We start from the raw sequence: 65,476 nt of genomic DNA on the forward strand, positions 1-65,476 counted from the left end.
GTTTGGTAGTTATTTTTCTCTTTGACATCTGATGGGAGGGCGTTCCACAGGGTGGGTGCCACTACCGAGAAGGCCCTCTGCCTGGTTCCCTGTTACTTGGCTTCTCATACCGAGGGAACCGCCAGAAGGCCCTTGGCGCTGGACCTCATGGAGGTGGAGCATAGCCAGGTTCTCAAAGTTTCTTCCAACTCTTTAGCCTGTATTTCTTCCGGAATTCCTCCCAAAATCGTATTAGCTCTTCTCTGGGGGTCCGGCAATTCTGCCCCCTGTTTAGATAGCGTAGTTACTTTTTTTTTCATCTTCCTGGGCTAGCTCTTTAGCTTGAATTGCTAATTGCTTCACCCCCTTAATTTTGACTCCTTCAAGTATTACAATAATATAAATCCTAGTTAAAATATTTTAAAAGACTTCCACCGCATTCACCGCACGCCTCTTAGTTATCTTGCTCGTCTTTACATCTGTTCTTCAATCATTTCCCTTCCTTAGGTTCTTTCATAATCCGTCAAATCTTTATGTTCTCTATATTCTTAACAAGCTTAGTCTAAGCACAGGCAAACTTTCACATTTGAGCCCTGCTTGTATAAATATTCATTTAAGCATTCCCATTGTTTCTGTATTATAGTTTTGGATTTATGCCTTATTAAATCCGTCAATTTTGCTAACTCCAGGTACTCACACAGTTTACTTAACCAGTCCCCTTTTGTTGGGATATAATTTCCTTTCCAATGACTGGCTACCAACATTTTCGCTGCTGTTGTTGCACTCAGAAAGATGTTAGTTTTGTCTTTGGGGATATGCTTACTCAAGATTCCTAGTAAATATGCTTTTGCCCTCCTGATATATGATACTTTTATCAATTTTTTAATCTCTTCATGGATCATCTCCCAAAATTTTCTGATCTCTGGACATGTCCACCACATATGGTATAGAGTGCCTTTCATTCTATTACATCTCCAGCATTTATTACTATTTGATCTATTCGTTTTTGCCAGTCTGTCTGGTGCCATATACCATCTGTGGTGCATCTTCATATAATTCTCTCTTAATGAATACTAAGCTGTAAAATTTATATTTTTTCCCCAAAACTTTTTCCAATCTCCAGAATCAATTGTATATCTTAAATCCCGTTCCTACTTTAGAATATTCTCTCCTTTGACTTCTTGATCTGGGAGGACTTTATCTAATAATCTATATATTTTAGAGAGTGTTTTTTGATTGTTTTGTAAAACCTCTCTTTCTAATTTTGATATTTTATTTCCCAAATCCCCTAGTTTTTATATCTTTCTCGTATGTAGCCTTAAGTTGGAAATATTCTAACCAATTTATTCCCAGTATTTTGAGTTCTTCGTATTCTTTTAATTTGATACAGTGGTACCTCGGGTTACATACGCTTCAGGTTACATACGCTTCAGGTTACAGACTCCGCTGACCCAGAAATAGTGCTTCAGGTTAAGAACTTTGCTTCAGGATGAGAACAGAAATCGTGCTCCGGCGGTGCGGCAGCAGCAGGAGGCCCCATTAGCTAAAGTGGTGCTTCAGGTTAAGAACAGTTTCAGGTTAAGTACGGACCTCCGGAACGAATTGAAAAAAGCAAAGGATGTGTCAGGAGATAGATAATGTTCTTTCAGGAAACAGTAAACCTATTAATAAATTGTACTAAATTTAGTGTGTGTTACAGGCTTCTAAACAAAGTAGTAAATGCACAGCTTCTTTTAAACTTCTGTTGCTTTTTTTAAGTTATTCCTCTTCGATGTTACAGGTGTCTAGAGAGGATGGCCAGTGCTGAGCTTATTTCCAGTTATTTCACTTCAGCTCCTTAACTTAGTTGTTGCAACTTAATATTTTGATTTTTAAACAAGGTGGTACTTTCTGTCAGTTTCCACACTCCTGAGGTACTTCTGACAGTATAGAAGACCCAGGGGGTCACCACACCCTTCATAACTGGTTTGGGATTCTTCTCTTTCTAGAAGATCTTTCCCATCCTGACTGAAATGAGACGAAAGTAGACAGTATCCTCACAGCTTCTCCTTCTCCTACCGAAGCTGATAGAAGGCACTCCGGGCCACCGAGGCCGCCTGAGCCTCGAGCGACAGCAAAGGCTCCAGGAGTACCCCCAAGCTGTGAACCTGCTCCTTCGGAGGAAACGTGACCCCGTGAAGAGCAGGTGGCCTAGGGAACCACCCACTAACAGTGCCTCGGTCTTATCTGGATTGAGCTGAAGTTTGTTGGCTCTCTCCAGTCCATTACCGAGGCAAGACACTGGTCCAGAACTTCCACTGCCTCACCTGCAGGTGTAAAGGAGAAACAGAGCTGAGTGTCATCAGCATACTGCGGACAACGTACTCCAAACCTCCAGATAAGCCCACCCAGCAGTTTCATGTAGATGTTTAACAACCTGGGGGATAGGCTTGAGCCCTGCGGAACCCCACATTGAAGGTTCCATGGGGCTGAAAATCACTCCCCATGTACCACCTGGCTTACTTCTGACCTGGCTTACTTCTCAGCAGATGTGCCAACTTGAATAAAATAATAGGAGGGCCCAGGTAATCACTGTCCAGCAGAATTGATCATATGATGCCGTGCACACACACTATTTGAATGGCAGTGCCGGTTAACTTTGGGGGTGCCAGGACCCCACAAATATTTTATTGGCAAAGCCGATCAGTCCCTAGGAGTTGGCTCTTGTGCGTCAGAACCGCAAAGGGCTGGGCTGCGGATTCTTCCAACCGGATCTCTGCAACTACTGAGAAGAGTTGAGTGCTGACCATTCCTGGCTCCCTGGAGCAGTCCTTGTTTCTGCTAATAAAGAGTTAGCTTCACATGCTCTCTGTGGTTTTGGCTGGCTGGCTCTAGGATTCCATGAATCCAAACTCCCTGGAGGAAGGGGGTGCGGTGGGACTAGGACCCCCACCCCACCCCGCTTTACTTCAATCAGATACCTGAGCAGGAGGAAGACGCCAAGGCAGCTCTGGAGCCCCTCCAGGAAATTCTCTGCCAGCGCCCCCAACCGTCCCCTGGCAATGCTTGCCTGGGCTTCCCTCCCACACCCTCTTCCTCCCAGTCTAATGGATGAGATGATGCCACACACCCCTCACCATTTTAATGTCAATCAACTTTTTTGGAAGGGGGACAATGGAACCGTGGCCCCTAGAAGTTGGCTCCTGGGCCTCTTTCTACCCCCTCCCTGGGGAGTCAACCCTGAGGGCCCTCTTTGGTGATGGGGACCCTCATCTGAAGGACAAGGGAGGTTGGGGTTCAAATCCCCACGACGGGGTGAGCTCCCTTTGCTCTGTCCCAGCTTCTGCCAACCTAGCAGTTCAAAAACATGCCAGTACAAGCAGTTGTGGCATTTCTGTGCACTCTGGTTTTCACCAATGTACCCCACAGCGGAGACGAGCACCCCAACCCCACAGTCGCCTTTGACTGGATGTAATCGTCCAGGGGTCCTTTATCTTTTGAATATCCCAGTGTTATTGTGCGTGGGGGGAGGGTAATCTCCTGCGAGTCAGGCGGGGGTGCCACCCCCTCTATGATGGGGGGGCAGTTCTTCCTGTACTGGATCCTCAGGGATCCTGCACCTCAGCCCACAAGGCCCCTTTTCTGCAAGGTGGTTCTTTGGCCACTTCTTCCCTGCCTCTGGTTTACAGAAAGCTGCGAAATCTGCACATGCCCAGAGTATGGAGGATACTCAAAACTGTGGTTATGTTTGGTGTGGGGGAAAGGGGGAAGAAAGGGGGGGCGCTGTCTGCGGACAAAGGTCCAGGGGTCCTTCACCTTCGCCTTCCCTTTGGTGGGCATCGCACTTCAGTTTCCGCAAAGGGGCCCCGGGGGGTGCAGGGCAGGGGAGCATCTCTTGGCCCCCCAGGAAAAGAGAAACGTGGGGGGGGGGAGAGGGGGAGAGACTTCCAGGATGAACCCTGCCGGTGGGTCCCAGGGAAGGCGCTTCCAGGAAAGGCGCTTTAACATTCAGGTTTTTAGTCATTTCAAAGTAGGGATCCAGATGCACACGGCAGAATGGTAACGGGGAACCCCCACCTCCCTTGTCGTCACTCTGCATAAGATGGGGGGGGGGCCTTGATGCAGAGTCCTTGGCCCAGATGGAGGAGGGAGGGCAGCCCCTAGAGCGCAGAAGCAGGCAGGGAGAGGGAGGGAGGGAGGGAGGGGCGGTCTGGGTGCCCTCGGCTTGCCAAGGGTTAAAAGGAGCAGAGCGGGATTCCTAGAGAGGACAGGAAGGGGAGGGCGGGGGAGGGCAAGGTCCTCCCCAGCAGAAGCCCCTCCCTGCCCAGTCCCTTCCTGCGAGCAACGAGGAGGCCGCTTTGTTCTCTCTGCTTTGCAAAAACTTCCTCGGTGCCCCTCCTGGAATCTGGTGAGTCTCTTCTCTCTTCCCCCTTGGGGTGCAGCGGGGAGAAGGGGGTCCCAGGGCTGCAAGGGAGGAGGCAACCCCCCCGTTCGGCTCATGCATGGGGGGGAGACCCCCAAGTCAGGGAGCAGAGGGTCCTGCCCCCAGTTCCTCTCTGCCGTGCCAGGGAGGGGCTGAGTGTCCAGCAGGTCTGCAACTCTGTTCTTCCTTTGGATCAAGATGCTGCCTTCCTTTTGGGGAGGAGTCTTTGGGGCAACAAAAAGGGCATGCAAATAAGCCCCCTTCAGATTGAGGGGAAAGTCGCATTTCATAACACAGAGAAGCATCCGAGGAATCCGAGGAAGGAGAAGCCCTGTGGAGTGGGGAGATACAGCCCCCGCCCCCAAGTGTGGAGACTGGAGGGGAGACCCTCTCCCACCATCTACCCAAATACAATTCCCAGAGTTCCCTGGCAAGAAGGGGGGATTGGTGACCACTCTGGGAATTGCAGTCTTTGGGCAGCAGGGCTGAAGCTGTCTCCTTGCACCTCTCAGGGTCCTGAACCAATTCTGGCTCCCAGGATTCTTGGGAGGAGTCCCTAGGGCGGGTGAGATCTGGTTTCCAACCTTGTGATGGATCAATAGCTAAACATCTGCCCCCTCCCAGCTGAGCCAGTGCACAGACTGGCACGTGCCACTCTTGGGAGCAGGAGCTGCATCCAGCCTTGCTCAGCTCAATATGTTTAGGAAGACCATGCCCCTCCTGCCCTGGCAAGGCACTGGGGTGAAGCTGCCACCGCCATCAAAATCCTGTGCGAATAATAATAATAACAATAATCTTTACCTGCCACCCATCTGACTGGGTTTCTCCAGACACTCAGGGCAGCACATATAAAAACATAATAAAACATCAAACATTAAAAATGTCACGATACAGGGCTGCCTTCAGATGTGTCCTAAAAGTTGTGTGGTTCTTTATTTCCTTGACATCTGATGGTAGCGTGTTCCACAGGGAGGGCGCCACTACCAAGAAGGCCCTCAGCCTGCTTCCCTGTAACTTCTCTTCTTGCACTGAGGGAACCGCCAGAAGGCCCTTGGTGCTGGACCTCAGTGTCCAGGCTGAACGATGGGGGTGGAGATGCTGCTTCGGGTATCCTGGGCCGAGGCCATTTAGGGCTTTAAAGCTCAGCACCAACACTTTAAATACTGCTTGGAAACATACTGGGAACCAATGTAGTTCCTTTAGCAGCGGTCTTACATGGTTCCAGCAGCCACTCCCAGTCACCAGTCTAGCCTCCGCATTCTGCAGAACACTAAGTGAATGACACAGAGGTTGCTGCAGACTAAAGTTAGAAAAGCTTTAATTGCTACAAATGGCATAAGGAAACATGATATGGAATTAAGGGAAAAGATGGTGTTGACCTGGAGTGGTTAGAAAATTTCTGGTCTCTCCCCGAGTGCCACAGGCCCTGCTCCAAAGAGAGCTTCTCTAAAGAAAGCACAACCAAAAATCACTCCATTTTGCGTGAATAAGGAAAATGAGGAGGTGGCTAAGAAACAGCAGGAGCCAGATCCTAGTCCCAACCTTCTAGGGTCTCTCAACAGCTCTAATGATGAGCAGAAAGAGGTTTGGGGCCCAGCCAGCTCAACTGTTAAGGCATCTCTTGCACTGAGACGTGGGGGCACCCACATGTAATAGCTATTCGGCTGTATTCTGCCCATGCTCTGGGGCTGCAGTTTTCAGGCTTGGGGACAGGATGGTGCCTGGTTTTTGCACCAAGTTCTATCCATAAGCCCCTCTGAGTTCAATGGGGTCCACTCTCAGGTCATTAGTGTGCAGACCATGCCAGCCTTACGAAGTGGGGTGAGGTGCAAACAGATTAAGTTGGAACCACTGGAGAAGTTTCAAATGGGGTTTCTGTTGGGAAGGGGCTGCCCCATTTGTGCTTCTCCAGGCGCAGGGGGATATCTAGGGCAGGAGAATCCCTGCAGGGCCTCTGAGGCTCCCTTTGTTTCTTCCTCTCTCCCAGGACCCTGCAGCTTGTGGTGGCTTCTCGACTCCTCAGGAAGGATGAAAGAGACTGAATCTGTAAACCTAGCGAGGATGGAAGGGGGAAGATGGACAGTTGACCTGGTCAGGTTGTCTCCTGCATCCCTCCTCACAGCCTCTGAGCGTTCCCTCCCAGGGACTTCCGAGATATCTGGTGAGTCCCAGGGGAGGGGAGATGGGGACATGGATGGATGGGGCTGGAGAGTTACTGGGGCTTGCTCATTTTGGGGGTGGGATGAGGCAGGCAGGCGGATGGAGTTTGAGAAGGTGGGCACCTTTTTGGGCTCCTCCACCTGCCTTCCAGCGCCTTTGACATCTGCAGGCAATTTGAGCCAGGAATACGTCACAGCTCCCCGGCCACCGCGATGTATTGGTGCCAGTACTGTGCTCTGAATGCCCTACCAATGTCAGAGAACTCACTGATCCATTGCGCAGCACTAGAAGCCATGATTCTTTAAATTACCTGATCCTAATTTCAGGACTGATTGCCGATGGGGCCTCTGTGTTTTGCCCTTTTCTTTTCTTTTAGGAATAACTTTTCCTTTTCTTTTAAAAACAAGGATCATATAAGGCTAATATATGATACAAATATGTAGACTAAATAAATTTGCAGGAATAACATGTCGTTCCTCGTTGGTGATCAGTGTATGAGTTCTGGGTTCATGAATTGGTATAAATTGAAACAAAAAAGGGTAAACAGCGGAGAACAGAGAACATTCAACATCGCATAGCCAAATTCCTATTCAGAAGCTCTTGTGACTGTCGTGCTTAGATTAAGTGTGAGTAATAGTCATTTTCCATCTTCTGTTACCAATTAAACTATACAGAGTTGGTCTCCTCATGAAAATGAGAGGAGATTCAAAGTGAAGAAAGATATTTAGGAAAAGGTTTAAATTTAGACCAAATTTAGATTGAGGCAACAGCTGATGGGGAGTGTGCAGGTGAAGATGTTCCTGCTTGTTTCAGAGGAGGCAGGGACGTTGCTGGATCCTGACAAGAGAGCTTTTCGTAAGGAAGTCAAGAAGGAGAATTGAGGGATCATGGACCCTCTCGTTAAAATTCCCTGTTAGATCATAACATCAATTTTGAAATTCCATACATACCTCTATTTCAGGGGTGGCCAACTTCCAAGAGACTGCGATCTACTTGCAGAATTAAAAACTTGGAGTGATCTACCCCTGTTTTGTAGGGGTTCAGGTCAAAGTTGTTGAGCTTTTATTAGCAACTCACCAAAGGAGCGCTGGGGGGAAACAGCCTCCAGCCTCAGTTTGTAAGCTCTGTCTTCCATTCTCCAACAATGGAGGGAGGATCCGGGAGGGGGCCAGCAATTGACTGCGATTGACCAAAACCTCGCAGGGATCAACCAGCAGATCGTGATCGACCTGTTGGACACCCCTGCTCTATTTGATGAACCACCACTATTTGGATGGAGACCAACAGCATCTGGGATTCTAACATCCACACCGTGAGCCCTGAATGGAGGGATATCAACTGTTTGTGAATATTCTTTGTCTAGTCATGCATTTTGAAACAATGACCAGGCTTGTCTGAACCACCCAGGCCTTCTTAAATGTGGGCTTGAGAGTTTTTAGGGAAGTTGAAGTAACTTCTGTCAGGTTTGTTGTTTTGGCTTCTGTTTGCATTTGATTGACCAAAGAGATGACTGACCTTGCATATGGGGTGGATTCCAGGATTGAGCCAAATCAAATCTATCCCAGATAAAAGCCAAGCAATATGTCAGTTATTACCAGGAAACAAAGGCAGTGGAAACTATTGTAAGGCCTCACATCTAACTTCAGTCCTTCCTTTATCACAAGCATTCATTAACGTTGTTCAATAATGGATGTGAAGCACGTCCCCTTCGCTCTGAGTGGGGTTGGGGTCCGGGGCAGCAATGCAGACTTAGCACAACTTACCCTAACATGGCAGTGCATTGCTGGGGGAGGGGTCAGGTGGTGGGTTTGATGGTTCTGTGTCATCTGCGCCCCGGTCGCAGTATGCTGGCAGTGTGGCCCATTGGTTTCAAGAGAGTCAGGCACCCTCAGGCGTGCTCAAGTGTTAGGGGGTTGAAGATGCCACACATCTACAATGCCATTAAGTTAGACTTCAAGGCTGTCCTCTTGAGGCTGAAACGGAGCACTCTCAAGTCTCTTGGTGAGATGAGGGGCGGGGAACTTTGTTCAATAATCTGGAGCTCCATTTCTTCCTGAGGCAATAATTATCTTCTCTCTTCGTTGCAGATGGTGATGAATGGGAAGGGAAGAACAAGGGGGACCACAACAGAATCCACATATCGGAGAAATCAAATAAATATTCAGAGTATGGAGAGAACATCGGCCAGAGCTCCCAGTCCACCTCCCATCAACGAAAGAGCTTCATTCGGAGGGATAGCCTCACTTCACATGAAAGAATTCACAGAGGAGAGAAATTGTATTACTGCACAGAATGTGGAAAGAGTTTCAATCGGAAGTACAGTCTCACTTCCCATCAAAGAATTCATACGGGGGAGAAACCCTATCAGTGCTTTGAATGTGGGAAAAGTTTCAGTCAAAGCTCCCATCTCATAATCCATAAAAGAATCCACACAGGGGAGAAACCCTATCAGTGCTTAGAATGTGGAAAGAACTTCAGTCACAGCACCAATCTTGCTTCCCACCAAAGAATCCATACAGGGGAGAAACCCTATCAGTGCTTTGAATGTTTAAAGAGCTTCAGTCACAGCCGCAGTCTCGCTGTGCATCACAGAATCCATACAGGGGAGAAACCCTATCAGTGCTAGGAATGTGGAAAGAGCTTCAGTAACAGCACCAATCTTGCTTCCCACCAAAGAATCCATACAGGGGAGAAACCCTATCAGTGCTTTGAATGTGCAAAGAGCTTCAGTCACAGCAAGAGTCTCCCTTTGCATCACAGAATCCATACAGGAGAGAAACCCTATCAGTGCTTTGAATGTGGAAAGAGCTTCAGTAAGAGCGACCATCTCGCTTCCCATCAAAGAATCCATACAGGGGAGAAACCCTATCAGTGCTTGGAATGTGGAAAGAGCTTCAGTAACAGCACCAATCTCGCTTCCCACCAAATAATCCATACAGGGAAGAAACCATATCAGTGCTTGGAATGTGGAAAGAGCTTCAGTAACAGCACCAATCTCGCTTCCCACCAAATAATCCATACAGGGGAGAAACCCTATCACTGCTTGGAATGTGGGAAGAGCTTCAGTCAGAGCACCCATCTCACTTCCCATGAAAGAATTCATTCAGGGGAGAAATCCTTTCAGTGCTTGGAATGTGGAAAGAGCTTCAGTCGAAAGGACAGTCTCACTTTTCATCAAAGAATCCATACAGGGGAGAAACCCTATCACTGCTTGGAATGTGGGAAGAGCTTCAGTCACAGTCAGAGTCTCTATTCCCATCAAAAAGTTCATACAGGAGAGAAACCACATTAGTGCTTGGAATGTGGAAAGAGCTTCAGTCACAGTCAGAGTCTCTATTCCCATCAAAGAATCCATACAGGGGAGAAACCCTATCAGTGCTTTGAATGTGGGAAAAGTTTCAGTCAAAGCCCCTATCTCATAATCCATAAAAGAATCCATACAGGGGAGAAACCATACCAGTGCTTGGAATGTGGGAAGAGCTTCAGTCAGAGCCGCAGTCTCGCTTTGCATCACAGAATCCATACAGGGGAGAAACCCTATCACTGCTTGGAATGTGGAAAGAACTTCAGTAAGAGCGCCCATCTCGCTTCCCACCAAAGAATCCATACAGGGGAGAAACCATACCAGTGCTTGGAATGTGGAAAGAGCTTCAGTCACAGCCGCAGTCTTGCTTTGCATCAGAGAATTCACACCAGAGGGAAATCTTCTTAGTGTTTGGAATGTGGGAAGGCCTTCAGTCAGAGTGCCACTCTCATGGCCCACCAAATAATTCATACAGGGTTGAAAGCATATCAGCGCATGGAATGTAGATAAAATTCCCCTCGTAAAAAAGTCAATTCAAGAACTCACAGCATGGTGAATAATAGAATGGTAGATTCGGAATCTAGTCCAACACCTGCCAACGCAGAAAAAAATCATTTCAAGCATCCATGACAGATGGCCATCCAACTTCTTCTTATAGACCTCCAATGAAGGAGAGTCCACCCCCTTCTGAGGGAGTTCCTTTTCACTGCTGGCTCTTACTATCAGAAAGTTCCTCCTGATCTTTAGGAGACATCTCCTTTTGTGTTGCTTGAATCACCTCTTCAGATTCCTTCATGACCTTGAGAAGGACTTCTGTATGAGAATGTCCAGGGGATTGGACCATGCTCTATATTTGGGGGGAAACCCATGGAGAGGAGTCTGATATAGGGCTTAAGTCGTCTAGGCATTGGTCAGATTGTCATAATTACAGACATACTTACTGGTTTGGACGGAAGTGATTCTTATTCCAGGGGAAGTGGTGACCCTGAGATTACAGGTGCTCTCACCAATATTGTCCAAATGTCCAGTAAAACTTTGACACAGCAGACCAATACCCGCTGAGGTCAATGTATTAGGAGGTTAGGTTTAGGGCCGTGTGGTATTGCTTCATTGTATGTGGGGTCCCTATAAAGGGAACTTCTTCCTCTAGGTGGGAGGGAGACTGGTCAATTTACCATCAGTTGAATGCAACATTTAAGTCAGATTTTTAAAAACGGATTTGCAGAACAAAACTCACAGTTTGAAAGGCAGTTATTAGGCTCCAGGGTTAAAATATTATCTAAATGTTACTGAAGTGGGATACAAAGAATGAAATGATAAAATCATGAATGAGAAGCTGGGCCAGAGATGTAGGACAAAACATTGACTTTGCTTTATGGGAGCAACTGTGGAAAGTAAATTTAAGATTTACAGCTAGCTACATGCTAAGGGAAAACTTCATGAAGATGATTCAGAGGAGTCAATCAAGATCATCAAGGGTCTGAAACCAAGCCATATGAGGGGGGCTTGAAGGAACTGGGGGGGTGCGTATCTATTTCAAGTGACGTTTGCCGAAATCTACGCTTGCAACATGGGCTGTCATATGTCCAGATTTTCCCGGACATTTCAGCAATTTCCGCCCAGACGCTGCTTACAATTCTGGATATATGGCAACCATGTCTGTATACAGCGGTACCTCGGTTTTCAAACAGCTTAGTTCCTGAACAACTTTGAACTCAAATGCTGCAAACCTGGAAGTCAGTGTTCCAGTTTGCGAACTTTGCTTCGGAAGCCGAACGTGCTCCTGAGCTTCTGTTTTCACTGTTGCGCTGCTAATTTGCGCCCTCCCCCATTGTAATCAAAGCCTTCCATTTCCAATTGCAGTGTTCTGAGGTGTTATTTGGTGCTTTTGTTTTTGCTAAAAGTAATGGCGTTTTTATTTGGCTTTTTCATTTTTGTGACTGTGGCTTCTTCTCTGTTTTTGATTGATTGTGTGACTGCGGCAATGCATAAAAGCCCCATCCAAACAATGTCTATCATCAGTGCAGGTAAGAAAAAAATAATAATTTTAATTTTAATCTAAAGTACTGTCTTCTTTCTTTTATAGTCCAGTACATTGATTATTGCTTTCATTTTATGGATCAATGATCTCGTTAGATAGTAAAATTCATGTTAAATTGCTGTTTTAGTTGTTTTTAAAAGTCTGGAATTGATTAATCTATTTTGCATTACTTTCTTTTTTTAAAAAAAATATTCGATTTTTTACATATATGCTTACAATTTTTAAATTTGCTGTACAATTTTTTCCTTTCCCTCCCCCCCCCTACCCATTGGAAGGGTTCAAACAATTATTCTCAGCCACGGGCATAGTGTCTTTAGTTTCTACCGAATGTCTTTTGTTCCAGTAGTTTTTATCCAATCAAGATAGGGGTTCTATCTGTTCCTTATTGTGGTGGACTTGACCTTCCACGTTGTTTCCTGTGACATGACTGCGACAATGTCTGACTGAATAAGTTCAACAAATAAGTATTCCATGCCTCTACTGTCTTTTCCTCTCTCTTTCCAACCTAAAGCTGTCGTTGCCTTTCCCGCTAATATCATACCTTTGAAGGTAAACTGGTCACCTTTCTCTATTGCCATGTTTCCAAGTATACCCATTGTCATGAAATCTATTGATAGCTTCATTTTAAAAAATTCCTTAATAACCTTTAGGACTTTTTCCCAGAATTCCTTTACCTCCGGGAATTCCCAGTACATATGGGAAAACCATCCCTTGACTTGTTTACAGTGCCAACAGCTAGAATTCAATCCTGCTACCATATTAGCAAGCTGGGCTGGAGTTATGTAGCATTGTTCCATTTGCTGTTTTCTCATCTCTACTTTAATATTTCATTCCATACCTTCTTATAGTTGAATTCTGCAGTCTTGTTAATATTTCTGCAGAGTTTGATGCCTAGGTATTTTATTCTTTTAGACCCCAGGCCCATTCCTGTTATGTTGTTTATTACGTTTTTTCCGGCTACATTTACATTAAAATACATTATTTCTGATTTTGTTATATTTACCCCTAATCCAGAATATTCCTCAAAATCTTCGAATATTATCTTTATTTCTTTTATCCCTTCCTTAGGATTTGTTATGATTCCAGTAATATCATCTGCAAACAAATTGATTTCCATCTCTTCTTTCCCAATCCTATAGACCTCTATCCTCCCACAGTTCCTTATCCTTTCCGCTAGTTGTGCTATAGCCATTATAAATAGGAACGGCGAAAGAGGACACCCCTGCCGAACGCCTCTGTGTATTGGGGGAGATTGGGAGTATTCCCCATTAACTCTCCCCACTGCTGTTCTTTCCTTATATAGTTCTTGTATCGCGAACCGATAAACCTCTCCTATTCCATATTTTGTCATTGTTTCCCATAAAAAATGTATCACATGCTTTAAAGACATCTAATTTCAGTAGCCCGAACTTTTTTACTTGTCCGTGATATTGGTCTTCTTTTATTATTTGGGGGGTGCCATAATTTTGGCGAAGATTTTATAATCTTGGTTTAATAGACTTAGAGGTCCATATGAACCTACTTCTTTAGGGTCTTTGTTTGGTTTTAAGATTACCATTATTTCTGCCTTTCTCCATGTTTCTGGGGCCTTTTCCCCTTCTAGTATACTGTTAAAAAGTTGTAGTTCCGGGGCCAAAATTTCTACCATTTCCTTATAAAATTCAGCTGTAAAACCTTATGTTATGTCGTTGTTATGCAGTTTTTGTGCATAAGGTTTCATTGGGCTTTCTTGCCTTAAAGTAGCCTGGCATACATCTCGACTCACCCACACTCTTTTCCCTTGGAAACTCAATTTCCTTCAAAGTCTGGTATACCTGCTGTTGCAGCTTCTCTCTAGAAAACGTAACTATTGCATTCCTGGGGGATTTTCTCCCCTTAGGCCCTCGGCAGCAATGGGCTCGTTCCACATCTTCTGCCTTCAGACTAACTCCTTGAGTACTACTACTACTACTACTACTACTACTAATAATAATTTATTTATACCCCGCCCATCTGGCTGGGTTTCCCCAGCCACTCTGGGCGGCTTCCAGCAAAACAGCGGCTTCCAAGATGGCGACGGAGACAGCAGGCTATTCAGACTCCTCTGCTTTTAACTAAGCTTTTAAGTAGTTTTAAGTAGTTTTTAACCACTTCCTGGTTTTAAACTCTCAGTTTTAACGTTTTACTAGCTGTTTTATTACCTCCTCGCTTTATTTTTAGTTTATTGTTTTATTGTTTTATTGTTTTATTGTTTGACTGGAGAACGGCGGGGCGGGGCGGAGCAGTGGGTCGAGGGAAGCCACTTTCTACCTCCGAATAGCGATGCCCCAAGCTCGCAGAGAAAGCACCTCGCTCTCAAGTTAAAGAAATCTGGAGCATAAAGTGAAGTCTCGGAGCAACAAGGAGAACCCGGAGAGAAAAATTTCGTGGAGTTCAGCTGACAGCCAAAATCAGCACAGACGCAAAGCTATATGCAGAGCGGAAAAAGGAAAGTGAGTTGCCCTAGCGGCCATTGTTTCTTTCCCCCTACTAACTTTTTTTAAAAAGTAACTTTTTAAGAAGATACACTGAGTGTTTTATCATTGTTTTAAGTGATAAGGAAGGCTAATAGCTGAAGGAAACCTGCTGTGAACTTTTAATGCAGCTGAGCATTGTAGCGTGTTTATTACAACAATAAAGAAATAATTTACAACTTTAAAGAAACAATGGTGATGACCAGAAGTGGTTGCAAAACCTCAGGCTTTTCTCTGAAGGCTGTAAGACCCACCTTTAAAAGAACCACTCTAAAGAATGCGCAAACAAAAATCACTCGCTTCTACATGAACAAAGCAAAATGTGGAACAAATGAGGAAACGACTGAAATGAGTGAGAACAAGAACAAGGAGGGAAGAGAAATTCTACTCTCTCCTACCAATCTCTCTTACAGCCATAGTGAAGGACTGGTTATGCAAAGAAAGGAGTGTACTAAAAGCAGTGATAAAAGCCTGAATATATTGGAAGCAACACAAAATATCCTCGATACAGCCGATGAGGCATCCCCGAAACTGAAAGCCAAATCCCAAGTTCCCCCCGAACCATCGTTAGATCAAAAAATGGAGGAACTAATGTTAAAACAAATTTCGGAATTGGCCTCGGGAAACAATAAACCTTCGAAAGACTCTTATCCTCATTCCCATGAGACAAATGAAGAGGGTCTTTCAATCATCAAATGGCTGGTGCTCCTTACTGAGGACATTGAATCCATCCATAAAGTCCTACCTGGACATTTGCACAAAAATTCTTACCATCATGGCTGACTCCTGTAAAACTTTCTGGAGAAAACCCGTCGGAATGCCTGCAGAATCAGAAAGTAACCATGGCCTCGCCTCCACCCTCTGTAGGAGTGGCCCATTAAGGAAGGGTAAGAAAGCCTGCAGAGCTAATGCTTGTAAAAGAAGACCCATAGTTGTAAAGAATGTTAAAAAAAGTAAAAACATAAAAAAATTTAAGTCAGTGCATTATAAAAAAATGGTTTTTAAAAAGCTTTTTAACCTACTTGAGAGCACAACAGCCTCTGGGACTAGAGGGAACCTGGTGAAGTCTTTAGCCAAGAAGTCAGTTAAACAGGATTTGCCCCCAAACGTCTGTGCTGATAAAGCTCTGGATTGTCTAAAACCTTCAGCGCATGCTCCACCACCAAGCCCTAAGCAAGATTTATTGCCCCAAGACCCATGGTCCTACGTTTTAACCATAGACAACTCCAAATCCAATAAGGAGAGCATTCCAACAAATAAGAACTGGAAGCTGGTGTTGCTTCAAAACAAGCTTGTTTTTTCAAGCTATCCTAAGCCTCCAGGATTTATATCACAAGAGGATCGCAAAGTCCATTTACTAAACTTCCTTAAGCCATACATGCCAGGTACTTTGAGTAATCCCTCGGAGTTGGACAAAGTGGAATATCTATATTTTGATGGCTTGCTTGCCAGGGCGGTGGTTACATTCCATGATCGGAGATTGTATTTCTTCCGGAATTCCTCCCAAAATCGTATTAGCTCTTCTCTGGGGGTCCGGCAATTCTGCCCCCTGTTTAGATAGCGTAGTTACTTTTTTTTTCATCTTCCTGGGCTAGCTCTTTAGCTTGAATTGCTAATTGCTTCACCCCCTTAATTTTGACTCCTTCAAGTATTACAATAATATAAATCCTAGTTAAAATATTTTAAAAGACGGACTTCCGGTTGAGCCCGACACCAGCGCGAACGGGGATTTTCTCAGCTGAGAGAATCCCGGGTTTTCCGAAGGAAAAGGGGGTGCTACAGGGCGCAGTAGCCCCCGAAAATACTCTCTGGAGGAGGTCCAGGAGTTCTGGTTCCCGCGGATGCCGAAACGCTAACCGCCCGGCCGTCAGGTAACTCCTTTTGGGGCGAAGAGAACGGCGGGCAGGGAAGCGGGCTGAAGGGAAGCCATTGCTGCCTTCGGAAAGCGAAGCCCCGAGTTCGCAGGGGAAGTGCTCAATTCTCAAACTATAAGAAATTCGGACCTAACTACAACAAAAAAAGAATTGATTTGGCGCAAGGAAGGATTCGGAACCAAAAGTTAAAACAACAGAGGTCGGCTTTCTCTGAAATCAGCTCAGACGCAGGACTGCAAGCAGAGCTGGAAACGGAAAGTGAGTTGCCGCTAGCGGCTTTGATCTCCCTCTCCCTTTAGAAACTTTCTAAAGTAACGGTTACCTTTTGAAGTAACTGTTGCAGCGGCAGTGAGAATATAAGTAAAAAAAAGGGGAGGGAGGTAGAACTTTTAAGCCCTCGAGGAAACAAAGTATGGAGTCAGGAGGAGTCCGTGATAATTGGGATCTGTGACTCTCTGAATATCTGCGCAACAGAGCTCAAGACTCCATTGTTACTATTTATAGAACAATGTTTCTTGTCGGGAACGCAGAGAAGAAGGAAAGATTTGAAAGTTGTGCCTACAAGCTTCGTTAATATCGCAGATTCTTGCTGCTTTTTTGCTGTTTTTTTTTCTTTGTTGGAAGGAGCATAAACTTATTTTCTTTTTTTCTTTTTTTCAAGCCTTGGGGGAAAACAAGTAAAATTGGCCAAAAAGTGCTGTCTGAAACCCTGTGGACAAGCAGGGAACTACAACTTGTTTTTTTCTGGAACTGGCTATTGTTGATTTTTTTTTATGCATTTTTTCGGCCCCCAAGCTTAGAAACTGGTTAAATTATTTTATTGGGAACTACCCTATTTTGGAAACCATTCAGAATTGGACTAAGACTTTTCTTTTTGAGACTACAGCATTGGACTCCTGATTTTGACTCTCTTTTTGGTTTGTGTTGTCATTTTGGCAAACTCCAAAAATTTTTTTTTTTCCTTATAAAATTTGTGACTTTGATCTGCTTCTATCACCAACTTGAGAAGAGTTATTGAGTGCATCTGGATTTAAATTTTGGGATAACTTAAGAATTTGGACTTTTGGATTATTTTGGAGAGGAACCATTTACAATTTGGATTACAAATTTTTTCTTACACTTGTCTAACCTTTCTTTTATATATCTATTGACTCTTCTGTTTGGACTATTGTGGATTGGACATTTTGGTTTAGATTGCTCTTATTTAATTGGAAATAGCCTAATTGGTGGCAGAAGAAGGATTAGCCTAAGTGGTGGCGAGAAGAGAAGGGTCGTACCATCCTACCTCTATTAACAACAATTGGATCTATTGACTATACCCTTTCCGACTCCCAGGGGAAAAGGACTATTTGATAATTGATGTGATATTGTTCGATAGCAATAATCTGAATATTATTTTATTTGGTGTATAATAAGTGGGTACAAACGGTTATTGGGTGAAGATGAAGAAATCGGGGGAAGGAACCCCAGGGGACAGGAAAGGGTCAAAACAAGAGTCAGACTTTAGAGCGGAAATTTTGAGGATGTTTGCAGAAATTAAAGAAAGTGAAAAAAATTTGGAAACCAAATTAGAACAGGTGGATAACAGAATTGGTAAAATGGACAAAAAAATTGATGAAACAGTTAATGAACTTAAAGGGCAAATAAAAGAGGTAACTAAAAGAACACAAAAATTAGAGGAAGGGTGGAAAAGAACAAAATTAGAAATGAAAGATATGAAAAAAGAGGAGGAAAGGATGAAAACAGGTATGTCAGAGATGAATAAGACCCAGGAGGAAGTTTTAGATTCGATTGCAATGAATGAATTAAGACAGAGAGAAGGAAATTTGAGACTGAGAGCAATACCGGAAACACAGGGAGAGAATATTAAAGAGAAATTAATAAAGGAATTGGCACAATGGTTGGAGATAGAGCAGGAAGAGTTTGCGAAGACAGTTCAAAGTGCATTCAGATTGAGAGTAAAATCAGTTAAAACACGGAAAGTACCAGGAGATTGTTTAATCACGTTTAAAGATAGAGACATGAGGAATCAGATACTACAAAAAAATAGAGAAAAAAGACTAAATATTGATGGGAACTACATCATCATTTTCAAAGACATTCCAATAAGACTGTTGAAACGAAGAGAGCCATATAAAGCATTTGTACAAATCCTCAAGAGAAATAAAATAGAATTCAGATGGGAATTTCCTGAAGGAATCTCATTCTTCTATAAAAGCAAGAAGCATAGATTGACCAGTCCAGAAGAGACAAGCAAGTTCCAGAGAAAATACAAAGAATTAAGAATAGAAGAAGATGAAGAAAAAGGAGCTGTAGGAGGAATAGCGGTAGGAGGACTGGGCTCAAGAGCAGGTGAAGAAAAAGAGGAAAGAGGAAAGGGATCAGACGAAGAAGAAGAAGAGGAGGAAGAAGAAGAAGAAGAAGAGGAAGAAGGGAAAGCAAAGGAACAATAAATTTAGAGGAAAAAAGAATATATTTAATTTAAGAGGCAAAAATGGCATTAAAAATTTGGAATTGGAACATTAATGGAATGAATGATAGGAAAAAAAGGAATAAAATTGAACAATATTTAAAAAAGGAAAATTTGGACATAATCTGCCTACAAGAAACCCATGTGGCAAGGAAACATAGAAAAGTCTTGATTAACAGAAGATTAGGGAATGAGTTCATTTCTTCTGACAAAAGTAAGAAGAGAGGAGTGGTAATATACGTGAGGAGTAAAATCGATGCCCAACAAATCTTTAAAGATGAAGAAGGAAGAATTATTGCGATACAGATCAAATGGCAAGGCGAAAAAATAATAATTGTCGGGATCTATGCACCAAACGGAAACAAGGTTGATTTCTTCAAAAATCTGGAAGAAAAGCTGTTCGAATATGTGGACCAAAAGATAATAGTACTGGGGGACATGAATGGAGTGGTGTCACTGGAAATGGACAGACTGAGAGCAGCAGGAATTAGTAAAGAAGGAAAACTTCCAAAAACATTTTTCTCATTGATAAAAAGCTGCAATTTAATAGATATTTGGAGATTGAGACACCCGCTGGAAAAACAATTTACATTCCATTCGGATCCGAATCAGTCAATGTCAAGAATTGATCAAATTTGGGTCTCAAATGAGCTAACTCCAAGAATCAAACAAATAGAAATCCAACCAAGAGTAATATCAGATCATAACCCAATAAAACTGGAACTACAAGGATATGAAGAGAGAACATTTAGATGGAGAATGAATGACTACCTTCTAGATGATCAAAAAATTGTGGAGAAAGCCCAAAAATCTCTGACCGATTATTTTGCAAACAACTACAATAAAGGCACGAAAATCAACACGGTTTGGGACGCTAGTAAGGCGGTTATGAGAGGATTTTTTATCCAGCAGAACTCTATCAAAAATAAAAACAGAGAGAAAGGAAAGAAGGAAATCTTGAGACAAATAATGGACAATGAACAAAAATTGGTTAACAAACCGAATAATGAGAAAGTCAAACAGAATATAAAGGCGTTGCAAACACAATTTGCGATGATAATCAATAAAGAGGTGGAATGGAACATAAAAAGAATGAGACAAAGGAATTTTGAATCGGCGAATAAATCAGGAAAATGGCTAGCCTGGCAAATTAAAAAAAGAAAAGAACAGAGCACAGTTAACAAAATCATCGTGGAGGGAGAAGAAATAGACAGTCCAAAAGGCATCAGAAAAGGATTCTTGGATTTTTACAGACATCTATATAAAAGAACAGAAAAGAATAATATGAGAAAAATAGAAAGATATTTAAAAGAAAAAATGGTGCAGAAGATCCCGACAGAAAAAAGAGAAAGGCTGAACATCCCAATTGAATTAGACGAAATAAAAGAAGCTATAAAAGAACTTAAGAAAGGGAAAGCCCCAGGACCGGATGGATTCACAGCAAGATATTACAAAGAGATGAAACACATCCTGTCGTTACCTCTGAAAGAAGTTATGGACAATATTCTTAAAGAAAGAGAAATCCCGGAAACATGGAAGGAAGCATTTATCACATTTATCCCGAAACAAGATTCTGACTTAACACAAGTAAAAAATTTTAGGCCTATTTCATTACTCAACACAGACTATAAAATTTTTGCAAGTATTTTGGCGAAAAGGATTAAAAGAATATTAAAGGATATTATACATAAGGACCAAGCGGGCTTCTTACCTGGCAGACAAATGCGAGACAACGTAAGGAATATAATAAATATTTTGGAATATTTGACTGCCAGAAGTGAGAAGCAAGCGATGTTAATATTTGTTGACGCAGAAAAGGCCTTTGATAACATATCTTGGGACTTTATGCTAAAAAGTTTAGAATATATGGAAGTAGGGGAGGAATTTCTCAACGGAATTAAAGCAATCTACACGGAACAGAAAGCTAAATTAATTGTAAATAATGTGATTACAGAGGAAATTGGGATATCTAAAGGTACACGACAAGGGTGTCCACTTTCACCATTGCTATTCATCATGGTACTGGAGGTCTTTCTAAAATCATTAAGGGAAAACGAGGCAATAAAAGGGGTTGAAGTAGGCCGGAATGAATATAAAGTGAAAGCCTTTGCCGACGATCTGGTTATAACAGTAGAAGATCCCTTAGAAAGTATGAAAAACATACTTACGGAGGTGGAGAGATTTGGTCAAGTGGCAGGATTTATACTGAATAAGAAAAAGACTAAAATAATTGTTAAGAATATGGACTCAGATAAGATTGAAAATATACAGCAGCAAGCAGGCATAGAAGTGGTGAAAAAGGTGAAATATTTAGGTATTTGGATAACCCCCAAGAATATAGATTTATATCAGAATAACTATATACCAGTGTGGAATGGGATAAAGAAAGATCTGGATATGTGGGGACGAATGAAATTATCATTTTGGGGAAGGATTTCAACGATAAAGATGAGCGTGCTACCAAAATTATTGTTTCTATACCAAACAATACCTATAATTAAGGGGACTGGGGTATTTAAGGAATGGCAAAGAGTAATTTCAAGGTATATCTGGCAAGGAAAGAAGCCAAGAATTCAATTTAAGTTACTGACTGATGCAAAAGAAAGAGGAGGCTTCGCCTTGCCAGACTTGAAATTGTACTATGAAGCCTCAGGTCTCTGTTGGTTAAAGGAATGGATAAAATTAGAAAATACGGAATTGTTGGATTTAGAAGGATTTGATAATAGATTTGGATGGCACGCATATCTATGGGCTGGAAAGAAGAAAATCCATAGAGGTTTTGGAAACCACATTTTCAGAGGACCGTTAATAGAAATATGGGAGAGGTATAAAAACCTACTCGAAACAAAAACTCCACACTGGTTGTCGCCATTAGAGGTTATGACGGTTAAAAAAATTAATATGAGAAAGAATTGGATTACATATGGAAATTTGATCATTAAAGAAGGGGGGAAATGGAAAATGAAACCCTATGAAGAAGTGAAAGAATTTGTGTATGATTGGCTACACTATTTTCAAACAAATGAAATGTTTAAGAAAGATCTTAAAGAATATGGATATGCAGAGAAGGATTCTAAATTTCAAATAGAAATAATAAATAACGAATACAAAAATTTATCCAAAATGTACAAAATATTGCTGGAATGGCACACAAAGGATGAAGAAGTTAAATCAGTCATGATAAAATGGGCCAGAGATATTGGACATAACATACAATTCGATGATTGGATAAAACTATGGAATGAAAGTATCAAATTTACTGCGTGCACTGCATTAAAGGAAAATGTTATGAAAATGATATATAGATGGTATATCACACCAGTAAAACTAGCAAAAATGTACAAAACATGTAAGATGTGTTGGAAATGTAAAGAAAAAGATGGTACATTTTTTCATATGTGGTGGGAATGTAAGAAAGTGAAAAGCTTCTGGGAATTGATATATAACGAGTTGAAAAAAATGCTGAAATATACATTTGTTAAGAAACCAGAGGCCTTTCTCTTAGGAATAATTGGTAATGAAATAAATAGAAAGGATCACAAAATTTTCCAATATGCAGTGACAGCGGCAAGAATACTATTGGCCCAGAATTGGAAACAAGAACAAATACCAACGTTGGAGGAATGGAGAACGAAGCTGATGGACTTTGCAGAACTTGATAAACTGACTGGGAAGATCAGATATCAACGAGATCAAAGGTTTATCGAGGACTGGAAAAAATTAGTGGACTATTGGCAATGCATAAGTGATAACGAAATAACGTTAGTGGCATTTAAAGAAGCTCTGTAATAGAATAAGAAATATTGCAAAAAAGCAAAATATAAGAGGGGGGTAAGCATAAAGGTAATATAAAAATTGGGAAATGTGTATTAAAAAAATTAGAATTCGAACGATTGGCAGAGAAGCTGAAGGAAGTCTAAAAATCGAAAATTTATTGTAAATTGCTAACGTGATATGAATGTATGAAAAATTAATAAAATATATTCTAAAAAATAAATAAATAAAATATTTTAAAAGACTTCCACCGCATTCACCGCACGCCTCTTAGTTATCTTGCTCGTCTTTACATCTGTTCTTCAATCATTTCCCTTCCTTAGGTTCTTTCATAATCCGTCAAATCTTTATGTTCTCTATATTCTTAACAAGCTTAGTCTAAGCACAGCCAAACTTTCACATTTGAGCCCTGCTTGTATAAATATTCATTTAAGCATTCCCATTGTTTCTGTATTATAGTTTTGGATTTATGCCTTATTAAATCCGTCAATTTTGCTAACTCCAGGTACTCACATAGTTTACTTAACCAGTCCCCTTTTGTTGGGATATAATTTCCTTTCCAATGACTGGCTACCAACATTTTCGCTGCTGTTGTTGCACTCAGAAAGATGTTAGTTTTGTCTTTGGGGATATGCTTACTCAAGATTCCTAGTAAATATGCTTTTGCCCTCCTGATATATGATACTTTTATCAATTTTTTAATCTCTTCATGGATCATCTCCCAAAATTTTCTGATCTCTGGACATGTCCACCACATATGGTATAGAGTGCCTTTCATTCTATTACATCTCCAGCATTTATTACTATTTGATCTATTCGTTTTTGCCAGTCTGTCTGGTGCCATATACCATCTGTGGTGCATCTTCATATAATTCTCTCTTAATGAATACTAAGCTGTAAAATTTATATTTTTTCCCCAAAACTTTTTCCAATCTCCAGAATCAATTGTATATCTTAAATCCCGTTCCTACTTTAGAATATTCTCTCCTTTGACTTCTTGATCTGGGAGGACTTTATCTAATAATCTATATATTTTAGAGAGTGTTTTTTGATTATTTTGTAAAACCTCTCTTTCTAATTTTGATATTTTATTTCCCAAATCCCCTAGTTTTTATATCTTTCTCGTATGTAGCCTTAAGTTGGAAATATTCTAACCAATTTATTCCCAGTATTTTGAGTTCTTCGTATTCTTTTAATTTGATACAGTGGTACCTCGGGTTACATACGCTTCAGGTTACATACGCTTCAGGTTACAGACTCCGCTAACCCAGAAATAGTGCTTCAGGTTAAGAACTTTGCTTCAGGATGAGAACAGAAATCGTGCTCTGGCGGTGCGGCAGCAGCAGGAGGCCCCATTAGCTAAAGTGGTGCTTCAGGTTAAGAACAGTTTCAGGTTAAGTACGGACCTCCGGAACGAATTGAAAAAAGCAAAGGATGTGTCAGGAGATAGATAATGTTCTTTCAGGAAACAGTAAACCTATTAATAAATTGTACTAAATTTAGTGTGTGTTACAGGCTTCTAAACAAAGTAGTAAATGCACAGCTTCTTTTAAACTTCTGTTGCTTCTTTTAAGTTATTCCTCTTCCATGTTACAGGTGTCTAGAGAGGATGGCCAGTGCTGAGCTTATTTCCAGTTATTTCACTTCAGCTCCTTAATTTAGCTGTTGCACCTTAATATTTTGATTCTTAAACAAGGTGGTACTTTCTGTCAGTTTCCACGCTCCTGAGGTACTTCTGACAGTATAGAAGACCCAGGGGGTCACCACACCCTTCATAACTGGTTTGGGATTCTCCTCTTTCTAGAAGATCTTTCCCTTCCTGACTTAAATGAGATCCAAGTAGACAGTATCCTCACAGCTTCTCCTTCTCCTACCGAAGCTGATGGAAGGCACTCCGGGCCACCGAGGCCACCGGAGCCTCGAGCGACAGCAAAGGCTCCAGGAGTACCCCCAAGCTGTGAACCTGCTCCTTCGGAGGAAACGTGACCCCGTGAAGAGCAGGTGGCCTAGGGAACCACCCACTAACAGTGCCTCGGTCTTATCTGGATTGAGCTGAAGTTTGTTGGCTCTCTCCAGTCCATTACCGAGGCAAGACACTGGTCCAGAACTTCCACTGCCTCACCTGCAGGTGTAAAGGAGAAACAGAGCTGAGTGTCATCAGCATACTGCGGACAACGTACTCCAAACCTCCAGATAACACCACCCAGCAGTTTCATGTAGATGTTTAACAACCTGGGGGATAGGCTTGAGCCCTGCGGAACCCCACATTGAAGGTTCCATGGGGCTGAAAATCACTCCCCATGTACCACCTGGCTTACTTCTGACCTGGCTTACTTCTCAGCAGATGTGCCAACTTGAATAAAATAATAGGAGGGCCCAGGCAATCACTGTCCTGCAGAATTGATCATATGATGCCGTGCACACACACTATTTGAATGGCAGTGCCGGTTAACTTTGGGGGTGCCAGGACCCCACAAATATTTTATTGGCAAAGCCGATCAGTCCCTAGGAGTTGGCTCTTGTGCGTCAGAACCGCAAAGGGCTGGGCTGCGGATTCTTCCAACCGGATCTCTGCAACTACTGAGAAGAGTTGAGTGCTGACCATTCCTGGCTCCCTGGAGCCGTCCTTGTTTCTGCTAATAAAGAGTTAGCTTCACATGCTCTCTGTGGTTTTGGCTGGCTGGCTCTAGGATTCCATGAATCCAAACTCCCTGGAGGAAGGGGGTGCGGTGGGACTAGGACCCCCACCCCCACCCCCGCTTTACTTCAATCAGATACCTGAGCAGGAGGAAGACGCCAAGGCAGCTCTGGAGCCCCTCCAGGAAATTCTCTGCCAGCGCCCCCAACCGTCCCCTGGCAATGCTTGGCTGGGCTTCCCTCCCACACCCTCTTCCTCCCAGTCTAATGGATGAGATGATGCCACACACCCCTCACCATTTTCATGTCAATCAACTTTTTTTGGGGGGGGCCCTCAAATATTTTATTTAGGTGGGGGACAACGGGACCTTGGCCCCTAGGAGTTGGCTCCTGGGCCTCTTTCCACCCCCTCCCTGGGGAGTCAACCCTGAGGGCCCTCTTTGGCGATGGGGACCCTCATCTGAAGGACAAGGGAGGTCGGGGTTCGAATCCCCACGACGGGGTGAGCTCCCGTTGCTCTGTCCCAGCTTCTGCCAACCTAGCAGTTCAAAAACATACCAGTACAAGCAGTTGTGGCATTTCTGTGCACTCTGGTTTTCACCAATGTACCCCACAGCGGAGACGAGCACCCCAACCCCACAGTCGCCTTTGACTGGATGTAATCGTCCAGGGGTCCTTTATCTTTTGAATATCCCAGTGTTATTGTGCGTGGGGGGAGGGTAATCTCCTGCGAGTCAGGCGGGGGTGCCACCCCCTCTATGATGGGGGGGCAGTTCTTCCTGTACTGGATCCTCAGGGATCCTGCACCTCAGCCCACAAGGCCCCTTTTCTGCAAGGTGGTTCTTTGGCCACTTCTTCCCTGCCTCTGGTTTACAGAAAGCTGCGAAATCTGCACATGCCCAGAGTATGGAGGATACTCAAAACTGTGGTTATGTTTGGTGTGGGGGAAAGGGGGAAGAAAGGGGGGGCGCTGTCTGCGGACAAAGGTCCAGGGGTCCTTCACCTTCGCCTTCCCTTTGGTGGGCATCGCACTTCAGTTTCCGCAAAGGGGCCCCGGGGGGTGCAGGGCAGGGGAGCATCTCTTGGCCCCCCAGGAAAAGAGAAACGTGGGGGGGGGGAGAGGGGGAGAGACTTCCAGGATGAACCCTGCCGGTGGGTCCCAGGGAAGGCGCTTCCAGGAAAGGCGCTTTAACATTCAGGTTTTTAGTCATTTCAAAGTAGGGATCCAGATGCACACGGCAGAATGGTAACGGGGAACCCCCACCTCCCTTGTCGTCACTCTGCATAAGATGGGGGGGGGCCTTGATGCAGAGTCCTTGGCCCAGATGGAGAAGGGAGGGCAGCCCTAGAGCGCAGAAGCAGGCAGGGAGAGGGAGGGAGGGAGGGAGGGGCGGTCTGGGTGCCCTCGGCTTGCCAAGGGTTAAAAGGAGCAGAGCGGGATTCCTAGAGAGGACAGGAAGGGGAGGGCGGGGGAGGGCAAGGTCCTCCCCAGCAGAAGCCCCTCCCTGCCCAGTCCCTTCCTGCGAGCAACGAGGAGGCTGCTTTGTTCTCTCTGCTTTGCAAAAACTTCCTCGGTGCCCCTCCTGGAATCTGGTGAGTCTCTTCTCTCTTCCCCCTCGGGGTGCAGCGGGGAGAAGGGGGTCCCAGGGCTGCAAGGGAGGAGGCAACCCCCCCGTTCGGCTCATGCATGGGGGGGAGACCCCCAAGTCAGGGAGCAGAGGGTCCTGCCCCCAGTTCCTCTCTGCCGTGCCAGGGAGGGGCTGAGTGTCCAGCAGGTCTGCAACTCTGTTCTTCCTTTGGATCAAGATGCTGCCTTCCTTTTGGGGAGGAGTCTTTGGGGCAACAAAAAGGGCATGCAAATAAGCCCCCTTCAGATTGAGGGGAAAGTCGCATTTCATAACTCAGAGAAGCATCCGAGGAAGGAGAAGCCCTGTGGAGTGGGGAGATACAGCCCCCGCCCCCAAGTGTGGAGACTGGAGGGGAGACCCTCTCCCACGATCTACCCAAATACAATTCCCAGAGTTCCCTGGCAAGAAGGGGGGATTGGTGACCACTCTGGGAATTGCAGTCTTTGGGCAGCAGGGCTGAAGCTGTCTCCTTGCACCTCTCAGGGTCCTGAACCAATTCTGGCTCCCAGGATTCTTGGGATGAGTCCCTAGGGCGGGTGAGATCTGGTTTCCAACCTTGTGATGGATCAGGAGCTAAACATCTGCCCCCTCCCAGCTGAGCCAGTGCACAGACTGGCACGTGCCACTCTTGGGAGCAGGAGCTGCATCCAGCCTTGCTCAGCTCAATATTTTTAGGAAGACCATGCCCCTCCTGCCCTGGCAAGGCACTGGGGTGAAGCTGCCACTGCCATCAACATCCTGTGCGAATAATAATAATAACAATAGTATTTACCTGCTACCCAGTTGACTGGGTTTTCCCAGACACTCTGGGCGGCTTCCAGCACATATAATATACAGGGCTGCCTTCAGGTGTCTTCTAAAGGTTACATAGTTACTCATCTCCTTGACATCTAATGGGAGCGTGTTCCACAGGGAGGGGGCCACTACCAAGAAGGCCCTCAGCCTGCTTCCCCGTAACTTCTCTTCTTGCACTGAGGGAACCGCCAGAAGGCACTTGGTGCTGGACCTCAGTGTCCAGGCTGAATGATGGGGGTGGAGATGCTCCTTCGGGTATCCTGGACCAAGGCCGTTGAGGGTTTTAACGCACCAACACTTTGAAAGTAGATCCTTTAGGAGCGGTCTTACATGGTTCCAGCAGCCACTCCCAGTCACCAGTCTAGCCTCCGCATTCTGCAGAACACTAAGTGAATCACACAGAGGTTGCTGCAGACTAAAGTTAGAAAAGCTTTAATTGCTACAAATGGTATAAGGAAACATGATAAGGAATTAAGGGAAAAGATGGTGTTGACCTGGAGTGGTTAGAAAATTTCTGGTCTCTCCCCGAGTGCCACGGGCCCTGCTCCAAAGAGAGCTTCTCTAAAGAAAGCACAACCAAAAATCACTCCATTTTGCGTGAATAAGGAAAATGAGGAGGTGGCTACGAAACAGCAGGAGCCAGATCCTATTCCCAACCTTCTAGGGTCTCTCAGCAGCTCTAATGATGAGCAGAAAGAGGTTTGGGGCCCAGCCAGCTCAACTGCTAAGGCATCTCTTGTAATAGATACTCGGCTATTTTCTGCCCATGCTCTGGGGTTGCAGTTTTCAGGCTTGGGGACAGGATGGTGCCTGGTTTTTGCACCTAGTTCTATCCGTAAGCCTCACCGAGTTCAATGGGGTCCACTCTCAGGTCATTAGTGTGCAGACCATGCCAGCCTTACGAAGTGGGGTGAGGTGCAAACAGTTTAAGTTGGAATCACTGGAAATGTTTCAAATGGGGTTTCTGTTGGGAAGGGGCTGCCCCATTTGTGCTTCTCCAGGAGCAGGGGAATATCTAGGGCAGGAGAATCCCTGCAGGGCCTCTGAGCCTCCCTTTGTTTCTTCCTCTCTCCCAGGACCCTGCAGCTTGTGGTGGCTCCTTGACTCCTCAGGAAGGATGAAAGAGACTGAATCTGTAAACCTAGCGAGGATGGAAGGGGGAAGATGGACAGTTGACCTGGTCAGGTTGTCTCCTGCATCCCTCCTCACAGCCTCTGAGCGTTCCCTCCCAGGGACCTCCGAGAGATCTGGTGAGTCCCAGGGGAGGGGAGATGGGGACATGGATGGATGGGGCTGGAGAGGTATCGGGGCTTGTGTATCATTCGTGCACACTCTCCCACCTCTCCAGCCTGCCTTCCAACTCCATCAAGACCCGGCTGGGGTGCGCCGAAACTTTTTCAGAACATAAAGAAACAAAAACAGTAGTTTGCTGCTACCACTTCCTTATCTTAGAACAGCCCTGAAAAGTAACCTAAGGAAGGAGATTATTCTTCAGTTTTTCCAGACTGCCCCACACTGTGTCACTTTTCTGTGTCACAGACAGAAATCCACCAGGCTCTGGTAGGCGACTAAGCGGTCAGGTACTGGTTTGGCTTCCCCGGCAGAAAGGCATAAAAGACAGAAACAGGGGAAAGTCCTTTTTCCAGAATTTTTTAAAAACCAATATTATTCAAAGATAAAAGTTGGCACACCTCTTACAAATCCCAAACAGAAAATAAAAACATTTTTCAATATCACTAACTACAGAACATACAACGAGAATGAAAGTGTGAAACAGAACTGTTCTCCGCATCCCTGGCATCAGGGCAAGTCCTCTTTGCAAGACAATGGTCTCACATGGCAAGGTATGTTAGGGAATTGCAAGTTGGCTTCCTTAGGTTTTATCCCCTTTGAACCCACGTGGATTCAAAACTCAAAAGCCAATCAGTTCTTTAGATTAATTAGGAACTCGCCAATGGTTAGAACAATAACTCAGGCTTCTTAGGAGCCTCGACAGCCGAATCCTGTTTATCAAAAGGCCTTGAAGAAGAAAAGCATTCCCAGAGCCAGACCAGATTCTTTGAGTTGTAAATTAAGCTTCATAACCTTTTTCACACAGACAGGGCATCTAAGATAGCCAGGTGTCAAGACTACAAATCAGCTAGGAACCTCCTTCCTGCAGATGGAGAAGATAACTTATTCACACTCTTTGAGACAGAAAGTCTGCAATTAATGAAGCAGATACACATTCCAAGAATTCTATTTTTTAAAAAAAATAATATTTATTAAAGTTTCAAAAAAGTTACAAAAGTGAAAAAAGAAAAAAGAAAGAAAAAATACAAAATACAGAAAAATAAAAACAATTAAAAACAAATCTCTCTTTCCATGTCTTGTCTTTCGTTTACTTGTTTCCCTGACCTCCTCACACCTCCCTTTTTTGTATTCTAGTTCAATTAGTTGTTTCAGCAAATCCTTTCCATTTTTGCTTTTATCTTAATAATTTATCTTAATATATTGTAACTTTACATTCTCACCTGTTAACAATCCATTTTTACATACCCCTTTGTAACATTACTGCTAAAACCACATAATTTCATTCCAGCATCCTTCTAACATTCCTTAATTTTACAGTGTTTCTGTAGATAGTCTTTAAATTTCTTCCAATCTTCTTCTACCGACTCTTCTCCCTGGTCTCGGATTATGCCGGTCATGTCCGCCAGTTCCATGTACTCCATCACCTTCATCTGCCATTCTTCCCGGGTGGGTAGATCTTGTGTCTTCCAATACTTTGTGATAAGTATTCTTACTGCTGTTGTGGCATACATAAAGAAAGTTCTATCCTTCTTTAACACCAATTGGCCGACCATGCCCAGGAGAAAGGCCTCTGGTTTCCTCAGGAAGGTATATTTAAATACCTTTTTCATTTCATTTTAGATCATCTCTGAGAAAGACTTAATCCTTCGGCACGTCCACCAAAGGTGAAAGAATGTACCTTCATTTTCTTTACATTTCCAGCATTTATTATCGGGCAAATGATATATTTTTGCAAGCTTGACTGGTGTCATGTACCACCTGTATATCATTTTCATAATATTCTCTCTTAAGGCATTACATGCCGTAAATTTCATACCTGTGGTCCATAACTGTTCCCAGTCAGCCAACATAATGTTATGTCCAACATCTTGTGCCCATTTAATCATAGCTGATTTCACCGTTTCATCCTGAGTGTTCCATTTCAACAGTTATACATTCTTGATAAAATCTTAGTTTTGGGGTCTAACAGTTCTGTTTCTAATTTTGATTTTCCCACCTGGAAGCCATTTTTCTTATCCAAATTGTATGCCTCCATAATTTGATAATAATGAAGCCAATCTCGCACTTTATCTTTTAGTTTCTCAAAGCTCTGCAATTTCAATTTATCTCCTTCTTGTTCCAAAATCTCCCAATATTTCGGCCATTTGGCCTCCATATTGAGCTTTTTCTGAGCCTTCGCTTCCATTGGTGACAACCACCTTGGGGTTTTATTTTCAAGTAAATCTTTATATCTTATCCAGACATTAAACAGTGCTTTCCTAACAATATGGTTTTTAAACACTTTATGTGCTTTGACCTTATCATACCACAAATATGCATGCCACCCAAATACATTATTGAAACCTTCTAAATCCAAAATGTCTGTGTTCTCAAGAAGCAGCCATTCTTTCAGCTAACAAAATGCAGCTGATTCATAGTAAAGTTTAAGGTCTGGCAGGGCAAATCCACCTCTTTCTTTTGCATCAGTTAGTATTTTAAATTTTATTCTGGGCTTCTTGCCCTGCCAGACAAATCTCGAAATATCTCTCTGCCACTTCTTGAAACAGTCCATTTTGTCCAAAATTTGCAGTGTTTGAAACAAAAACAACATTCTTGGCAATACATTCATTTTTATCACAATGGCGCTAACCCGGAAGTCCCACATTCCAAGAATTCTACAGCGTTTGGCTCTCCCATAATGCTCTTCTTTAGCATGAGCCAAAGTTTTAACTTGCTAAGAGCCAGTGTGGTGTTCTGGTTAAGAGTGGTATTCACCTAATCTGGTGAACCGGGTTCGCGTCTCCGCTCCTCCACATGCAGCTGCTGGGCGACCTTGGGCCAGTCACACTTCTCTGAAGTCTCTCAGCCCCACTCACCTCACAGAGTGTTTGTTGTCGGGGAGGAAGGGAAAGGAGAATGTTAGCCGCTTTGAGACTCCTTCGGGTAGTAATAAAGCGGGATATCAAATCCAAACTCCTCCTCCTCTTCTTCTTCTTCGATTTCCCAACTTCATTACAAACTCTTTATTGGTAATATATAGAGATAAATTGAGGATTTTTACAATTTTATAACATGCAGATAAAATTATGTGTTGCGAAACCAGAGAGAGGAGCTGGGGGAAGTCTTGGGGGTGGGGAGGGATTTCCCCCCTTTTTTAGTGGGAAATGGGGGGGGGGGGAATAATGTGGATGATGTATTTTTGTTAAAATTGTTATGTTGGAATTCCTAATAAAAACATGTATTTTTTTAAAAAAAAGGAATTAAGGGAAATGGTGGTGTTGACCTGGAGTGGTTAGAAAATTTCTGGTCTCTCCCCGAGTGCCACGGGCCCTGCTCCAAAGAGAGCTTCTCTAAAGAAAGCACAACCAAAAATCACTCCATTTTGCGTGAATAAGGAAAATGAGGAGGTGGCTAAGAAACAGCAGGAGCCAGATCCTATTCCCAACCTTCTAGGGTCTCTCAGCAGCTCTAATGATGAGCAGAAAGAGGTTTGGGTCCCAGCCAGCTCAACTGCTAAGGCATCTCTTGCATTGAGACGTGGGGGCACCTACATGTAATAGCTATTCGGCTGTATTCTGCCCATGCTCTGGGGTTGCAGTTTTCAGGCTTGGGGACAGGACGGTACCTGGTTTTTGCACCAAGTTCTATCCATAAACCCCACTGAGTTCAATGGGGTCTACTCTCAGGTCACTAGTGTGCAGACCATGCCAGCCTTACGAAGTGGGGTGAGGTGCAAACAGATTAAGTTGGAACCACCGGAGATTTTTCAAATGGGTTTTCCGTTGGGAAGGGGCTTGTTAGGATATTTCCGTTCCACCTTAAAAGGGAGCAGGATGTTTGTGTCACAGCCTGCGTGTTTCCTGTCTCACAGGATGTTTATGTTGTGTCGTTGCTTTCGTTTCTTCTTGTTGCCTGAGCAGACCGAAGCAGACGGTCATGGTTTCTTTGTTCTGACCAACGCTGAATAAACTGTAAATATGCTCTCCTGCTGTGCATCTTTTGCTGTGTGAATTCTGCTGATAGAGTGTGCACCAGCCTAAGAATGTGGCAATCTAAAGTCTTGAGGCTTCGTGTCGCTGATAGCTGATATTGCCTATGGGAGATCGATGGATCGTCTGGCAGGAGCTTGGGGGCTCAGATGGACTTTATGTCCCTGGCAGTATCCCAACAACAGGTTATGGGCCCAGATTCACGGCACTTACAGGAGAGTAAGACTGCGACAGACTGCTGAAAGGTATGTGTTGGAAAAGCGAAAGCAGAGGCTTTTCTGAATGCCGCGGCAAAAGTCTTTGATGTCCTGCTGGTCTAATTGGCCTGGGAGCCGAGCCAGAGGCATCGTGATTAATGGGCTGCCGAGATAAGACGTCTTTGAAGGCATAAAGGCTCATGTAAAAACCTGGAATGGAGTTTTTCCAAACTTCTGAGGCCACTGAGTGCCCAAAGTTAAATCGGCACAATTATCAGACCTGGGCAGAATAGTGTGAGAGTTTGCTGCGTCAGTTTGGAGTCTGGCACACTGTGTCTCAAGCTGCTCCAGATTCTCTGACAGAGAAATGGGAGGCCCAGAATTCAAGGGCCATAGACGTAATAGTCTTGTCCGTCTCGAGGAATTAAAGATGCTAGCTCGAAATACGACTGCACGTGACATGTGGAATGCTTTGAAAGCTGCCCATCTGCCAGTCATCCCAGCCCAGAGTTTGAATGCATCGGAGGTCCTGGCTTTTTCCCAGAATGTGAGTGAATGCAGGGATGCTGAGGGCACCGGTTGCAAGCTGCAGGGGGAGCAGACTGTCACGTCATCCCAGGCAGCATTCCAGCCTCCAGGGGGAGCCAAGGAGTCGGCAGCTGAGAGCTCTGTTTCTCGTGAGAACCAAGGTCAAAGCCTTTGCAGAGGCCGGAAGGCCAGATGTAAACAGAGCAAGATGCTTGCAGATGGCCAGAGTCAGAGGGAGGGTGAAGAGCCCACGCCAGTGGAAAACAAGGCTTTGTTTGCTGGCACAGCTTCACCAAAGGCTAAAGGCACGTCTGATGGCCAGGAGCAGGGGGGTGGAAAGCCCACGCCAGTGGAAAACAAGGTTTTGTTTGCTGGCACAGCTTCACCAAAGGCTAAAGGCAAGCTGCAAAAGCCCACGCCGGTGGGAAACAAGGTTTTGCTTGCTGGAAAACCTGCTCCAAAGGCCAGGTTTGTTGTGGATTCAGGTTGCACCCGCCATCTTGCGAAGGACCGCCATCTGTTTATCTCCTTCACACCTCAAGATGGTGAGATCCACCTGGCTGATGGAAGGACTTTGCAAGCTGCAGGAGTTGGGACTGTGAAACTTGCAAGTCTGCATACTACCATCAGAGATGTACTTTTTGTTCCAGGAGCTGCGGACAATTTGCTTAGTGTCCCACAGCTTACTGGGCGTGGTTTTGAGGTTTCCTTCAAGAGGACCGTCTGTGTCATCAGAAAATGCAAAGAGGACATTTTGCATGCAACGTTTATGGATGGCTTATTCTGTATAACTTTTGATGACAATGCTGTTATATCTGATGTTGATTCTTGTTGTGTTGCACAAACTAACAAGGTTCTTCATGCAGGATGTATTCACGATGCACATCGAAGATTTTGTCACATGTCTTGGCAAGCGCTGGCAAAAATGCCTGGGTTGGTTGAAGGTTTGAACATCAAACCCTGTAAGTTTCACATGAAATGTGTATCTTGTGCAGAGAACAAGGTGAAGGTTGCTCCAAAAGGCAAGGAGTCTAGCAGGCAGGCTTCCAAACCCTACCAGCTAGTGCACGCAGACCTGGTTGGTCCTCTTGCGCCCTCTTTGGGAGGAGCAAGGTACTTCATGGTTCTAATTTATTCTTTTTCCAGGTACATTCATGTGTTTATGCTCGAGCAGAAATCGCAAGCGTTTCCTAGGTTCAAGGCATTCTGTGCTTGGTTGGAGAATGCTCACGGTAAACGTATCGGCTGTCTGTTTACTGATCGAGGCGGGGAGTTCACTTCTCAGCAGTTTGAAGCTTTCCTGACTGAGAAGGGAATCCAGCATGACTTGTCAACGCCTAGATCGCCATGGATGAATGGACTTGCGGAGCGAGCAAATCAAACGTTGCTGCAAGGACTAAAGACATTGTTGCATGATGCCAACCTCCCTGAGAAGTTTTGGGGGGAGGCTCTCTCGAATTTTGTTTATTGTTTTAACAGGAGACTGTCATCACCTATTGGTTGCACTCCCTATGAGAAGATGTTTGGTAAGAAACCTAATGTCAAGCACATGAGAATCTTTGGTTCTGACATGTGGGTACACACCCCACAGAGCAACAAGCTTGGGAAGCGTGGGGCACATGGTTTGTTCATGGGGTACGAAAAAGGTGCATACAGGGTATGGATGACTAACTCTAAATCCATAAAGTTCACAAGGAGTGTTGAGTACAATCCTAAGTGGGGGGGAAATGTGGGAATTTTCCAGAGTTACCCAGAGGAGGATGTAGGTGATGTGAAAAAAGCAGATCATGCTGAGGAAGCTGAGGATGATGATGATGATCAGAGTTCGGATTCCAGTTCAGTGGGCGGCGCTGCTGCTGGTGTCAGTGACAGTGATGACACAGCAGACTACAAGAGCACAAAGGCCTCATTCAGACCATCTGATGCGTCTGACAATGAACTGGAAGAACCACTGTTCACCATTGGTCACTTTTCTCCTAAGAAGGAGGAGATGAGTCCAGAAGACTTGCGTCTGGTTCGCAGGTCTGAAAGGGCGACCAAAGGCAAACCTCCGAAGAGATTTGCTGATGAGTTTGCTAAGACAGCAACTGCTGTTCTTAGTAGCTCAGAGAAGGTGTGGGAACCTTCAAACTTCAAAGAGGTTCAGGACTTAACCTCTAAAGATGCTGAGCCTTGGCTAAATGCCATGAAGGCTGAAGTTGATTCCTTGAACAGGAACCAAACTTGGGAACTGGTACCGGTAGTCCCAGGAATGAGACTGGTTGGCAGCAAATGGGTCTTCAAGGCCAAGACAGACCAGAATGGCAAGGTTGTCAGACACAAAGCCAGATTGGTTGCCAGAGGTTTTTCACAGGTACCAGGACAGGATTACCACGAGACCTACTTGCCCACGGTCAAATATGAGAGCATTCGGCTAATGCTCAAGATCGCTGCAGAGGAGAATCTGCATGTTTCCCATCATGACATTAATACAGCTTTTTTGTACGAGATTTTGGGGGAGGAGCTGTACATGCTTCCGCCTGACGGGATGCAGATACAGAAGGGAATGGTCTGTAAACTGCGGAAATCCTTGTATGGTCTCAAGCAGAGTGCCAGGTGTTGGAACACAAAACTCACTGAGACGTTGCTTTCTCTAGGTTTTCACCAGGGCAAAGCTGATCCGTGTGTGTTTGTCAAGGAGGAGGGGCAAAACAAACTGTATTGTTTATGTTTTGTTGATGATCTTCTGATGTTTTGGAAGAATCAGGCTTTTTACCAAAGCACCCTAGCTCAACTGAAGGAGCACTTTGACATGAAGGATCTTGGTGAGGTATCCAACTATCTTTCTCTGCAGGTGGAGAGGGACCAAGCTGGTAATTTTCTGGTACACCAAACACAGAAAATTGCTGATGTATTAACCAGGTTGAATTTGGTTGATGCAAACCCAGCAGACACACCGATGGTGACAGGTTACCAGGTAGATAGTACTGCTGAAGCGTTTTCTGACACAACGCTGTACAGATGCATTCTAGGCAAGTTGAATTTTATTGCTAGATGTTCAAGACCTGACATTGCTGTAAGCACTAACCTGCTTAGCAGACTTGCTAACAATCCTACTGTTCAGGATAGGAAAGCTCTGAAGCGCATAGCCCGCTATTTGAAAGGGACTTTGCACTACAGGCTGAGGTTCACCAGTCAGAAGACTGGAGGTCTTGAAATTTGTTACGAAAAAGGAGCAATGCAGAAGCAAGCTCCGGGTGGCTGGAATGGTAAACAGGAAACTGATGTTATTGGATTGTACCGTGGGAACCAGGGACAGTCTGTGCAGTGCTCTGAGCGCCGGATGTTAGCTCAGAGTGGCACATGACCCTGTACTGGAAGTACATGGGTGGAGTTATTCTCTCTCTGCCGTTGTGAATCAGAGGGTACAGACGTGTTTTCTCTGTACTGCTGGAAAGACAGGAATAAAGCATGTAGATATATTTCTGTCTGTCTCATTCCCCCCCCGGTTATGGGAGGGGGAGGAATGGTGTGTTCTTCTTTCACGTTGGGAAGAATCGCCGATTGGAGACCTCCCTTGATCTTGCCGGGAGTCGCTGGCACAGGAGGTCAACAAGGATTCAAGCCGGGCACCTGGAGGGTGGCCAAATTCCTCAGAGCTGGGACTGGCTCTGCTGGCTTGAAATCCGACATCTGGTAGCATGGCCGATGGCTAAAGATCTATGAGAATCTGCATGAGAGGTGAGAGGTCGATGAATCGTTGCCATCCTCTGCACCTAAGGAGATAAAGAAAGCGTCTGCCTGCAGCCAGAAGCTGAACAGAACAGACAGCTGGACACCGAGAGGAGTGTATACTCAAAGGTATGCTGCATTTCGGGCTATTGAGAGTGAACAGAAAGGTTTGATTCTCTGTTCACGAGAGAGCTGCGTTTGAGAAAAAAAACAGCTCTGAAAGAAAGGCTTGCATACCAGGGATTCTTGTGGTTAGATAAGAATTCCCGTCTTGAGCAGGTTGCTAGGCAACGACCGTCAGGGCTTAGAAAGTTACTGACAAATGGGATTGGCTCAGAAAGAGCGTAAGACGTCAAAGAATGTTTTGACTACCTTTAAAGCAGAAATACAGCCCAGGAGTTTGCCTGCCTGTAAAAAGCAGTAAACAGCCCAGAAGAGAACTTTTGGATTTTACTGGCTTGAAAGTGAAAGCTGGCTTGAGATTGAGTGTAAAGCTGACCCTTGGATTCAGCATGGATGCCAGGAAGGGGGGAGCGTTACCTTGTCCACCTCCCCTGAGTGCTGTGGTTCTAGATGAACACAGCCGGCATGCTGCACTGGAAGAAAAGGACAGGGGGAGGGAGGAACGGAGTTCTAATTCCCCCACCGATGAAGCTACTGGAGAGAAAGCTCTAGCTTTGCACGCTGTCCAATGTTACAATTGTGGACAGGCTGGGCATCTTCAGCGGAACTGTAAGAAGCCACGTCAGCCAAAAGGAGCTAAGGGCCGCTCAGCAAAGCCTGAGGCGTCAGGCGAAGGTCATACCAAGCCTATGGTGGAACCTGCAAAGGCTTTGATGGCGAAAGGAACCACGCCAGATGTTGGGAACGCGTTTGTAATTGACACTGGATGTACTTTTCATATGTCCCCACACAGAGGGCTCTTTTCAACGTTTAAGAAGCAAAGCTTCACTGTGAAACAGGCCAACGGTCAGGAGCTGGAAGCGACCGGCGTAGGGACTGTCTATCTTAAGAGTCTGAACTTGACAATAAACAATGTTTACTTGGTTCCTGAATTGAAGTTCAATCTGCTGAGTGTTTCGCAGATTGCAAAGAAAGGACTGAGATTGTCCTATGATGCTGAGAGCTGCAAGATCTACAAAGATGAAGAGTTATTTCTTTCGGCCAGAGAGAAAGATGGACTATATTTGTTGACTTTTGCACAAAGTGATTACATGGAAAGTAATTCATCTGTGTCTAACCTAGTTTCTCTTGCAGGTGTGAGCAAGAAGAAGACCGGGGTCAACAGAGCATTTCAGCGGGTGTATGCTGATGTGATTGGTCCTCTAGAACCATCTAGAGGCAATGCAAGATTTTATCTTGTGTGTGTGGATCATTTCTCTAACTATGTCTGGGTTTATGTGTTGAGAAAGCCACAGGAAGCCTTGGAGAGGTTTCAGGAGTTTTGTGACAAGGTTAAGAGTATGCATGATGCTAACATTGATTGTCTATTCACAGACAAGAAGCAGATTTTTCTTTTACAGGATTTCCAGAGGTTCCTGCAGGAGAAGGGAATAAGACACAAGATTGCTGTTTCAGCGGAAGCGTGGAACAGGGGTGTCTGTGTACGGGTGAACAGAGAATTGCGAAAGGGGATGGAAGCGCAATTGCTTAGTTCACATCTGCCACATGAGTACTGGGCCGAGTCTCTAATGTCGTTCTGTTATACGAAGATGAGAAAGGTTTCAAAAGAGTTGGGAAGTTCTCCTTTTGAGAAACTGTTCCATAGAAAACCTTCTGTTGCCCATTTCAAGGTGTTTGGGTCTCATGTGAGAACAGAAGCTCCAGGTGGAATAAAGAATGCCAGAGGCATTTTTGTGGGGTATGAAAAGGGTCTCTACAGAGTAATTTTGTCTGAATCTGGTCAGGTGATTCTCACAAAATTTCTAGAGAGTGCTCCTGAACAGGAGAGAGTGATAGTACACACATTTCCCACTGAGGACGATTCAGATGATGATGGTGATTTTACTGATTACAGTGGTACTGAGAGTGATGACACTGATAGCTCGGAGAGCTCAGTTGTCACAGTCATTGAGAGGAAGTCTCACACAATGGATAGGCCTTCACAACTGAAGGATGAACCACTGTTTACCATTGGAACTGGTTCTCCAAAGAGTCCTGAGACTGGACCAGTGAGCAGAGAGGATCAGCACCTCATACGTAGGTCTGAGAGAGTTACAAAGGGTCAACCACCCAAGAGGTACTCAAAAGAGTTTGCTAACTTAGCTGTTGCATGTGTTGCTGTTGTAAACAACCGAGGACAGGTTGGAGCTGTGTCTAAGTCAGAGACAAAGACACAACAGAGAGTTGCTAGCCAAGGTAGTGCAGATGCACTCATTCCTTGGAAACCAGACAACCAGAGAGGTACACTGGGGAAACCAGTGGCGGGGAGTTCCAAGGGTGGAACTGAAACAACAGGGGAGTGTTATGTGTATAACAACTGTTTGTTCTCTTCTCTGGATCACGCTTTGCTTGCTGCAACACGCATTGATTCTTTTGGGGGAGGATGTTACGAAAAAGGAGCAATGCAGAAGCGAGCTCCGGGTGGCTGGAATGGTAAACAGGAAACTGATGTTATTGGATTGTACCGTGGGAACCAGGGACAGTCTGTGCAGTGCTCTGAGCGCCGGATGTTAGCTCAGAGTGGCACATGACCCTGTACTGGAAGTACATGGGTGGAGTTATTCTCTCTCTGCCGTTGTGAATCAGAGGGTACAGACGTGTTTTCTCTGTACTGCTGGAAAGACAGGAATAAAGCATGTAGATATATTTCTGTCTGTCTCATTCCCCCCCCTGGTTATGGGAGGGGGAGGAATGGTGTGTTCTTCTTTCACGTTGGGAAGAATCACCGATTGGAGACCTCCCTTGATCTTGCCGGGAGTCGCTGGCACAGGAGGTCAAGGATTCAAGCCGGGCACCTGGAGGGTGGCCAAATTCCTCAGAGCTACGCTGGCTCTGCTGGCTGAGAATCCGACATCTTTGCAGATGCGAGTTTTGGAAGTGACACCACGGATGGTACAAGCACTTCTGGAGTATGCTACATGTACAACCACTGCCTGTTTGACTGGTTGTGCAAAAAGCAGATGACAGTTAGCCTAAGTTCCTGTGAAGCAGAACTCAATGCTCTGTCATTTTCACTCATGGATTGTGAATGGTTGATGCAACTGTTTAAGGACATCGGGGTTTCTGTGAAATGTCCTATACAAGTGTATCAAGACAATAGATCTTGTTTGGCTTTGCTGAACTCGGAGAGTTACAAGCAAAGAACCAAGTACTTGCAGATTAAGCTACATCATGCAAGAGAGTGTATTCAGAAAGGACTCATTCAGGTGTCCTACATGCCAGGAAATGAAATTCCTGCTGATCTGTTGTCTAAGGTTGTTAACAGAGAACAACTTAAGGTTTACGTACAAAGGTTGCAATTGGGTTGAACCACATGTACTACAGGTTACACGGAAAGGGGGAGGATGTTAGGATATTTCCGTTCCACCTTAAAAGGGAGCAGGATGTTTGTGTCACAGCCTGCGTGTTTCCTGTCTCACAGGATGTTTATGTTGTGTCGTTGCTTTCGTTTCTTCTTGTTGCCTGAGCAGACCGAAGCAGACGGTCATGGTTTCTATGTTCTGACCAACGCTGAATAAACTGTAAATATGCTCTCCTGCTGTGCATCTTTTGCTGTGTGAATTCTGCTGATAGAGTGTGCACCAGCCTAAGAATGTGGCAATCTAAATTCTTGAGGCTTCGTGTCGCTGATAGCTGATATTGCCTGTCTACGGGAGATCAATGGATCGTCCGGCAGGAGCTTGGGGGCTCAGATGGACTTTATCTCCCTGGCAGTATCCCAACAGGGCTGCCCCATTTGTGCTTCTCCAGGAGCAGGGGGATATCTAGGGCAGGAGAATCCCTGCAGGGCCTCTGAGGCTCCCTTCGTTTCTTCCTCTCTCCCAGGACCCTGCAGCTTGTGGTGGCTTCTCGACTCCTCAGGAAGGATGAAAGAGTCTGAATCTGTAAACCTAGTGAGGATGGAAGGGGGAAGATGGACAGTTGACCTGGTCAGGTTGTCTCCTGCATCCCTCCTCACAGCCTCTGAGCGTTCCCTCCCAGGGTCTTCCGAGATATCTGGTGAGTCCCAGGGGAGGGGAGATGGGGACATGGATGGATGGGGCTGGAGAGGTACTGGGGCTTGCTCATTTTGGGGGTGGGATGAGGCAGGCAGGCGGATGGAGTTTGAGAAGGTGGGCACCTTTTTGGGCTCCTCCACCTGCCTTCCAGCGCCTTTGACATCTGCAGGCAATTTGAGCCAGGAATACGTCACAGCTCCCCGGCCACCGCGATGTATTGGTGCCAGTACTGTGCTCTGAATGCCCTACCAATGTCAGAGAACTCACTGATCCATTGCACAGCACTAGAAGCCATGATTCTTTAAATTACCTGATCCTAATTTCAGGACTGATTGCCGATGGGGCCTCTGTGTTTTGCCTTTTTCTTTTCTTTTAGGAATAACTTTTCCTTTTCTTTTAAAAACAAGGATCATATAAGGCTAATATATGATACAAATATGTAGACTAAATAAATTTGCAGGAATAACATGTCGTTCCTCGTTGGTGATCAGTGTATGAGTTCTGGGTTCATGAATTGGTATAAATTGAAACAAAAAAGGGTAAACAGCGGAGAACAGAGAACATTCAACATCGCATAGCCGAATTCCTAGTCAGAAGCTCTTGTGACTGTCGTGCTTAGATTAAGTGTGAGTAATAGTCATTTTCCATCTTCTGTTACCAATTAAACTATACAGAGTTGGTCTCCTCATGAAAATGAGAGGAGATTCAAAGTGAAGAAAGATATTTAGGAAAAGGTTTAAATTTAGACCAAATTTAGATTGAGGCAACAGCTGATGGGGAGTGTGCAGGTGAAGGTGTTCCTGCTTGTTTCAGAGGAGGCAGGGACGTTGCTGGATCCTGACAAGAGAGCTTTTTGTAAGGAAGTCAAGAAGGAGAATTGAGGGATCATGGACCCTCTCGTTAAAATTCCCTGTTAGATCATAACATCAATTTTGAAATTCCATACATACCTCTATTTCAGGGGTGGCCAACTTCCAAGAGACTGCGATCTACTTGCAGAATTAAAAACTTGGAGTGATCTACCCCTGTTTTGTAGGGGTTCAGGTCAAAGTTGTTGAGCTTTTATTAGCAACTCACCAAAGGAGCGCTGGGGGGAAAACAGCCTCCAGCCTCAGTTTGTAAGCTCTGTCTTCCATTCTCCAACAATGGAGGGAGGATCCGGGAGGGGGCCAGCGATTGACTGCGATTGACCAAAACCTCGCAGGGATCAACCAGTAGATCGTGATCGACCTGTTGCACATCCCTGCTCTATTTGATGAACCACCACTATTTGGATGGAGACCAACAGCATCTGGGATTCTAACATCCACACCGTGAGCCCTGAATGGAGGGATATCAACTGTTTGTGAATATTCTTTGTCTAGTCATGCATTTTGAAACAATGACCAGGCTTGTCTGAACCACCCAGGCCTTCTTAAATGTGGGCTTGAGAGTTTTTAGGGAAGTTGAAGTAACTTCTGTCAGGTTTGTTGTTTTGGCTTCTGTTTGCATTTGATTGACCAAAGAGATGACTGACCTTGCATACGGGGTGGATTCCAGGATTGAGCCAAATCAAATCTATCCCAGATAAAAGCCAAGCAATATGTCAGTTATTACCAGGAAACAAAGGCAGTGAAAACTATTGTAAGGCCTCACATCTAACTTCAGTCCTTCCTTTATCACAAGCATTCGTTAACGTTGTTCAATAATGGATGTGAAGCACGTCCCCTTCGCTCTGAGTGGAGTTGGGGTCCGGGGCAGCAATGCAGACTTAGCACAACTTACCCTAACATGGCAGTGCATTGCTGGGGGAGGGGTCAGGTGGTGGGTTTGATGGTTCTGTGTCATCTGCGCCCCGGTCGCAGTATGCTGGCAGTGTGGCCCATTGGTTTCAAGAGAGTCAGGCACCCTCAGGCGTGCTCAAGTGTTAGGGGGTTGAAGATGCCACACATCTACAATGCCATTAAGTTAGACTTCAAGGCTGCCCTCTTGAGGCTGAAACGGAGCACTCTCAAGTCTCTTGGTGAGATGAGGGGCGGGGAACTTTGTTCAATAATCTGGAGCTCCATTTCTTCCTGAGGCAATAATTATCTTCTCTCTTCGTTGCAGATGGTGATGAATGGGAAGGGAAGAACAAGGGAGACCACAACAGAATCCACATATCGGAGAAATCAAATAAATATTCAGAGTATGGAGAGAACATCGGCCAGAGCTCCCAGTCCACCTCCAATCAACGAAAGAGCTTTATTCGGAGGGATAGCCTCACTTCACATGAAAGAATTCACAGAGGAGAGAAATTGTATCACTGCAGAGAATGTGGAAAGAGCTTCAATCGGAAGGACAGTCTCACTTCCCATCAAAGAATTCATACGGGGGAGAAACCCTATCAGTGCTTAGAATGTGGAAAGAGCTTTAGTCACAGATCACATCTCACTTGCCATCAAAGAATTCATACAGGGGAGAAACCCTATCAGTGCTTAGAATGTGGAAAGAGCTTTAATCAAAGCATACATCTCACGTCCCATCAAAGAATTCATACAGGGGAGAAACCCTATCAGTGCTTTGAATGTGGAAAGAGCTTCAGTGCAAGCAGCAGTCTCACTTTGCATCAAAGAATTCATACAGGGGAGAAACCTTTTCAGTGCCTGGAATGTGGAAAAAGCTTCAGTCACAGCCACAGTCTCACTTCCCATCAAAGAATTCATACAGGGCAGAAACCCTATCAGTGCTTGGAATGTGGAAAAAGCTTCAGTCACAGCCACAGTCTCACTTCCCATCAAAGAATTCATACAGGGAAGAAACCCTATCAGTGCTTGGAATGCGGGAAGAGTTTCAGTCACAGTCAGAGTCTCACTTCCCATCAAAGAATCCATACAGGGGAGAAACCCTATCAGTGCTTGGAATGTGTGAAGAGCTTCAGTCGAAAGGACAGTCTCACTTCCCATCAAAGAATTCATTCAGGGGAGAAATCCTTTCAGTGCTTGGAATGTGGGAAGAGCTTCAGTCACAGACAGAGTCTCTATTCCCATCAAAAAGTTCATACAGGAGAGAAACCACATCAGTGCTTGGAATGTGGAAAGAGCTTCAGTCAAAGTCAGAGTCTCTATTCCCATCAAAGAATCCATACAGGGGAGAAACCCTATCAGTGCTTTGAATGTGGGAAAAGTTTCAGTCAAAGCTCCCATCTCATAATCCATAAAAGAATCCATACAGGGGAGAAACCATACCAGTGCTTGGAATGTGGGAAGAGCTTCAGTCACAGAGAACATCTCATTTGCCATCAAAGAATCCATACAGGGGAGAAACCCTATCAGTGCTTGGAATGTGGAAAGAGCTTCAGTCAGAGAACCCAGCTCGCTTCCCACCAAAGAATCCATACAGGGGAGAAACCCTATCACTGCTTTGAATGTTCAAAGAGCTTCAGTCACAGCAAGAGTCTCGCTTTGCATCACAGAATCCATACAGGGGAGAAACCCTATCAGTGCTTGGAATGTGGAAAGAGCTTCAGTCAGAGAACCCATCTCGCTTCCCATCAAAGAATCCATACAGGGGAGAAACCCTATCAGTGCTTGGAATGTGGAAAGAGCTTCAGTCAAAAGGACAGTCTCGCTTTTCATCAAAGAATACATACAGGGGAGAAACCCAATCACTGCTTGGAATGTGGGAAGAGCTTCAGTAAGAGCGCCCATCTCGCTTCCCACCAAAGAATCCATACAGGGGAGAAACCCTATCAGTGCTTTGAATGTGGAAAGAGCTTCAGTCACAGCCGCAGTCTCGCTTTGCATCACAGAATTCACACCAGAGAGAAATCTTCTTAGTGTTTGGAATGTGGGAAGGCCTTCAGTCAGAGTGCCACTCTCATGGCCCACCAAATAATTCATACAGGGTTGAAAGCATATCAGCGCATGGAATGTAGATAAAATTTCCCTCGTAAAAAAGTCAATTCAAGAACTCACAGCATGGTGAATAATAGAATGGTAGATTCGGAATCTAGTCCAACACCTGCCAACGCAGAAAAAAATCATTTCAAGCATCCATGACAGATGGCCATCCAACTTCTTCTTATAGACCTCCAATGAAGGAGAGTCCACCCCCTTCTGAGGGAGTTCCTTTTCACTGCTGGCTCTTACTATCAGAAAGTTCCTCCTGATCTTTAGGAGACATCTCCTTTTGTGTTGCTTGAATCACCTCTTCAGATTCCTTCATGACCTTGAGAAGGACTTCTGTAAGTCTGAGAATGTCCAGGGGATTGGACCATGCTCTATATTTGGGGGGAAACCCATGGAGAGGAGTCTGATATAGGGCTTAAGTCGTCTAGGCATTGGTCAGATTGTCATAATTACAGACATACTTACTGGTTTGGACGGAAGTGATTCTTATTCCAGGGGAAGTGGTGACCCTGAGATTACAGGTGCTCTCACCAATATTGTCCAAACGTCCAGTAAAACTTTGACACAGCAGACCAATACCCGCTGAGGTCAATGTATTAGGAGGTTAGGTTTAGGGCCGTGTGGTATTGCTTCATTGTATGTGGGGTCCCTATAAAGGGAACTTCTTCCTCTAGGTGGGAGGGAGACTGGTCAATTTACCATCAGTTGAATGCAACATTTAAGTCAGATTTTTAAAAACGGATTTGCAGAACAAAACTCACAGTTTGAAAGGCAGTTATTAGGCTCCAGGGTTAAAATATTATCTAAATGTTACTGGAGTGGGATACAAAGAATGAAATGATAAAATCATGAATGAGAAGCTGGGCCAGAGATGTAGGACAAAACATTGACTTTGCTTTATGGGAGCAACTGTGGAAAGTAAATTTAAGATTTACAGCTAGCTACATGCTAAGGGAAAACTTCATGAAGATGATTCAGAGGAGTCAATCAAGATCATCAAGGGTCTGAAACCAAGCCATATGAGGGGGGCTTGAAGGAACTGGGGGGGTGCGTATCTATTTCAAGTGACGTTTGCCGAAATCTACGCTTGCAACATGGGCTGTCATATGTCCAGATTTTCCCGGACATTTCAGCAATTTCCGCCCAGACGCTGCTTACAATTCTGGATATATGGCAACCATGTCTGTATACAGTGGTACCTCGGTTTTCAAACAGCTTAGTTCCTGAACAACTTTGAACTCAAATGCTGCAAACCTGGAAGTCAGTGTTCCAGTTTGCGAACTTTGCTTCGGAAGCCGAACGTGCTCCTGAGCCTTTTTCACTGTTGCGCTGCTAATTTGCATCCCCCCATTGTAATCAAAGCCTTCCATTTCCAATTGCAGTGTTCTGAGGTGATATTTGGAGCTTTTATTTGGTGCTTTTGTTTTTGCTAAAAGTAATTGCGTTTTTATTTGGCTTTTTTCATTTTTGTGACTGTGGCTTGTTCTCTGTTTTTGATTGATTGTGTGACTGCGGCAATGCATAAAAGCCCCATCCAAACAATGTCTATCATCAGTGCAGGTAAGAAAAAATAATAATTTTAATTTTAATCTAAACTACTGTCTTCTTTCTTTTATAGTCCAGTACATTATTGCTTTCATTTTATGGATCAATGATCTCCTTAGATAGTAAAATTCATGTTAAATTGCTGTTTTAGTTGTTTTTAAAAGTCTGGAATTGATTAATCTGTTTTGCATTACTTTCTTTTTTTAAAAAAAATATTCAATTTTTTACATATATTCTTACAATTTTTAAATTTGCTGTACAATTTTTTCCTTTCCCTCCCCCCCCCCAATACCCATTGGAAGGGTTCAAACAATTATCCTCAGCCACGGGCATAGTGTCTTTAGTTTCTACCGAATGTCTTTTTTTCCAGTAGTTTTTATCCAATCAAGATAGGGGTTCTATCTGCTCCTTATTGTGGTGGACTTGACCTTCCACGTTGTTTCCTGTGACATGACTGTGACAATGTCTGACTGAATAAGTTCAAACAAATAAGTATTCCATGCCTCTACTGTCTTTTCCTCTCTCTTTCCAACCTAAAGCTATCGTTGCCTTTCCCGCTAATATCATAGCTTTGAAGGTAAACTGGTCACCTTTCTCTATTGCCATGTTTCCAAGTATACCCATTGTCATGAAATCAAAATCTATTGAAAGCTTCATTTTAAAAATTTCATTAATAACGTTTAGGATTTATCCCCAGAATTCCTTTACCTCTGGGAATTCCCAGTACATATGGGAAAACCATCCCTTGACTTGTTTACAGTGCCAGCAGTTAGAATTCAATCCTGCTACCATATTAGTAAGCTGGGCTGGAGTTCTGTACCATTTTAGAAAGAATTTTAATTTCAGTTCTCTGAATTTGCTTACTTAAATCTCATCTGTTCCTTTCATTATCCTTTCAACCATTGCTTCGCTAACTTGTTCCTCCTTACTCCACATCTTTTGAATAAGTTGGGTTGTCTGTTCATTATTTGTAATCATTCTCTTATAGATTTTACCTATCATTCCTTGTTTCGTTTTTTCCATTTGTTTGTATTTCCTCCTATTTCCTGTTTCTTGGACTTTGGAAATTTTGTTGTATATTCCTCCAATTTTTAACCAATATTGGTTACCTATATTCTCTATTACTTCCTGCAATGACTTTAAGGACTCTCCTCTATACATACTGAAGAATATTTATTGCTCAGATAAGCCTTGGCGTCCAGCCCACTTCGGCTGCGCAGCGATCAGCTAGGCCTCCGGACTTCAAAGGCCACATTCCAATAGCTCTGAGCAACACGCAGAGAAAGAGCAGCGGTCAGAGAAAGCTGCAAACTCCAGTGCTTTCTTCAGTGTGCTTAAAAACAAAGTCCAGACAGGATCCTAGCAGCTGAAAGCAGTTTTATTTAAGCAGAAACTATCCATTATCTATCACAGCAAACAGCATCGTGAAAACACGTCCTCTCTCCTCAAAAGCGAAAGTAGAGAGAAAGAACAAAGGCTGGAGACTTTCGGAAATGACACAGAATCTCCCCCCTCCCAAAAGTAGGCAGGGCGTACAATCTGAGCTGTTTAACCCTGCAAGCTCAGGTTCTCCTCACACATGCTTTTAACTATATGATACCCCTTAGCGTTTATAATTTCCCACCATTTGGGATTATCTGTTACCTCATAAATACTTTCTAAGGGTGCACTTAGAGAAATCCTTTTTAAAAGGTTACATAATCTCAGCTCGTTACTAACAGTGAAGATACCAGGTAGCCTGACATCTGGCTGGTTGATAGGGGATCAAACACTTATTTAACTCATTGTAATACACACCAATCTATGACTTTTGTCTTCTGGGTTTCTGGGGGTTTTCCTGTTGTTATTCCATCTCTCACAGCTACAATAAAACTGCCATTAAAATTATGGACTGGTCATTTATTTGTCAGAGGGCAAAGGGGCAAATTTAGCTGGGGATCAAATACTTCCCCCCCCTCACTGTACCTTCATTACTTTAATACATACCGTATTTTTCGCTCCATAAGATGCACCTGACCATAAGGCGCACCTAGTTTTTAGAGGGGGAATGCAAGAAAAAAAACATAATTTAAACGGAGCGCTGAGCAGGGCCTGCTCAGTGCTCCCTTTCACGAGCCGCGTGGAGCGTATGTGTGGCTCTTGGGGGCTTTTGCCCCAGGAGGGAGAAGGGCAGCCCGACAGTGACAGGCTGCCCTTCTCCCTCCTCGGGGAAAAGCCCCCAAGAGCCACACACACACTCCGCACACCTCTTTAAAGGGAGCGTGGCTCTTGGGCGCTTTTGCAAGAGGTGGGGGAAGTGAGAAAGCCATGCTCTGTCCCTTCCCCCACCTCCCGCAAAAGCCACGGATAGCCGTGCGAAGCCGCCGCAGGGGTTCCCGCTCCCCTGCGAAGGGTTTGCGTGGCTAAGCCGGAAGCTAGAACAACGAGAGGGAGCGCTGCGCAGCGTTCCCTCTCGCTCTTCTGGCTTCTGGGGTAGCCCGCAAAGCCTGCATTTGCTCCATAGGACGCACACACATTTCCCCTTTTTAGGAGGGGAAAAGTGCGTCTTATAGAGCAAAAAACACGGTAGCTAAACAAATTTACAAATGAACACCAGAACATTGTATGCACTCCGTACATTTAAAATTGCTTTTTTGATGTGAAGGAGTGAACCCTTTTGTCTTTGCTATTTTTTTGTGTTTTTGTTTGTGTGGCTTTTTCTTTTATTTTTACTGTGTCTTGTTCATTGTTTTATGGTACATTTGACTGTGGCTTGTGACTTCGTTTTTCTGACTGTGTGGAATCCGGTTCAGCTACTGGTTGATTGTGTTGTGGAGAGAATCAGAACTTACAGGGTTAAGAAGTTCTGAGTGACGTCTCACATTCTGAGGCGTGGTTTAGAATACTGAGGGGAGTGTTTTACTGTGTCTCTCTCAGTGTGTGTTTTGCTCCGTTGCGAGAGAGGAGCAAGGATGTGTGCTTTGTCACCAGGAGAGTTATGATGTTTGTTTTGCTACGAGAATAAAGACTTAAAGTAAGATAAAGGAGACACCGTGCGTTAAGCCTGATTTATTATGCACACACGGCAACTGTGTTCCTGTTTCTACGCTGTGTTTACACTCTGCTGAAACCGGAGCAGCCCCGGGAGAAGAGAGTCGCGCAGAGGAAGCGTGTGGACCCCCGGGGGCTGGTAAAGCTACAAATAAATCATTCCATATGTGTGACTGCAGAAATGGATAAAAAAACCCCATACAAACAATTATTATCATCAGTGCACGTAAGAAAAAAATAATAATACTGTCTTATTTATTTTATTGTACAGTACATTGATTATTGCCTTCCTTTTATGGATCAGTGGTCTTTTTAGATAGTAAAAATCATGTTAAATTGCTGTTTTAGTGGTTGTTTTTCATTGTCTGGAATGGATTAATCCATTTTCCATTAATTTCTATGGGAAAGCATGCCTTGGTTTACGGACAGACTTCCTGAACAGATTAAGTTCGTAAACCAAGGTATCACACTGATTTTGTGTGTGAAAACAACTATTAATAAAAGCGGTGGACTTGTAATCTGGTGAACCGGGTTCGCGTCTCCGCTCCTCCACATGCAGCTGCTGGGTGACCTTGGGCCAGTCACACTTCTCTGAAGTCTCTCAGCCCCACTCACCTCACAGAGTGTTTGTTGTGGGGGAGGAAGGGACAGGAGAATGTTAGCTGCTTTGAGACTCCTTAAGGGGAGTGAATGGCGGGATATCAAGTCCAAACTCTTCTTCTTCTTGACTGGGAAGTCAAGAAGGAGGAGAGCAATGCTGTCATGATTCAATGGGCCCAGGATTTTGGATATAATGAAGCATGTGACGGTAATAGCAGGTACCCTATTTGCGCTATAAGGATCAGGCAGACACAGCAATGGAGAATAAGAAGGTGAAGTTTATTGCCAAGTAATAAGGACCCAGTTTGGAATCTCTTCCAAAAGGAACTGGGACCCCGATTGACAGAAATCCTGAGGTCTTTATACATGAGAAAATCACAGCAAATCATAGATCATGGGGCAACCATGAGACAGTCACGATATTGCCAGCGAAAATTAGCCAATTAACAAGCTCCTTGCCATGCTTCCAGCCTGGTCAAGCACAGGGTCGTACTTCTGCTTTCCGTTGCTTGCAGTGATGCTCCGTCTAACCTCTCCCCTAGTTACAACAGGACAGGGAGTTTTTGTAGTTTAGCTCTTTCTGTTCCAGTGGATTAATTTAGCCTGTATCTGAGGGGATTTTGCACCAGTATCTCTGATTCACGTCTTCCCCTTCTTCAGGGTACACGGATGTTTGTAGGGGAAAGGTCGGCTCCTAATTTTGCTGTTTCAAGCAGTTTGCAGTTAGCTAAGGCACAGCTTCCCTTTGATTCAAAATGGATTATAAAATACTGTAAGCCCTGATTATGTGTGAGCATATATGAATATATTGATTACTGATAACTGATTATATGAATAGCATAAGGGTAGCGCTTCTTCGTTGCCTCAATAACACAGATATGAAAGAGTGGGAAAGTAAATCTGGAATTCACAGAATGCTAAACCTTGAGGTAACATTTCCAAAAAAATGCAATATTGTTGGTATTTGACCCCATGGAAACTTTCAAAAACGTATAAAAATCTTTTTAGTAATTTTTGGTGATGTGGAGAAGGAACAGGCACAATGTTCCATATGTGGTGGCTATGTAAAAAGGTTTTCTGGGATGACATCTATATAGAACTTTAAAAAATGTTAAATGCTTGTTTCACAAAAAAACCAGAAGCCTTTTTATCAAAGGCGCTGATATTCCTAGAAATGTAAGGGAGGTCTTTTTATACGCCACTGTTGCCGCTAGAGTCCTAATAGCGACAAATTGGAAGAGTGATAAAGTTCCTTCCAGGTTAGAATGGTTACAAGAATTGGTCTAATATGCAGAGCTAGCCAAACCAACCGAAAAAATAAAAGATAATTCAAAACAAGTGTTTATTTCAAAATGGGAAGTTTTAAGAAGATATCTTAAGAAAAGTTGTTGCAGCTTGAACTCGGTTACAGCCTTTGAATAACATCTGTAGCTGTTTTAAGTAAGAAAAAGGACACAGGAGAAATAATATTTTATTATACAACAAGTGGATATGTTTTTGCAATAAGTCAGTAATGGTGAAGAAGAAGAAGAGTTTTGATTTGATATCCTGCTTTATCACTACCCGAAGGAGTCTCAAAGCTGCTAAGATTCTCCAAAGGTGAAAGAATGTACCTTCAGACTCTTTACATTTCCAACATTTATTATCAGGCAAGTGATAAATTTTTGATAGCTTGACTGGTGTCATGTACCACCTGTAAACCATTTTCATTAGGTTTTCTCTTAAGGCATTACATGCCGTAAATTTAATACCGGTGGTCCATAACTGTTCCCAGTCAGCCGCCATAATATTATGTCCAAGATCCTGTGCCCACTTAATCATAGCTGATTTCACCGTCTCATCCTGGGTATTCCATTTCAGCAGCAAATTATACATTTTTGACAGATTTTTACTTTTGGAATCTAGTAACTGTGTTTCCAATTTTGATTTTTCCATCTGAAAACCAATTTTTTTGTCCAGATTATAAACCTCCATTATTTGATAATAATGGAGCCAATCACGTACCTTATTCTTTAACTTTTCAAAACTCTGTAATTTCAACTTGTCACCTTCCTGTTCCAAAATTTCCCAATACTTCGGCCAATTGGCCTCCATATCGAGTTTTTTCAAAGCTTTCGCTTCCATTGGAGACAGCCACCTTGGGGTTTTATTTTCCAATACATCCTTATATCTTATCCAAACGTTAAAGAGGGATTTTCTAACAATATGATTCTTAAATGCTCTATGTACGTTGAGCTTATCATACCACAGATATGCATGCCATCCGAATATTAAAACCTTCCAAATCCAAAACATCAGTGTTTTCAAGAAGTAGCCATTCCCTCAGCCAACAAAACGCAGCTGATTCATAATACAATTTAAAGTCCGGCAGGGCAAAACCGCCCCTTTCTTTAGCATCGGTTAAAATCTTAAATTTTATTTGGGGTTTCTTGCCCTGCCAGACAAATCTTGAGATATCTTTCTGCCACTTCTTGAAACACTTCATCTTGTCTATGATCTGCAATGCTTGAAACAAAAATAACATTCTGGCAATACGTTCATCTTTATAACTGCGATTCGGCCTAGCATTGATAATTTCAAATTTGACCATATCTCTAAATCCTTTTTCACCTCCGACCAGCATTTTTCATAATTATCTTTAAATAAATTTACATTTTTTGCTGTCAAATTCACCCCTAAGTATTTCACTTTCTTAACCAATGTTAATCCTGTCTCTTTCTGGAACTTCTCTTTCTCACCATCCGTTAAATTTTTCTCTAACACCTTGGTTTTCATTTTGTTCAATTTAAAACCGGCTACTGTACCAAAATCTTGAATTAATTCCAGTACTCTTTTTGTACTGGACTCTGGTTCCTGCAGTGTCAATACCAGGTCATCTGCATATGCTTTCAACTTATACTGTTTTGCTCCCACCTGAATACCTTTGACCAATTGATCCCTTCTAATTATATTTAGCAAGACCTCCAAAACAGATATAAAAAGCATTGGGGAGATTGGGCAACCTTGTCGTGTGCCTTTCTCAATTTTAAATTCTTCTGTTACTACATTGTTCACAATTAACTTGGCCTTTTGCTCTGAATAGATTGCTCCTATACCGTTCTCAAACCCCTGACCAACCCCCATCCCTTGTAGATTTTTCTGCATAAAACTCCAAGAAATGTTGTCAAAGGCTTTCTCCGCGTCCACAAATATAAGAACAGCTTTGGTATTAATGTCCTCTTGTAGTTTCTCCAAAATATTTATTATGTTCCTTGTATTGTCAGACAAATACCTGCCCGGGAGAAAGCCCGCTTGGTCTCTATGAATTCCTTCTGCTAGTACCTTTTTCAGTCTTTTAGCCAAAATATCTGCAAATATTTTGTAATCCACATTAAGTAGGGATATGGGGCGGTAGTTCTTAAGCTGTGTCTTTTCAGATTCTGTTTTCGGTATAAGTGTAACATAGGCTTCCTTCCACGACTCAGGTGCCCTTTTCCCTTCCAGTATTTCATTACAGACGTCTTTTAATGGTTGTATTATCCACTCCTTCAGTGATTTGTAGTATTTTGCAGACAAACCGTCTGGACCTGGTGATTTACCCAGTTGTATATTCTGAATGGCCGTTTCCACTTCCTGATCTGTTATTTTATAGTTCAACATTAATTTATTTTCCTGTGAAATTGTTGGTAAGCAATTTAATTTCAAAAAACAATCAATGTCTGTTTCTTTCTGCGGCTCCTGTGTATATAGCTATTTAAAATACTTCTGGAAGCACTTTCTTATCTCTCCTGGATTGTGTATATTCTTTCCTTCCACTTCCAAATTTGTAATGGTATTAAGTTTTTGTCTTTTTTTTCAATTGCCAGGCCAGCAGTTTCCCGCATTTATTTGCCGATTCAAAAGTTTTTTGTCTCATTTGTTTAATTTTCCATTCTATTTCCTGATACATCAGTTTCATATACTGTACTTGATATAACTTTATTTCTTTCAGAATCTCCTGTGACGTTGGTTTCACTCTCAGTTTCTTTTCTCCTTTTATCTTTTCCAAAATTTTGTCTTTTTTCTCATTCTGTAGTCTTTTCCTGATTGCATTCTGCTGTATCAAAAATCCTCTCATAACAGCTTTACTTGTGTCCCATATTACTCTTTTCTCGACCATTGTGCTCAAATTGATCTCAAAGTAATCTCTCAGGGTTTTTTGGACCTTCTTAATCACATCTTCATTTCTAAATAAAGAGTCATTCATCCTCCATCTGAAGGATCCAATTGGTGTTAATTTCAATTCCATCTTAACAGCATTATGGTCAGAGCAAGTTTTAGGACATATTTCCACTTTCGTGATTTTCTGAGTCAGTCCTCTGGTTGCCCATATTTGATCAATCCTTGTCCATGTCATTTTAGCCTCGGAGAAAAAAGTTCCCTCTCTTTCCAGAGGGTTCTGTAATCTCCAAGTGTCAGTTAAATCCAAAGTGTCTGTCATATCAAAAAAGGTTTTTGGTAATCTACCATCTTTGGTGACTGCCTGTTTCTGAGTTTTGTCCATATTAGTAGAAACCACTCCATTCATATCCCCCATCAAGATCAAATTATAATCCAAATAGTCCAGCAAAGTCTCATGTAGCTTTTTAAAGAATTCCGATTTTCCATCATTTGGTGCATAAATGCCTACAATTAAAAATCTCTCTCCCTGTGATTGAATTTCTGTTGCCACAATTCTTCCATGTTCATCCTTAAATCTAAATTTTGGTGATAAATTTTCCTTTGCGTAAATTACTACTCCTCTTTTTTTAACTTTGTCCGATGAAATAAATTCCTGTCCCAGTTTTTTATTACTGAGGAGTTTCCTGTGTACTCTAGTCACATGCGTTTCTTGTAGACAGATCACATCCAATTGTTCCCTTTGTAATATATGAAAAAAAATTCGTCTCCTTTCGGGTATATTACAACCGTTGATGTTCCAGCTTAATATTTGTAGTGACATGGTGTACTTATTCTGCTTTTCCTCCAACTGCGCCCTGGGGTTGTTCTTCCTCTGTTGGTTTCACTCTGTTGTTCAATCCAAAAGATAGGTTCAGTACATCCAACGCTGATGCGCCCGGCTGTTGTCCTGTCTCCTTGTGTAGATATTCGTATTTCTCCAGAAATTTAATTTTATCTTCCACTGATTTTAGAATCATAGAATCATAGAATCATAGAGTTGGAAGAGACCACAAGGGCCATCGAGTCCAACCCCCTGCCAAGCAGGAAACACCATCAGAGCACTCCTGACATATGGTTGTCAAGCCTCTGCTTAAAGACCTCCAAAGAAGGAGACTCCACCACACTCCTTGGCAGCAAATTCCACTGTCGAACAGCTCTTACTGTCAGGAAGTTCTTCCTAATGTTTAGGTGGAATCTTCTTTCTTGTAGTTTGTATCCATTGCTCCGTGTCCGCTTCTCTGGAGCAGCAGAAAACAACCTTTCTCCCTCCTCTATGTGACATCCTTTTATATATTTGAACATGGCTATCATATCACCCCTTAACCTCCTCTTCTCCAGGCTAAACATGCCCAGCTCCCTTAGCCGTTCCTCATAAGGCATCGTTTCCAGGCCTTTGACCATTTTGGTTGCCCTCCTCTGGACACGTTCCAGTTTGTCAATGTCCTTCTTGAACTGTGGTGCCCAGAACTGGACACAGTACTCCAGGTGAGGTCTGACCAGAGCAGAATACAGTGGCACTATTACTTCCCTTGATCTAGATGCTATACTCCTATTGATGCAGCCCAGAATTGCATTGGCTTTTTTAGCTGCCGCGTCACACTGTTGGCTCATGTCAAGTTTGTGGTCAACCAAGACTCCTAGATCCTTTTCACATGTAGTGCTCTCAAGCCAGGTGTCACCCATCTTGTATTTGTGCCTCTCATTTTTTTTGCCCAAGTGCAATACTTTACATTTCTCCCTGTTAAAATTCATCTTGTTTGTTTTGGCCCAGTTCTCTAATCTGTCAAGGTCGTTTTGAAGTGTGTTCCTGTCCTCTGGGGTGTTAGCCACCCCTCCCAGTTTGGTGTCATCTGCAAATTTGATCAGGATGCCCTTGAGTCCATCATCCAAGTCGTTGATAAAGATGTTGAATAAGACCGGGCCCAAGACAGAACCCTGTGGCACCCCACTAGTCACTCTTCTCCAGGATGAAGAGGAACCATTGATGAGCACCCTTTGGGTTCGGTCAGTCAGCCAGTTACAAATCCACTGAGTGGTAGCATAGTCAAGACCGCATTTTACCAGCTTCTTTACAAGAATATCATGGGGCACCTTGTCAAATGCCTTGCTGAAATCAAGGTAGGCTACATCCACTGCGTTCCCTTCATCTACCAGGCTTGTAATTCTGTCAAAAAACGAGATCAGGTTAGTCTGACATGACTTATTTTTCAGAAATCCATGCTGACTATTGGTGATCACAGCATTCCTTTCCAGGTGCTCACAGACTGTTTGCTTAATGATCTGCTCCAGAATCTTCCCTGGTATTGATGTCAGACTGACTGGGCGGTAATTATTTGGGTCCTCTCTTTTCCCCTTTTTGAAAATAGGGACAACATTTGCCCTCCTCCAGTCTGCCGGGACTTCGCCTGTTCTCCAGGAATTCTCAAAGATGACTGCCAGTGGTTCTGAAATCACATCTGCCAGTTCTTTTAATACTCTTGGATGCAGTTCATCTGGCCCTGGAGACTTGAATACATCTAGACTAGCCAAGTATTCTTGTACTATCTCCTTAGTTATTCTGGGCTGTGTTTCCTCTGCTGAATCATTTGCTCCAAATTCTTCAGGTCGGGCATTGTTTTCTTTATCGGAGAAGACTGAGGCAAAGAAGGCATTGAGGAGTTCAGCCCTTTCTGTGTCCCCTGTTTGCATTTCACCATCTTCTCCTCTGAGTGACCCCACTGTTTCTTTGTTCTTCCTTTTGCTACGAACATACCCATAAAAGCCTTTTTTGTTGCTTTTAACCTCTCTAGCAAGCCTGAGTTCATTCTGTGCTTTAGCTTTTCTGACTTTGTGTCTACACGTGCTGGCTATTTGTTTGAATTCCTCTTTGGTGGTTTCCCCCCTTTTCCATTTTTTGTACACATCCTTTTTTAATCTTAACTCAGTTAAAAGTTCTTTAGATAGCCACCCTGGCTTCTTTAGGCACCTTCCATGTTTCCGTCTCATTGGTATTGCCTGAAGTTGTGCTTTTACTATCTCCCTCTTAACAAACTCCCAGCCATCATGAACTCCCTTTCCTTTTAGTATTACTGTCCATGGGATCTCACCCAGCACTTCCCTAAGTTTTATGAAGTCGGCTTTCTTAAAGTCGAGAAATTGAGTCCTAGTATGCTTGGCTGCTCCTTTCCGCTGTATAGTAAACTTCAGAAGAGCATGATCACTCGCGCCTAATGATCCTTCCACTTCTACCCCACTAACCAGGTCATCAACATTGGTTAGGACCAGATCTAAAATGGCTGTTCCTCTTGTAGCTTCTCCCACTTTCTGGACAATGAAGTTGTCTGCAAGGCCAGTGAGGAATCTGTTTGACCTTATGCTCTTGGCTGAGTTTGACATCCAACAAATATCCGGGTAATTGAAGTCCCCCATTACTACTATCTCCCTTCCTTTTGCATGCTTGGCCATCTGTTCCAGGAAGGCATCATCTATGTCCTCCGTTTGGCTTGGGGATCTATAGTAAACTCCCACAATGAGGTCACTGTTATTCTTCTCTCCCTTAATTTTGACCCAAATGCTCTCACTTTGGCTTTGAGGTTCTAAATCTTGGATCTCTTCACAGGTATACACATCCCTGACATATAACGCCACTCCTCCTCCTTTCTTGTCTGGTCTGTTTCTCTGAAATAGATTGTATCCCTCCATTATTACATTCCAATCGTGGGACTTATCCCACCAGGTTTCAGTGATGCCTATTATGTCATATTTAGTTTGCTGTACCAAGAGCTCAAGCTCATCTTGTTTATTTCCCATACTTTGCGCATTAGTGTACAGACATTGAAGTCCATTAATCATTCCCCCGTGTCTCTTATTTAAGGATTTTTTCCTCCCACCACTAGGTCTGCGTGCTGTTTGCTCCATTCGGTCTATGACATTTGGATGATCATCTTCATCAATTGATAGACTCCTACCTTCAGGAGCACTGTCTCCCTCCCCCACATTAGTCAGTTTAAAGCCCTCCTGATGAGGTTTCTGAGATTTTTTGCAAAAACATTCCTACCAACCGTTGTGAGGTGCAGCCCATCGCTTGCCAGAAGTCCATCTTCAAGAAACTGCATTCCGTGATCTAAGAATCCAAACCGTTCCTGTTTACACCATTTGCGAAGCCAGTTGTTCACTTCCACTATTTTTCCCTCTCTCCCTGGGCCACGTCGTTCAACTATTATTTTGATCTTCCTTCCTCTATATGTAAAAGATAGACCTTGGGGAAATTCCCACCTGAAGTTAATTTTGTTCTTTCTCAAGAGGCCTACTAAATCGTAGTAATCCCCTCTTAGCTCCAAAAGGTATTTCGGTATATCCTTAAAGATTTCCACTCTTGATTGTACAATTTCCAAAGACTTTTCATAATGGCAACTCAGAATTTTGTCTCTCTCCTCCTTGGATCTTAATGTAATCAGGCAATCTCTTATTCTAATCTTTTCTTTCTTTCCTCCTCTTCCAAGTCTAAAAGCTGTCACAATTTTAAATTCCTCCTCTTCCAATTTCCAATAGTCCTGAAATTCTTTAGTGATGAAGTCTGCCAAACTGCCAGTTTCCAACTCTGGAACTCCTCTGACCCTTAAGTTGGTTTGTTTATCTTTGAACTCAATCATAGACAATTTCAATTTATGTTCATCCAGCTGTTTTCGCAGATCTGGAATTTCTTCTTCTTCCAACTTTTGTACTTTTGATTCAGTGGCAGACGCCTTACAAATTGCGGTCTCAGCAGTTTCCTTAGCTTCCTCTGCAGTTCGTTTTATTTCTTTATTTTCCTCTATTAATTCCTGAATAGATTGTGTGTTTCTGTTCATATCCTTATTTAATTGCGCCAATGATGCATTTATTTTTTCAAATGCTTTAACAAAAGTCTCCTCTGTAATCATCACCTTAGCTTGTGCTGGAGCTGGTGGTGTACTGGAAGAGGCCGAAAGGCCTGCTGTTGATTGCCTTCGAGAATGTTGCCACTGTTTCCCAGACCTCAAAGTTCCCTCACGAGACTCTTTTCCATTTGCCATAACAAATTAAGGAATTTCAAGGTCACTCTCACAGTCTCACAGTTCTCTTTTGCCAGTGGAAAATCCCCAGCCTCACAGTGGAAATTTCGTAGCACCAGTCCTTATAACAGTTTCAAAGAGCTTCCTCTTGGGGGGGATAGTTGCAATGTATTCTCAGAGTTTTGGATACTTAAAAAGTTTTAAAAAGTTTTAAAGTTGTCTAAATGCTTCCAATTGTAGTCAAATTTTGTTACTTTTGTTACTTTCTTGAAAGTTCATAAGCAACTGGAAAGTTTATAAGCAACTGGAAACAAAGTCTCTATTTTCTCACCCTACGAGACTACCGCTCTTAACCACTACACCACACTGGTTAAATGAAGTATGGAGACGACAGGAAGTCAGATGCATATTAAGAATATTTTCTTTGTCAGAAAATATAGGTTTCTCTTAATTTTATTTTCTTTGTAAACAATGGACATGAATGTATGTTTTTTTCTTAGTTTAAGTTCAATAAAGCATTTCTTTAAAAAAAATCTTTTCTATACCACTTTATATCTTAAAGTAAAATAACTCAAATCTGCTTGCAACACATTAAAACATGAAATAAAGCAATCCAGAATAAAACACATTTATGCTTTGAAGGGGGAAATTCAGATCCATCTCTGTGACATTTTGCTTTCTCCGTATTTATTTACCTACTTAAATTTTTATAGCTACCCCAATGCGGAAGGACTTCAGGAAGGCAGGATGGTGTAGTGGTGAGAGTGTCAGACGAGGATATGGGAGATCGGCACCCAAATCAGGGTTACCAGACATCCCCGTTTCCCAGGGACGGTCCCTGGATCTGCAGATCTGTCCCCAAAATGTCCCCGGATTTCATTAAATGTCCCCGGGGAAACGGGGCAGCAGCGCGCTGCGCTTGGCATCCCGATGCTCCTGCTCATCCCTCCCCTTTTGCCCCTTTCCTCTTTGGGGCACGCCAGCCATGCTCAGATTCTTTTGCCAAAGGTGTTCTTTTTTTGGGGGGAGGGGGTGGCCTCCTCTGGCTCCGGCCTGCTTCACCATGCCCAGTCCATGATGGAGAAGAAGTGCTCCTGGATCGCTCCCAGCTCCGGTGGCTCTGATCCCAGGACTTGGGTGCTGCTGCTGCTGCTTCGCTCTTCGGCGCGGCATCAGCACCCAGATTGTCCCCACAGGGCTTCACTCTCTCTCTCTGCCCCGCCCCAGCAGCCCATTCTCTTACATTCCCTACTGTTGCTTTAAATTGCAGCTGACTTCATGTCAGCATCCCCAAGCCCTTACTCCACCTCTCTTTCCCCTACTGTTTTGAGCCTTTCCCTCACTCAAATTTATGGGGCGCTAAGGGGGCTTTACCCCATGTCTTTTGTTCTTTGCCTCCCTCTCTGTCCCCTACGGACTCATTGTTGAAACCGTGTTTATGGAAGACGATATTACTCGGCTACGAGTGATCGCCAAAGAAGGAGCAGAAACTGTATAGAATTTTACTTCCCCAAAATGGAAAGAAGTCCCAGCAAAGGAAGAATGGATACAAAAACTTAGGGAATATGCAGAAATGGTGAAACTTACCAGAAGAATAAGAAATCAAGATAACAAACTTTTTATAAAATAATGGAAATGGTTTATTGAATTTTTACAGATAAACTGTAAACAGATAAGAACATTCCTAGGATTATTGTAATAACCTGCAGTATTATAAGTGTATATTTGTAAAGTGGATGAATGAAAGAGCAATTTAAGTCGATTTGGATATGCAGAGGATACGAAAAATAAAATTAAGGAACTGCGGAAAGAGAGGGAAGAAAGTCAAGTTTTGAAATGTTAATAAATTTGATGAAATGTATAAATCTCAAAAGAAAAGAAAATAAATATTTTTAAAGAAAACAAGCTCCATGGTTGGTTCCTCCAAGCATGGGAGAGGAGTGTTGGGCTGCACTGGGGGTGCCTGCAGGCAATGCCTGCTTTGTGCCCCCTCAAAAATCTGCCCCGGGGCCACTGCCCTGCTGGCATCACCCCCATGCAACACCCCTGTCACAGGGTGGTTGTGGGGAGAAGAGAGAGAAGGTTGCCATTGTAAAAATAATGCAACATATTGGGGGTCCCAATGAATAAAATATTTTGGGGGGTCCAGGTAATCTGCGTCCTGCATAATTGATCACATGACGCAGTGCACGCACCCCATTTGACTGGCAGTGCCCATCAACTGGAGGGGAAGGACCCGGCCCCCTCAAATATTTTATTGGGGGGGGTGAAGCCCCTAGGAGGTGGCTCCTGTGCAACACATTAAACCCACTAAAGCAGAGAGAAGGCTGTAGTCATTTATACCCGTCAGGGAGAGGAAGAATGAACCCAAGCCTTTCTAAGGAAGGACACGCCAAGCCAGGCAGGTAAACGAGGGGGAAATGAAAGATGCTATGGCGGAAGGGGAGGGGGGGCTCTGAGGTTACAGATCTGGCCAAGTTCCTCCAGAGACGCCTTTGCAAAGCGCAGGCATCCTGAGGGTGGTCCATCTTTCCGCAAGAGCATTTGATGCCATGCACACCCCCAACATAATGTGTGTGTATATGTATATGTATACTGTGTGTGTATATATATATATGTGGGCATCACTTTCACGGCAATATATATATATATACACTGCCGTGAAAGTGATGCCTGCGAGGGGCCCTATCCTCCAGCCAGGCTGGTTTTGCACCCAAGTCTCTAATCCAGCGCCCTTCTCTGCGGGATCCGGATCCCTCCTTCTTCCTTGGCCCGGAAAACGCACCTGGCGAGGCGCGCAGGTAGAGCTATTTGGGGAGGGGGGGAGCCAAGGGGAGGGGGAAGGGAATAGAGAGAGCCCGGCTGCCTAGAGAGGCCTGGGAACAGACCCTCCCCCGTCCCCCCCACCTCCCCTCCCCCCTCGTCTTGGGTGGTCCCTCCGGATGCAGAGGAAGAGATGCGGCGCGCAGGGCGAGGGGTGAGTCGTGCCAAGGGGGAGATTTCGTGGGTGGGGGACCCGAATACGAGGGTGTTGGGGGGCTGAGGGGGGAAGGGAAGGATCTCTGGGAGGGAAGCCCAGCCTTCTTGCTCCTGCTCAGGAATCATCTCTAAGTCACATCCCTGCACGAGGCGAGGGGCGTCCTATCCCCCCCCCCGCAAAGCCTTTCTTCCCTGGAAGCTGGATTCCTGCCCCCTTCCTGCTCCCAATGGGGAAGCCGGATCTTCTGGGGGATCCAAACGTGGGGCGCTGCCTTACACCGAGTCCGCCCTTCGGTCGACGTGGGGCAGAATTGCTTCGGGTCGCTGCCTTTGTTCTGGCAAAAGATGCGCAGGGCGGTGAGGGGGGGATCGCGGGATTCTTTATTATTATTATTTTTTGGCGCTGAATTGACTTCAAAGCGACCCATTACAATCTATTGCAGCCTAATTCCCCTCTGTGGAATTTTATAAAAATGCCTGCAGAATTCTTCGTCTTTCTTTGTGTCCTGGCCATAGTCCCTTCTAGGGTACGTGGTCTGGGGGGAGGGGCTACAGCGGAAGGGAAGCCAGGCTGGAGGAAGAGAGTTGGGGGAAGACCTGGCAGCCAGCAGAGTGGCTGGGGAAGCCCTGCCAGATGGGGGGGGGGAATAATAATAATTGCTATTATTGTGGGGGGGGGTATTGAAATAACTGGGAGCTTGTGGCCAGGGAGGCTGCAATGCCAAAGCTCCCATCCAACAGAGATAAAAGCAGACGCAAAAGGCATGACTCTAGTCATGATGATGATGATGATGATGATGATGCTATTATATATATCCCACCCATCTGGCTGGGTTCCCCCCGCCATTCTAGGTGTCTGGGTTTTCCTTTCACCACAGAAACTGTGTTGCCCAGAGGGCGCCAATTTACTCTGTATGAAAAAGGAGTCTACACCAGATCGGGCATCACTAGATTTATTGCCGTAACAGGACTGCACGGGCGACTCCTTAGCTCATTCCAGCTTACATCACACATAATTTATAACCTAAAAGCGTTCGAATATCCCTCCTACAATTCCTATTGGTTAAGAAATTGCAGTTTTCAGGCTACCCAATCTACCTACACATTATCCCTCTAATATGTACCCCCATCAATAACATGCATCCCATGTCCATTCAGATAGCAATTTCTCCTTTAGGGGTGTGTATTCATGAAGCTTTTGAGCACGCATACTAGTTCTTAAACTTTTGTTGTTGTTCTTTAGTCGTGTCCGACTCTTCGTGACCCCATGGACCAGAGCACGCCAGGCACTTCTGTCTTCCACTGCCTCCCACAGTTTGATCAAACTCATGCTGGTAGCTTCAAGAACACCATCCAACCATCTCATCCTCTGTCATCCCCTTCTCCTTGTGCCCTCCATCTTTCCCAACATCAGGGTCTTTTCCAGGGAGTCTTCTCTTCTCATGAGGTGGCCAAAGTATTGGAGCCTCAGCTTCATGATCTGTCCTTCCAGTGAGCACTCAGGGCTGATTTCCTTAAGAATGGATACGTTTGATCTTTTTGCAGTCCATGGGACTCTCAAGAGTCTCCTCCAGCACCATAATTCAAAAGCATCAATTCTTCGGCGATCAGCCTTCTTTATGGTCCAGCTCTCACTTCCATACATCACTACTGGGAAAACCATAGCTTTTACTATGCGGACCTTTGTTGGCAAGGTGATGTCTCTGCTTTTTAAGATGCTGTCTTAAACTATCACCTGCTATTTGTCCTTGTTATCTCGAGTCACCTCTAAACTATAAATCTATCACTCACAGGTTCAGCATGGGCCGTGAACACATTCTTTCACAGATAACACCCTGTTTCTTAGTCTTAATTGCACCCTCAACAAGGAAAGCAGTTTAAGGAGAATCCTTTGATTCAGCTAATAATTCATTTTTATGCATTTATTCCACATTGGGGCAGGACCTATTTTTCTTGCATGGTGGGTTTTAAGAGGAAGGCACCCTCTTTCACCATGGGAACAGTGAAAGACTTACCCTTCAACAGCTAAATGTGAGGCTCCTTCCTGCAGATGGAGAAGATAACTTATTCACACTCTTTGAGACAGAAAGTCTGCAATGAAAGAAGCAGATACACATTCCCAGAATTCTACAGCGTTTGGCTCTCCCATAATGCTCTTCTTTAGCATGAGCCAAAGTTTTAACTTGCTAAGATTTCCCAACCTCATTACAAATTATTTATTGGTAATATGTAGATAGAGAAATTGAGGATTTTTACAATTTTATAACATGCAGATAAAATTATGTGTTGCGAAACCAGAGAGAGGAGCTGGGGGAAGTCTTGGGGGTGGGGAGGGATTTTTTTCTTTTTTAGGGGGAAATGGGGGAGAATAATGTGGATGATGTATTTTTGTTAAAATTGTTATGTTGGAATTCATAATAAAAACACGTATTTTTTTTTTTATAAAAAAGGAATTAAGGGGAAAGATGGTGTTGACCTGGAATGGTTAGAAAATTTCTGGTCTCTCCCCGAGTGCCACGGGCCCTGCTCCAAAGAGAGCTTCTCTAAAGAAAGCACAACCAAAAATCACTCCATTTTGCGTGAATAAGGAAAATGAGGAGGTGGCTACGAAACAGCAGGAGCCAGATCCTATTCCCAACCTTCTAGGGTCTCTCAGCAGCTCTAATGATGAGCAGAAAGAGGTTTGGGGCCCAGCCAGCTCAACTGCTAAGGCATCTCTTGCACTGAGACGTGGGGGCACCTACATGTAATAGCTATTCGGCTGTATTCTGCCCATGCTCTGGGGTTGCAGTTTTCAGGCTTGGGGACAGGATGGTGCCTGGTTTTTGCACCAAGTTCTATCCATAAGC

The 65,476-nt window shown here is 43.9% G+C and overlaps 1 pseudogene; it reads left to right on the forward strand.

Annotated features, from left to right (window-relative positions):
- The first annotated feature begins 4,305 nt into the window (after positions 1–4,305).
- LOC128409335 (zinc finger protein 850-like) lies at positions 4,306–46,717 on the forward strand (annotated as a pseudogene).
- Positions 46,718–65,476: the final 18,759 nt, after the last annotated feature.

The sequence above is a fragment of the Podarcis raffonei genome, chromosome 2, assembly GCF_027172205.1.
Source record: "Podarcis raffonei isolate rPodRaf1 chromosome 2, rPodRaf1.pri, whole genome shotgun sequence".
NCBI classification, from domain to species: Eukaryota; Metazoa; Chordata; class Lepidosauria; order Squamata; family Lacertidae; genus Podarcis; species Podarcis raffonei.